We start from the raw sequence: 72,089 nt of genomic DNA on the forward strand, positions 1-72,089 counted from the left end.
GGATAGAACAGATGAATGCGTGGCTAAAGGGATGGTGCAGGAGGGAGGGCTTTAGTTTCCTGGATCACTGGGTCTGCTTCTGGGAAAGGTGGGACTTGTACAAGTCGGACGGTTTACACCTGAACCAGAGGGGAACCAATATCCTTGCGGGGAGGTTTGCTAGCACTGCTGGGGGGGGTTTAAACTAATTCGGCAGGGGGATGGGATACAGAGTGGAGCTATAGTAGGGGGTGATGTACAGCCAAATAAGGAGGAAAAAACAAGTCAGCAGGGAAGGCAGAACAAAGATGTGAAGGCAAAAGGGAATATGGCAGGGCTGGAAGGCATTTATTTTAATGCAAGGAGTCTTGCAAATAAGGTGGATGAACTGAAGTTGTTGTTGAACACATGGGAGTACGATATTGTTGCTATCACGGAGACATGGTTGAGGGAGGGTCAGGACTGGCAGCTAAATATTCCGGGGTATAGAATCTTCAGGCGAGACAGAGGGGGGTGTAAAAGGGGAGGGGGTGTTGCAATATTAATTAAGGAGTCTATTACTGCTGTAAGGAGGGATGATATATTAGCGGGTTCCTCTAATGAGGCCACATGGGTAGAACTTAAAAACAAAAAGGGGTCAAGCACCTTGCTGGGAGTGTACTATAGGCCCCCAAACAGTCAGGGGGAGATAGAGGAACAGATATGCAGGCAGATATCAGAAAAGTGTGAAAATAATAGGGTAGTTATAGTGGGGGATTTCAACTTCCTCAATATAAATTGGGATAGTCAGAGGGTGAAAGGCTTGGAGGGAGCAGAATTCTTAAAGTGCATCCAGGAAAGCTTTTTGAGCCAACATGTAGAAAGTCCTACAAGAGAGGGGGCGGTACTGGACCTAATTCTAGGGAATGTAGCCGGGCAGGTGGTGGAAGTGTCTGTAGGAGAGCATTTTGGCGATAGTGACCACAATTCGGTGAGATTTAAGGTGGTCATGGAAAAAGACAAAGACGGCCCGGAAATCAGGGTTCTAAATTGGGGGAAGGCCGATTTTAATAAGATAAGACAGGATCTGGCAAAAGTGGACTGGGAGCAGCTACTTATAGGAAAATCCACATCAAAACAGTGGGAGGCTTTCAGAAGGGAAATAGAGAGAGTACAACACCAACATGTTCCTGTAAAGGTCAAGGGTGGGACCAACAAGCAAAGGGAACCTTGGATGACAAAGGATATACAAAAATGCATTCGGAAAAAAAGGGGGGCTTTTGGCAGTTACAAAAGACAAAAGACGGTGGAAGCCCTAGAGGAGTATAGGAGGTGCAGGGGCATACTTAAAAAGGAAATTAGGAGGGCGAGGAGGGGCCATGAAATAACACTGGCGAGCAAAATAAAGGAAAATCCTAAGATGTTTTATAAGTATATTAAGGGCAAGAGGATAACCAGGGAAAGGGTAGGGCCCATTAGGGACCAAAGTGGCAATCTGTGTGTAGAGCCAGATGAAGTAGGTGGGGTTTTAAATGAATTTTTTGCCTCAGTGTTCACTATGGAGAAAGACGATGTAGATATAGAAGTCGGGCAAGGGGACTGTGACATACTTGAACATATTAGCATCGAGAGGGAGGAGGTACTAGCGGTTTTAGCAGGCCAAAAAGTGGATAAATCCCCAGGCCCGGACGAGATGTATCCCAGGCTGTTGTGTGAGGCAAAGGAGGAGATTGCAGGGGCTCTGACACAAATTTTCAGAACCTCTCTGGCCACAGGGGATGTACCAGAGGACTGGAGAACAGCTAATGTAGTACCATTATTCAAGAAGGGTAGCAGGGATAAACCAGGGAATTACAGGCCAGTGAGCCTAACATCTGTGGTAGGGAAATTATTGGAAAAAATTCTGAGGGACAAAATTAGTCTCCACTTGGAGAGGCAAGGATTAATCGGGGATAGTCAGCATGGCTTTGTCAAGGGTAAATCATGTCTGACCAATCTGATTGAATTTTTCGAGGGGGTGACGAGGTGTGTGGATGAGGGAAATGCTGTGGATGTGGTTTACATGGACTTCAGTAAAGCTTTTGACAAGGTCCCGCATAGGAGACTGGTCAAGAAGGTAAGAGCCCATGGGATCCAGGGGGCCTTGGCGCGTTGGATCCTAAACTGGCTGAGTGGCAGGAGGCAGAGGGTGATGGTCGAAGGTTGCTTTTGTGACTGGAAGCCTGTGTCCAGTGGGGTACCTCAGGGATCGGTGCTGGGTCCCTTGCTGTTTGTGATCTACATTAATGATTTGGATGAGAATGTAAAGGGTATGATCAGTAAGTTCGCGGATGACACGAAAATTGGTGGGGTGGTAAATTGCGAGGAGGAAAGCCTCAGGCTGCAGGACAATATTAACGGGTTGGTCAGATGGGCGGAAAAGTGGCAAATGGAATTTAACCCGGAAAAGTGCGAGGTGATGCATTTTGGACGGACAAATAAGGCAAGGGAATACACAATGAGTGGTAGGACCCTAGGAAGTACAGAGGGTCAGAGGGACCTTGGTGTACATGTACATAATTCCCTGAAGGCAGCGGAACAGGTAGATAAGGTGGTTAAAAAGGCTTATGGGATACTTGCCTTCATTAGCAGAGGCATAGAATATAAGAGCAGGGAGGTTATGATGGAGCTGTACAAAACGCTGGTGAGGCCACAGCTGGAGTACTGTGTGCAGTTCTGGTCGCCTCACTATAGGAAGGATGTGATTGCTTTGGAGAGGGTGCAGAGAAGATTCACCAGGATGTTACCTGGGATGGAGCGCCTCAGCTATGAAGAGAGACTGGACAGGCTGGGGTTGTTTTCCTTGGAGTAAAGAAGGCTGAGGGGGGACCTGATTGAGGTGTACAAAATGATGAGGGGCATAGATAGGGTAGATAAAGAGGAACTTTTCCCCTTAGTAGGGGGGTCAATAACAAGGGGGCACAGATTCAGGGTAAGGGGCAGGAGATTTAGGGGGGATTTGAGGAGGAACTTTTTCACCCAGAGGGTGGTTGGAAGCTGGAACTCACTGCCTGAAAGGGTGGTAGAGGCAGGAACCCTCACAACATTCAAGAAGCATTTGGATGAGCACTTGAAATGCCATTGCATACAAGGCTATGGACCAAATGCTGGAAAATGGGATTAGACTGGACAGGGAGGGATGGGCGGCGCAGACACGATGGGCCGAAGGGCCTCTTTCTGTGCTGAAAAACTCTATGACTCTATGACTCTATGACACTCTAGACTGGGTCAATTGAATAGAATGTACTAGACTAGTTCAATGGAACAGTACAGACTAGACTGGGTCAATTGAATAGGATGGACTAGACTGGGTCAATGGAACAGGACAGACTAGACTGCATCAATGGAACAGGATGGGCTAGACTGGGTCAATGGAACAGGACAGGCTACATGTGGTTAATGGAAAACGCCAGACTAGACTGGGACAATGGAACAGGACAGACTTGACTGGGTCAAAGGAACAGGATAGACAAGACTGTGTCAATGGAACAGGACAGACTAGGCTGGGTCAATGGAACAGACAGATTAGGCTGGGTCAATGGAACAGGACAGACTAGACTGGATCAATGGAAAAGCACATATTAGACAGGGTCAATGGAACAGGATGCACTGGACTGGGTCAATGCAACACAACAGACGAGACTGGGTCAATACAACAGGACGGACTAGACTGGTTCAATGGAACAGGACAGATTAGACTGGGTAAATTGAACAGGACAGACTAGACTGGGTCAATGGAACAGACAGACTAGGCTGGGTCAATGGAACAGGTAGGACTAGATTGGTTCAATGGAACAGGGCAGACTAGAGGGGGTTAATGCAACAGGACAGACTAGACTGGGACAATGTAACAGGACAGACTATGGTGGGTCAAAGGAACAGGACAGACTAGACTGGGTAAATGGAACAGGACAGACTAGGCTGGTTCAATGCAAAAGGACAGACTAGACTGGTTCAATGGAACAGGACTGACCAGATGGGGTTAATGGAACAGGACAGACTAGACTGTGTCAAAGGAACAGGACAGACTAGACTGGGTCAATGGAACAGGAAGGACTGGACTGGGTAAATGGAACAGGATGGACTAGACTGGGTCAATGCAATAGGACAGACTAGACTGAGTCAAAGGAACAGGGCAGTCTAGACTGGGTCAATGGAACAGGACAGACTTGGCTGGGTCAATGGAACAGGATGGACTAGACTGGTTCAATGGAACAGGAAAGACTAGACTGGGTCAATGGAACAGGACGGACTAGAATGGGTCAATGTAACAGGACAGACAAGTCTGGGTAAATTGAACAGGACAGACTAGTTTAGGTCAATGGAACAGGATGGACTAGACAGGGTCAATGGAACAGACAGACTAGACTGCGTCAATGGAACAGGACAGACTAGACTGAGACAATGGAAAAGGACAGACTAGACTGGGTCAAAGGATCAGACAGACTAGCCTGGGTCAATGGAACAGGACGGACTAGACTGGTTCAATGGAACAGGGCAGACTAGACTGGGTCAATGGAACAGGACAGATTAGACTGAGACAATGGAAAAGGACAGACTAGACTGGGTCAAAGGAACAGAATGGACAAGACTGGGTCAATGGAACAGGACAGACTAGACTGGGTCAAAGGATCAGACAGACTAGCCTGGGTCAATGGAACAGGACAGACCAGACTGGTTCAAAGGAATAGGACAGACTAGACGTGGTTAATGGAACAGGACTGACTAGGCTGGGAGGATGGAACAGGAAAGACTAGACTGTGTCAAAGGAACAGGACAGACTAGACTGTGTCAATGGAACAGAACAGACTAGACTGGGTCAATGGAACAGGACAGACTAGACTGGGTCAATGGAACAGGATGGACTAGACAAGATAAGTGGAACAGGACAGACTACACTGGGATAATGGAACATGACAGACTAGACTGGGTCAATGGAGTAGGATGTACTAGACTGGGTCAAAGGAACAGGACAGACTAGACTGGGTCAATGGAACAGGAAGGACTAGACTGGGTAAATGGAACAGGACAGACTAGAACGGGTCAATGCAACAGGGCAGACTAGACTGGGTTAATGGAACAGGACAGACTAGACTGGGTCAATGCAACAGGACGGACTAGACTGGTTCAATGGAACAGGACAGACTAGAATGTGTCAAAGGAACAGAACAGACTAGACTGGGTCAATGGCACAGGACAGACTAGACTGGGTCAAAGGAACAGGACAGACTAGCCTGGGTAAATTGAACAGGACAGACTCGTCTTGGTCAATGGAACAGGATGGACTAGACTGGGTCAGTGGAACAGACAGACTAGCCTGCGTCCATGGAACAGGACGGGCTAGACTGGTTCAATGGAACAGGACAGGCTAGACGCGGTTAATGGAACAGGACAGACTAGATCGGGACAATGGAACAGGACAGAATAAACTGGGTCAAAGGAACAGGATAGACAAGACTGGGTCAATGGAACAGGACAGACTAGACTGGGTCAATGGAACAGGACAAACTAGACTGGGTCAATGGAACAGGACAGACTAGACTGGGACAATGCAACAGGACAGACTACACTGGGTCAAAGGAACAGGATAGACATAACTGGGTCAATGGAACTGGACAGACTACACTGGGTCAAAGGAACAGGATAGACATGTCTGGGTCAATGGAACAGGACAGACTAGACTGGTTCAATGGAACAGGACAGATTGACGTGGTTAATGGAACAGGACTGACTAGACTGGGACAATGGAACAGGACAGACTAGACTGCGTCAATGGAACAGGACAGACTAGACTTGGTCAATGGAACAGGACAGACAAGACTGGGTCAATGGAACAGGACGGACTAGACTGGGACAATGGAACAGGACGGACAAGACTGGGTCAATGGAAAAGGACAGACTAAACTGGGTCAATGGAACAGGACACTCTAGACTGGGTCAATTGAATAGAATGTACTAGACTGGGTCAATGGAACAGGACAGACTAGGCTGGGACAATGGAACAGGACGGACTAGACTAGGTCAATGGAACAGTACAGACTAGACTGGGTCAATTGAATAGGATGGAATAGACTGGGTCAATGGAACAGGACAGACTAGACTGCGTCAATGAAACAGGACGGGCTAGACTGGGTCAATGGAACAGGACAGACTACATGTGGTTAATGGAACACGACAGACTAGACTGGGCCAATGGAACAGGACGGACTAGACTGGGTCAATGGAACAGGATGGACAAGACTGGGTAAATGGAACAGGACAGACTAGACTGGGACAATGGAACAAGACAGACTAAACTGGGTCAATGGAAAAGGACAGACTAAACTGGGACAATGGAACAGGATGGACTAGACTGGGTCAATGGAACAGGGTGGACTAGACTGGTTGAATGGAACAGGACAGACTAGACTGGGTGAATGGAACAGGACAGATTAGACTGGGTCAATGGAACAGAACAGACTAGACTGGTTCAATGGAACAGGTCACACTAGACTGGGTCAGTGGAACAATACGGACTTGCTGGGTCAATGGAACAGGACAGACTAGACTGGTCAATGGAACAGGACAGACTAGTCTGGATCAATGGAACAGAACAGACTAGACTGGTTCAATGGAAAAGGTCACACTAGACTGGGTCAGTGGAACAATACGGACTTACTGGGTCAATGGAACAGTACAGACTAGGCTGGGTCAATGGAACAGACAGACTAGGCTGGGTCAATGGAACAGGACAGACTAGACGGGATCAATGGAACAGGACATATTAGACTGGGTCAATGGAACAGGATGTACTGGACTGGGTCAATGCAACACAACAGACGAGACTGGGTCAATGCAACAGGACGGACTAGACTGGTTCAATGGAACAGGAAAGACTAGTCTAGGTCAATGGAACAGCACGGACTAGACTGGGTCAATGGAACAGACAGACTAGGCGCGGTCAATGGAACAGGTATGACTAGATTGGTTCAATGGAACAGGACAGACTAGACGGGGTTAATGGAACAGGACAGACTAGAGTGGGTCAAAGGAACAGGACAGACTAGACTGGGTAAATGGAATAGGACAGACTAGACTGTTTCAATGCAAAAGGACAGACTAGACTGGTTCAATGGAACAGGACTGACTAGATGGGGTTAATGGAACAGGATGGACTGGACTGGGTAAATGGAGCAGGATAGACTAGTCTGCGTCAATGGAAAAGGACAGACTTGGCTGGGTCAATGTAACAGGACAGACTAGACTGGGTCAATGGAACAGGACAGAATAGACTGGGTCAATGGAACAGCACAGACTACACTGGGTCAATGGAACAGAGCAGACTAGACTGGTTGAATGGAACAGGTCACAATAGACTGGGTCAGTGGAACAATACGGACGAGACTGGGTCAATGGAACAGGACAGACTAGACTGGGCCAATGGAACAGGACAGAATAAACTGGGACAATGGAACAGGATGGAATAGACTGGGTCAATGGAACAGGGTGGAATAGACTGGTTGAATGGAACAGGACAGACTAGACTGGGTCAATGGAACAGAACAGACTAGACTGGGTCAATGGAACAGAACAGACTAGACTGGTTCAATGGAACAGGTCACACTAGACTGGGTCAAAGGAACAGGACGGACTAGACTGGGTCAATGGAACAGGACAGACTAGACTGGGTCAAAGGAACAGGACGGACTAGACTGGGTCAATGGAACAGGACAGACTAGACTGGGACAATGGAACAGGACAGACCAGATTGGGTCAATGGAACAGAACAGACTAGACTGGTTCAATGGAACAGGTCACACTAGACTGGGTCAAAGGAACAGGACGGACTAGACTGGGTCAATGGAACAGGACAGACTAGGCTTGGTCAATGGAACAGGACCGACTAGACTGGTCAATGGAACGGGACAGTCTAGACTGGGTCAATGGAACAGGACATATTAGACTGGGTCAATGGAACAGACAGACTAGCCTGCGTCAATGGAACAGGACAGACTAGACTGGTTCAATGGAACAGGACAGGCTAGATGTGGTTAATGGAACAGGACAGACTAGACCGGGACAATGGAACAGGACAGACTAGACTGGTTCAATGGAACAGGACAGACTAGACATGGTTCATGGAACAGGACTGACTAGACTGGGACAATGGAACAGGACAGACTAGACTGGGTCAATGGAACAGGACGGACTAGACTGGGATAATGGAACACGACAGACTAGACTGGTTCAATGGAACAGGAAGGACTAGACTGGGACAATGGAACAGGACGGACAAGACTGGGTCAATGGAACAGGACAGACTAAACTGGGTCAAAGGAACAGGACACTCTAGACTGGGTCAATTGAATAGAATGTACTAGACTGGGTCAATGGAACAGGACAGATTAGGCTGGGACAATGGAACAGGACGGACTAGACTAGGTCAATGGAACAGTACAGACTAGACTGGGTCAATTGAATAGGATGGACTAGACTGGGTCAATGGAACAGGACAGACTAGACTGCGTCAAAGGAACAGGATGGGCTAGACTGGGTCAATGGAACAGGACAGACTACATGTGGTTAATGGAACACGACAGACTAGACTGGGACAATGGAACAGGACAGACTAGACTGGGTCAAAGGAACAGGATAGACAAGACTGTGTCAATGGAACAGGACAGACTAGGCTGGGTCAATGGAACAGGACAGACTAGGCTGGGTCAATGGAACAGGCAGACTAGACTGGGTCAATGGAATAGGGCAGACTAGACTGGAACAATGGAACAGGACATATTAGACTGGGTCAATGCAACACAACAGACGAGTCTGGGTCAATGCAACAGGACGGACTAGACTGGTTCAATGGAACAGGACAGATTAGACTGGGTCAATGGAACAGGACAGAGTAGTCTGGGTAAATTGAAGAGGACAGACTAGTCTAGGTCAATGGAACAGGACGGACTAGGCTGGGTCAATGGAACAGACAGACTAGGCTGGGTCAATGGAACAGGTAGGACTAGATTGGTTCAATGGAACAGGACAGACTAGACGGGGTTAATGGAACAGGACAGACTAGACTGGGACAATGGAACAGGACAGACTAGAGTGGGTGAATGGAACAGGACAGTCTAGACTGGGTCAATGGAACAGGACAGTCTGGACTGGGTCAAAGGAACAGGACAGACTAGACTGGGTCAATGCAACAGGATGGACTAGACTGAGACAATGGAACAGGACGGACTAAACTTTGTCAATTGAACAGGACGGACTAGACTGGGTCAATGGAACAGGATGGACTAGACTGGGTGAATGGAACAGGATGGACTAGCCTGGGTCAATGGAGCAGGACAGACTAGACTTGGTCAATGGAACAGGACATATTAGACTGGGTCAATGGAACAGGATGTATTGGACTGGGTCAATGCAACTCAACAGACTAGACTGGGTCAATGCAACAGGGCGGACTAGACTGGTTCAATGGAACAGGACAGACTAGACTGGGTCAATGGAACAGGACAGAGTAGTCTGGGTAAATTGAACAGGACAGACTAGTCTAGGTCAATGGAACAGGACAGACTAGACGGGGTTAATGGAACGGGACAGACTAGACTGGGACAATGGAACAGGACAGACTAGAGTGGGTCAAATGAACAGGACAGACTAGACTTATTCAAAGCAACAGGACAGTCTAAACTTCTTCAATGGAACAGCACTGACTAGATGGGGTTAATGGAACAGGACAGGCTAGACTGGGTCAATGGAACAGGATGGATTTGACTGGGTCAATGGAACATGATGGACTGGACTGGGTTAATGGAACAGGACGGACTAGACTGGGTCAATGGAACATGATGGACTGGACTGGGTTAATGGAACAGGACAGACGAGAATGGATCAATGGAACAGGACGGACTGGACTGGGTCAATGGAACAGGACGGACTAGACTGGGTGAATGGAACAGGATGGACTACACTTGGTCAATGGAACAGGACCGACTAGACTGGTCAATGGAACAGGACAGACTAGACTGGGTCAATGGAACAGGTCATATTAGACTGGGTCAATGGAACAGGATGTACTGGACTGGGTCAATGCAACACAACAGACTAGACTGGATCAATGCAACAGGGCGGACTAGACTGGTTCAATGGAACAGGACAGACTAGACTGGGTCAATGGAACAGGACAGACGAGTCTAGGTCAATGGAACAGGATGGACTAGACTGGGTCAATGGAAAAGGAAGGACTAGATTGTCTCAATGGAACAGGACAGACTCGACGGGGTTAATGGAACAGGACAGACTAGACTGGGCAATGGAACAGGACAGACTAGAGTGGGTCAAAGGAACAGGACAGTCTAGACTGGGTCAATGGACAGGACAGACCTGACTGGTTCAATGCAACAGTACAGACTAGACTGCTTCAATGGAACAGCACTGATTGATGGGGTTAATGGAACAGGACAGGCTAGACTGGGTCAATGGAACAGGATGGACTTGACTGGGTAAATGGAACAGGACAGACTAGACTGGGTCAATGGAACTGGGCAGAATAGACTGGGTCAATGGAAAAGACAGACTTGGCTGGGTAAATGTAACAGGACGGACTAGACTGGGTCAATGGAACAGGACGGACTAGACTGGGTCAATGGAACAAGACGGACTAGACTGGGACAGTAGAACACGATGGACTAGACTGGATCAATGGAACAGGACGGACTAGACTGGGTCATTGGAACAGGATGAACTAGACTGGGTCAATGGAACAGGACAGACCAGATTGGGTCAATGGAACAGGACGGACTAGACTGGGTCAATGGAACAGGACGGACTAGACTTGGTCAATGGAACAGGACAGACTAGACTTGGTCAATGGAACAGGACAGACTAGACTGGGCCAATGGAACAGGACGGACTAGACTGAGTCAATGGAACAGAATGGACTAGACTGGGTCAATGCAACAGTCAAGACTAGTCTGGGTAAATTGAACAGGACAGACTAATCCAGGTCAATGGAACAGGACGGACCAGACTGGTTCAATGAAAGAGGACAGGCTAGATTGGGTTAATGGAACAGGGCAGACTAGACTGGGTCAATGGAACAGGACAGACTTGACTGGGTTAATGGAACAGGACAGACTAGACTGGTTCAATGGAACAGGACAGACTAGAATGTGTCAAAGGAACAGGACAAACTAGACTGGGTCAATGGAACAGGACAGACTAGACTGGGTTAATGGAACAGGGCGGACTACACTGGGTCAAAGGAACAGGAAGGACTAGACTGGGTAAATGGAACAGGACAGAGTAGTCTGGGTAAATTGAACAGGACAGACTAGTCTAGGTCAATGGAACAGGACGGACTAGACTGGGTCAATGGAACAGGAAGGACTAGATTGGCTCAATGGAACAGGACAGACTAGACGGGGTTAATGGAACAGGACAGACCAGACTGGGACAATGGAACAGGACAGACTAGAGTGGGTCAAAGGAACAGGACAGACTAGACTGGGTCAATGGACAGGACAGACCTGACTGGTTCAATGCAACAGTACAGACTAGACTGCTTCAATGGAACAGCACTGATTGGTGGGGTTAATGGAACAGGACAGGCTAGACTGGGTCAATGGAACAGGATGGACTTGACTGGGTAAAAGGAACAGGACAGACTAGACTGGGTCAATGGAACAGGACAGACTAGACTGTGTCAATGGAACAGGACAGACTAGACTGGGACAATGGAACAGGACAGACCAGACTGCGTCAATGGAACAGGATGGACTAGACTAGGTCAATAGAACAGGACGGACTAAACTTTGTCAATTAAACAGGAAGGAATAGACTGGGTCAATGGAACAGGACGGACTAGACTGGGTCAATGGAACATGATGGACTGGACTGGGTTAATGGAACAGGACAGACGAGAATGGATCAATGGAACAGGACGGACTGGACTGGGTCAATGGAACAGGACGGACTAGACTAGGTGAATGGAAAAGGATGGACTACACTTGGTAAATGGAACAGGACCGACTAGACTGGTCAATGGAACAGGACAGACTAGACTGGGTCAATGGAACAGGTCATATTAGACTGGGTCAATGGAACAGGATGTACTGGACTGGGTCAATGCAACACAACAGACTAGACTGGATCAATGCAACAGGGCAGGCTAGACTGGTTCAATGGAACAGGACAGACTAGACTGGGTCAATGGAACAGGACAGAGTAGTCTGGGTAAATTGAACAGGACAGACTAGTCTAGGTCAATGGAACAGGATGGACTAGGCTGGGTCAATGGAAAAGGAAGGACTGGATTGTCTCAATGGAACAGGACAGACTCAACGGGGTTAATGGAACAGGACAGACTAGACTGGGCAATGGAACAGGACAGACTAGAGTGGGTCAAAGGAACAGGACAGTCTAGACTGGGTCAATGGACAGGACAGACCTGACTGGTTCAATGCAACAGTACAGACTAGACTGCTTCAATGGAACAGCACTGATTGATGGGGTTAATGGAACAGGACAGGCTAGACTGGGTCAATGGAACAGGATGGACTTGACTGGGTAAATGGAACAGGACAGACTAGACTGGGTCAATGGAACTGGGCAGAATAGACTGGGTCAATGGAAAAGACAGACTTGGCTGGGTAAATGTAACAGGACGGACTAGACTGGGTCAATGGAACAGGACAGACTAGACTGGGTCAAAGGAACAGGACAGGCTAGACTGGGTCAATGGAACAGGAGAGACTAGACTGAGTCAAAGGAACAGAACAGACTAGACTGGTTCAATGGAACAGGTCACAATAGATTGGGTCAGTGGAACAATACGGACTAGACTGGGTCAATGGAACAGGATGGACTAGACTTGGTCAATGGAACAGGACGGACTAGACTTGGTCAATGGAACAGGACGGACTAGACTTGGTCATTGGAACAGGACAGACTAGACTGAGTCAATGGAACAGAATGGACTAGACTGGGTCAATGCAACAGTCAAGACTAGTCTGGGTAAATTGAACAGGACAGACTAATCCAGGTCAATGGAACAGGACGGACCAGACTGGTTCAATGAAAGAGGACAGGCTAGATTGGGTTAATGGAACAGGGTGGACTAGACTGGTTCAATGGAACAGGAAGGACTAGACTGTGTAAATGTAACAGGACTGACTAGACTGGGTCAATGCAACAGGGCAGACTAGACTGGGTCAATGGAACAGGACAGACTTGACTGGGTTAATGGAACAGGACAGACTAGACTGGTTCAATGGAACAGGACAGACTAGAATGTGTCAAAGGAACAGGACAAACTAGACTGGGTCAATGGAACAGGACAGACTAGACTGGGTTAATGGAACAGGGCGGACTACACTGGGTCAAAGGAACAGGAAGGACTAGACTGGGTAAATGGAACAGGACAGAGTAGTCTGGGTAAATTGAACAGGACAGACTAGTCTAGGTCAATGGAACAGGACGGACTAGACTGGGTCAATGGAACAGGAAGGACTAGATTGGCTCAATGGAACAGGACAGACTAGACGGGGTTAATGGAACAGGACAGACCAGACTGGGACAATGGAACAGGCAGACTACAGTGGGTCAAAGGAACAGGACAGACTAGACTGGGTCAATGGACAGGACAGACCTGACTGGTTCAATGCAACAGGACAGACTAGACTGCTTCAATGGAACAGCACTGATTGATGGGGTTAATGGAACAGAACAGGATAGACTGGGACAATGGAACAGGATGGACTTGACTGGGTAAATGGAACAGGACAGACTAGACTGGGTCAATGGAACTGGGCAAAATAGACTGGGTCAATGGAAAAGGACAGACTTGGCTTGGTAAATGTAACAGGGCGGACTAGACTGGGTCAATGGAACAGGACAGACTAGACTGGGTCAAAGGAACAGGACAGACTAGACTGGGTCAATGGAACAGGACAGACTAGACTGAGTCAAAGGAACAGGACAGACTAGACTGGGCCAATGGAGCAGGACAGACTAGACTGGGTCAATGGAACAGGATGGAATAGACTGGGCCAATGGAAAAGGACGGACTAGACTGGGTCAATGGAACAGAATGGACGAGACTGGGTCAATGCAACAGTCAAGACTAGTCTGGGTAAATTGAACAGGACAGACTAATCCAGGTCAATGGAACAGGACGGACCAGACAGGTTCAATGAAACAGGACAGGCTAGACTGGGTTAATGGAACAGGGCGGACTAGACTGGGTAAATGGAACAGGACAGACTAGACTGGGTCAATGCAACAGGGCAGACTAGACTGGGTCAATGGAACAGGACAGACTAGACTGGGTCAATGGAACAGGACAGACTAGACTGGGTCAATGCAACAGGGCAGACTAAACTGGGTCAATGCAACAGGGCAGACTAGACTGGGTCAATGCAACAGGGCAGACTAGACTGGGTCAAAGGAACAGGGCAGACTAGACTGGGTCAATGGAACAGGACAGACTTCACTGGGTCAATGGAACAGGACAGACTAGACTGGTTCAATGGAACAGGACAGACTAGAATGTGTCAAAGGAACAGGACAGACTAGACTGGGTCAATGGAACAGGACAGACTAGACTGGGTTAATGGAACAGGGCGGACTACACTGGGTCAAAGGAACAGGAAGGACTAGACTGGGTAAATGGAACAGGACAGACTAGGCTGGGTCAAAGGAACAGGACAGACTAGTCTGGATAAATTGAACAGCACAGACTAATTTAGGTCAATGGAACAGGACAGACTAGACTGGCTCAAAGGAACAGGACAGACTAGACTGGGTCAAAGGAACAGGACAGACTAGACTGGGTCAAAGGAACAGAGCAGACTAGACTGGGTCAATGGAACAGGACAGACTTGGCTGGGTCAATGGAACAGGACAGACTAGACTGGGTCAAAGGAACAGGACAGACTAGACTGGGTCAATGGAACAGGACAGACTAGACTGGGTCAATGGAACAGGACAGACTAGACGGGGTTAATGGAACAGGACAGACTAGACTGGGTCAATGGAACAGGACAGACTAGACGGGGTTAATGGAACAGGACAGACTAGACTGGGTCAAAGGAACAGGACAGACTAGACTGGGTCAATGGAACAGGACAGACTAGACTGGGTCAATGGAACAGGACAGACTAGACTGGGTTAATGGAACCGGATGGACTAGATTGGGTCAATGGAACAGGACAGGCTAGACTGGCTCAAAGGAACAGGACAGATTAGACTGGGTCAAAGGAACAGGACAGACTAGACTGGGTCAATGGAACAGGATGGCCTAGACTGGGTAAATGGAACAGGACATACTAGACTGGGTCAATGGAACAGGGCAGACTAGACTGGGTCAATGGAACAGGACAGACTAGACTGGGTCAATGGAACAGGACAGACTAGACTGGGTCAATGGAACAGGACAGACTAGACGGGGTTAATGGAACAGGACAGACTAGACTGGGTCAATGGAACAGGACAGACTAGACGGGGTTAATGGAACAGGACAGACTAGACTGGGTCAAAGGAACAGGACAGACTAGACTGGGTCAATGGAACAGGACAGACTAGACTGGGTCAATGGAACAGGACAGACTAGACTGGGACAATGGAACAGGACAGACTAGACTGGGTCAATGGAACAGGATGAACTAGACTGGGTCAATGGAACAGGACGGACTAAACTTTGTCAATTGAACAGGATGGACTGGACTGGGTTAATGGAACAGGACAGACGAGAAAGGATCAATGGAACACGACGGACTAGACTGGGTCAATGGAACAGGACAGACGAGACTGGATCATTGTAACACGACGGACTAGATGGGGTTAATGGAACAGGACGGACTAGACGGGGTTAAAGGTACAGGACAGAATAGACTGGATTAATGGAACAGGACAGACTAGACAGGGTCAATGGATCAGGATCGACTAAACTGGGTCAATGGAACAGGACAGACTCGATTGGGTCAAAGGAACAGGACATTCTAGACTGGATCATTGGAACAGGACGGACTAGACGGGGTTAATGGAACAGGACGGACTAGACCGGGTCAATGGTACAGGACAGATTAGACTGTGTTAATGGAACAGGACAGACTCGACTGGGTCAATGGAACAGGACAGACTAGACTGGGCCAATGGAACAGGACAGACGAGAAAGGATCAATGGAACACGACGGACTAGACTGGGTCAATGGAACAGGACAGACGAGACTGGATCATTGGAACAGGACGGACTAGATGGGGTTAATGGAACAGGACGGACTAGACAGGGTCAATGGATCAGGATCGACTAAACTGGGTCAATGGAACAGGACAGACTCGACTGGGTCAATGGAACAGGACAGACTAGACTGGGTCAATGGAACAGGACAGACTCGACTGGGTCAATGGAACAGCTCACACTAGACTGTGTCAGTGGAACAATACGGACTAGAATGGGTCAAAGAAACAGGAAAGACTAGACTGGGCCAATGGAACAGGACAGACTAGACTGGGTTAATGGAACCGGATGGACTAGATTGGGTCAATGGAACAGGACAGACTAGACTGGCTCAAAGGAACAGGACAGATTAGACTGGGTCAAAGGAACAGGACAGACTAGACTGGATCAATGGAACAGGATGGCCTAGACTGGGTAAATGGAACAGGACATACTAGACTGGGTCAATGGAACAGGACAGACTAGACTGGGTCAATGGAACAGGATGAACTAGACTGGGTCAATGGAACAGGACGGACTAAACTTTGTCAATTGAACAGGATGGACTGGACTGGGTTAATGGAACAGGACAGACGAGAATGGATCAATGGAACACGACGGACTAGACTGGGTCAATGGAACAGGACAGACGAGACTGGATCATTGTAACACGACGGACTAGATGGGGTTAATGGAACAGGACGGACTAGACGGGGTTAAAGGTACAGGACAGAATAGACTGGATTAATGGAACAGGACAGACTAGACAGGGTCAATGGATCAGGATCGACTAAACTGGTCAATGGAACAGGACAGAGTCGATTGGGTCAAAGGAACAGGACAGTCTAGACTGGATCATTGGAACAGGACGGACTAGATGGGGTTAATGGAACAGGACGGACTAGACCAGGTCAATGGTACAGGACAGAATAGACTGTGTTAATGGAACAGGACAGACTCGACTGGGTCAATGGAACAGGACAGACTAGACTGGGTCAATGGAACAGGACAGACTACACTGGGTCAATGGAACAGGAAACACTAGACTGGGTCAATCGAACAGGACAAACTAGACTGGTTCAATGGAACAGGTCACATTAGACTGGGTTAGTGGAACAATACGGACTAGACTTGGTCAATGGAACAGGACGGACTAGACTTGATCAAAGGAACAGGAAAGACTAGACTGGGCCAATGGAACAGGACAGACTAGACTGGGACAATGGAACAGGACAGACTAGACTGGGTCAATGGAACAGGACAGACTAGACTGGGACAATGGAACAGGACAGACTAGACTGGGTCAATGGAACAGGATGGACTAAACTTTGTCAATTGAACAGGACGGACTAGACTGGGTCAATGGAACAGGACGGACTCGACTGGGTCAATAGAACAGGATGGACTGGACTGGGTTAATGGAACAGGACAGATGAGACTGGATCAATGGAACAGGACGGACAGGACTGGGAAAATGGAACAGGACAGACTAGACTGGGTCAAAGGAACAGGACAGACTAGACTGGGTCAATGGAACAGGACAGACTAGACTGGGTCAATGGAACAGGACAGACTAGACTGGGACAATGGAACAAGACAGACTAGACTGTGTCAATGGAACAGGATGGACTAGACTGGGTCAATGGAACAGGACAGACTAGACTGGGACAATGGAACAAGACAGACTAGACTGTGTCAATGGAACAGGATGGACTAGACTGGGTCAATGGAACAGGACAGACTAAACTTTGTCAATTGAACAGGATGGACTGGACTGGGTTAATAGAACAGGACAGACGAGACTGGATCAATGGAACAGGACGGACTGGACTGGGCCAATGGAACAGGATGGACTAGACTGGGTGAATGGAACAGGATGGATTAGACTGGGTCAATGGAACAGGACAGACTAGACTGGGACAATGGAACAGGACAGACTAGACTGGGTCAATGGAACAGGATGAACTAGACTGGGTCAATGGAACAGGACGGACTAAACTTTGTCAATTGAACAGGATGGACTGGACTGGGTTAATGGAACAGGACAGACGAGAAAGGATCAATGGAACACGACGGACTAGACTGGGTCAATGGAACAGGACAGACGAGACTGGATCATTGTAACAGGACGGACTAGATGGGGTTAATGGAACAGGACGGACTAGACGGGGTTAAAGGTACAGGACAGAATAGACTGGATTAATGGAACAGGACAGACTAGACAGGGTCAATGGATCAGGATCGACTAAACTGGGTCAATGGAACAGGACAGACTCGATTGGGTCAAAGGAACAGGACATTCTAGACTGGATCATTGGAACAGGACGGACTAGACGGGGTTAATGGAACAGGACGGACTAGACCGGGTCAATGGTACAGGACAGAATAGACTGTGTTAATGGAACAGGACAGACTCGACTGGGTCAATGGAACAGGACAGACTAGACTGGGTCAATGGAACAGGACAGACTAGACTGGGTCAATCGAACAGGACAAACTAGACTGGTTCAATGGAACAGCTCACACTAGACTGTGTCAGTGGAACAATACGGACTAGACTGGGTCAATGAAACAGGACTGACTAGACTTGGTCAATGGAACAGGACGGACTAGACTTGGTCAAAGGAACAGGAAAGACTAGACTGGGCCAATGGAACAGGACAGACTAGACTGGGTCAATGGAACAGGACAGACTAGACTGGGTCAATGAAACAGGACAGACTAGACTGGGTTAATGGAACCAGATGGACTAGATTGGGTCAATGGAACAGGACAGGCTAGACTGGGTCAAAGGAACAGGACAGACTAGACTGGGTCAATGGAACAGGATGGCCTAGACTGGGTAAATGGAGCAGGACATACTAGACTGGGTCAATGGAACAGGGCAGACTAGACGGGGTTAATGGAACAGGACGGACTAGACCGGGTCAATGGTACAGGACAGATTAGACTGTGTTAATGGAACAGGACAGACTCGACTGGGTCAATGGAACAGGACAGACTAGACTGGGCCAATGGAACAGGACAGACGAGAAAGGATCAATGGAACACGACGGACTAGACTGGGTCAATGGAACAGGACAGACGAGACTGGATCATTGGAACAGGACGGACTAGATGGGGTTAATGGAACAGGACGGACTAGACAGGGTCAATGGAACAGGACAGACTCGACTGGGTTAATGGAACCGGATGGACTAGATTGGGTCAATGGAACAGGACAGACTAGACTGGCTCAAAGGAACAGGACAGATTAGACTGGGTCAAAGGAACAGGACAGACTAGACTGGGTCAATGGAACAGGATGGCCTAGACTGGGTAAATGGAACAGGACATACTAGACTGGGTCAATGGAACAGGACAGACTAGACTGGGTCAATGGAACAGGATGAACTAGACTGGGTCAATGGAACAGGACGGACTAAACTTTGTCAATTGAACAGGATGGACTGGACTGGGTTAATGGAACAGGACAGACGAGAATGGATCAATGGAACACGACGGACTAGACTGGGTCAATGGAACAGGACAGACGAGACTGGATCATTGTAACACGACGGACTAGATGGGGTTAATGGAACAGGACGGACTAGACGGGGTTAAAGGTACAGGACAGAATAGACTGGATTAATGGAACAGGACAGACTAGACAGGGTCAATGGATCAGGATCGACTAAACTGGTCAATGGAACAGGACAGAGTCGATTGGGTCAAAGGAACAGGACAGTCTAGACTGGATCATTGGAACAGGACGGACTAGATGGGGTTAATGGAACAGGACGGACTAGACCAGGTCAATGGTACAGGACAGAATAGACTGTGTTAATGGAACAGGACAGACTCGACTGGGTCAATGGAACAGGACAGACTAGACTGGGTCAATGGAACAGGACAGACTACACTGGGTCAATGGAACAGGAAACACTAGACTGGGTCAATCGAACAGGACAAACTAGACTGGTTCAATGGAACAGGTCACATTAGACTGGGTTAGTGGAACAATACGGACTAGACTTGGTCAATGGAACAGGACGGACTAGACTTGATCAAAGGAACAGGAAAGACTAGACTGGGCCAATGGAACAGGACAGACTAGACTGGGACAATGGAACAGGACAGACTAGACTGGGTCAATGGAACAGGACAGACTAGACTGGGACAATGGAACAGGACAGACTAGACTGGGCCAATGGAACAGGACAGACTAGACTGGGACAATGGAACAGGACAGACTAGACTGGGCCAATGGAACAGGACAGACTAGACTGGGACAATGGAACAGGACAGACTAGACTGGGTCAATGGAACAGGATGGACTAAACTTTGTCAATTGAACAGGACGGACTAGACTGGGTCAATGGAACAGGACGGACTCGACTGGGTCAATAGAACAGGATGGACTGGACTGGGTTAATGGAACAGGACAGATGAGACTGGATCAATGGAACAGGACGGACAGGACTGGGTTAATGGAACAGAACAGACTAGACGGGGTTAATGGAACAGGACAGACTGGACTGGGAAAATGGAACAGGACAGACTAGACTGGGTCAAAGGAACAGGACAGACTAGACTGGGTCAATGGAACAGGACAGACTAGACTGGGTCAATGGAACAGGACAGACTAGACTGGGACAATGGAACAAGACAGACTAGACTGTGTCAATGGAACAGGATGGACTAGACTGGGTCAATGGAACAGGACAGACTAGACTGGGACAATGGAACAAGACAGACTAGACTGTGTCAATGGAACAGGATGGACTAGACTGGGTCAATGGAACAGGACAGACTAAACTTTGTCAATTGAACAGGATGGACTGGACTGGGTTAATAGAACAGGACAGACGAGACTGGATCAATGGAACAGGACGGACTGGACTGGGCCAATGGAACAGGATGGACTAGACTGGGTGAATGGAACAGGATGGATTAGACTGGGTCAATGGAACAGGACAGACTAGACTGGGACAATGGAACAGGACAGACTAGACTGGGTCAATGGAACAGGATGAACTAGACTGGGTCAATGGAACAGGACGGACTAAACTTTGTCAATTGAACAGGATGGACTGGACTGGGTTAATGGAACAGGACAGACGAGAAAGGATCAATGGAACACGACGGACTAGACTGGGTCAATGGAACAGGACAGACGAGACTGGATCATTGTAACAGGACGGACTAGATGGGGTTAATGGAACAGGACGGACTAGACGGGGTTAAAGGTACAGGACAGAATAGACTGGATTAATGGAACAGGACAGACTAGACAGGGTCAATGGATCAGGATCGACTAAACTGGGTCAATGGAACAGGACAGACTCGATTGGGTCAAAGGAACAGGACATTCTAGACTGGATCATTGGAACAGGACGGACTAGACGGGGTTAATGGAACAGGACGGACTAGACCGGGTCAATGGTACAGGACAGAATAGACTGTGTTAATGGAACAGGACAGACTCGACTGGGTCAATGGAACAGGACAGACTAGACTGGGTCAATGGAACAGGACAGACTACACTGGGTCAATGGAACAGGACAGACTAGACTGGGTCAATCGAACAGGACAAACTAGACTGGTTCAATGGAACAGCTCACACTAGACTGTGTCAGTGGAACAATACGGACTAGACTGGGTCAATGAAACAGGACTGACTAGACTTGGTCAATGGAACAGGACGGACTAGACTTGGTCAAAGGAACAGGAAAGACTAGACTGGGCCAATGGAACAGGACAGACTAGACTGGGTCAATGGAACAGGACAGACTAGACTGGGTCAATGAAACAGGACAGACTAGACTGGGTTAATGGAACCAGATGGACTAGATTGGGTCAATGGAACAGGACAGGCTAGACTGGCTCAAAGGAACAGGACAGATTAGACTGGGTCAAAGGAACAGGACAGACTAGACTGGGTCAATGGAACAGGATGGCCTAGACTGGGTAAATGGAGCAGGACATACTAGACTGGGTCAATGGAACAGGGCAGACTAGACTGGGTCAATGGAACAGGACAGACTAGACTGGGTCAATGGAACAGGACAGACTTGGCTGGGTAAATGTAACAGGGCGGACTAGATTGGGTCAAAGGAACAGGACAGACTAGACTGGGTCAATGGAACAGGACAGACTAGACTGAGTCAAAGGAACAGGACAGACTAGACTGGGCCAATGGAACAGGACAGACTAGACTGAGTCAAAGGAACAGGACAGACTAGACTGGGCCAATGGAGCAGGACAGACTAGACTGGGTCAATGGAACAGGATGGAATAGACTGGGTCAAAGGAACAGGACAGACTAGACTGGGTCAATGGAACAGGACAGACTAGACTGAGTCAAAGGAACAGGACAGACTAGACTGGGCCAATGGAGCAGGACAGACTAGACTGGGTCAATGGAACAGGATGGAATAGACTGGGCCAATGGAAAAGGACGGACTAGACTGGGTCAATGGAACAGAATGGACGAGACTGGGTCAATGCAACAGTCAAGACTAGTCTGGGTAAATTGAACAGGACAGACTAATCCAGGTCAATGGAACAGGACGGACCAGACTGGTTCAATGAAACAGGACAGGCTAGACTGGGTTAATGGAACAGGGCGGACTAGACTGGGTAAATGGAACAGGACAGACTAGACTGGGTCAATGCAACAGGGCAGACTAGACTGGGTCAATGGAACAGGACAGACTAGACTGGGTCAATGGAACAGGACAGACTAGACTGGGTCAATGCAACAGGGCAGACTAAACTGGGTCAATGCATCAGGGCAGACTAGACTGGGTCAATGCAACAGGGCAGACTAGACTGGGTCAAAGGAACAGGGCAGACTAGACTGGGTCAATGGAACAGGACAGACTTCACTGGGTCAATGGAACAGGACAGACTAGACTGGTTCAATGGAACAGGACAGACTAGAATGTGTCAAAGGAACAGGACAGACTAGACTGGGTCAATGGAACAGGACAGACTAGACTGGGTTAATGGAACAGGGCGGACTACACTGGGTCAAAGGAACAGGAAGGACTAGACTGGGTAAATGGAACAGGACAGACTAGACTGGGTCAAAGGAACAGGACAGACTAGTCTGGGTAAATTGAACAGGACAGACTAATCTAGGTCAATGGAACAGGACAGACTAGACTGGCTCAAAGGAACAGGACAGACTAGACTGGGTCAAAGGAACAGGACAGACTAGACTGGGTCAAAGGAACAGAGCAGACTAGACTGGGTCAATGGAACAGGACAGACTTGGCTGGGTCAATGGAACAGGACAGACTAGACTGGGTCAAAGGAACAGGACAGACTAGACTGGGTCAATGGAACAGGACAGACTAGACTGGGTCAATGGAACAGGACAGACTAGACGGGGTTAATGGAACAGGACAGACTAGACTGGGTCAATGGAACAGGACAGACTAGACGGGGTTAATGGAACAGGACAGACTAGACGGGGTTAATGGAACAGGACAGACTAGACTGGGTCAAAGGAACAGGACAGACTAGACTGGGTCAATGGAACAGGACAGACTAGACTGGGTCAATGGAACAGGACAGACTAGACGGGGTTAATGGAACAGGACAGACTAGACTGGGTCAAAGGAACAGGACAGACTAGACTGGGTCAATGGAACAGGACAGACTAGACTGGGTCAATGGAACAGGACAGACTAGACTGGGTCAATGGAACAGGATGGACTAGACTGGGTGAATGGAACAGGATGGACTAGACTGGGTCAATGGAACAGGACGGACTAGATGGGATTAATGGAACAGGACGGACTAGACGGGGTTAAAGGTACAGGACAGAATAGACTGGATTAATGGAACAGGACAGACTAGACAGGGTCAATGGATCAGGATCGACTAAACTGGGTCAATGGAACAGGACAGACTCGATTGGGTCAAAGGAACAGGACATTCTAGACTGGATCATTGGAACAGGACGGACTAGACGGGGTTAATGGAACAGGACGGACTAGACCGGGTCAATGGTACAGGACAGAATAGACTGTGTTAATGGAACAGGACAGACTCGACTGGGTCAATGGAACAGGACAGACTAGACTGGGTCAATGGAACAGGACAGACTACACTGGGTCAATGGAACAGGACAGACTAGACTGGGTCAATCGAACAGGACAAACTAGACTGGTTCAATGGAACAGCTCACACTAGACTGTGTCAGTGGAACAATACGGACTAGACTGGGTCAATGAAACAGGACTGACGAGACTTGGTCAATGGAACAGGACGGACTAGACTGGGCCAATGGAACAGGACAGACTAGACTGGGCCAATGGAACAGGACAGACTAGACTGGGTCAATGAAACAGGACAGACTAGACTGGGTTAATGGAACCGGATGGACTAGATTGGGTCAATGGAACAGGACAGGCTAGACTGGCTCAAAGGAACAGGACAGATTAGACTGGGTCAAAGGAACAGGACAGACTAGACTGGGTCAATGGAACAGGATGGCCTAGACTGGGTAAATGGAACAGGACATACTAGACTGGGTCAATGGAACAGGGCAGACTAGATTGGGTCAATGGAACAGGACAGACTAGACTGGGTCAATGGAACAGGACAGACTAGACTGGGTCAATGGAACAGGACAGACTAGACTGGGTCAATGGAACAGGACAGACTAGACTGGGTCAATGGAACAGGACAGACTAGACGGGGTTAATGGAACAGGACAGACTAGACTGGGTCAATGGAACAGGACAGACTAGACGGGGTTAATGGAACAGGACAGACTAGACTGGGTCAAAGGAACAGGACAGACTAGACTGGGTCAATGGAACAGGACAGACTAGACTGGGTCAATGGAACAGGACAGACTAGACTGGGACAATGGAACAGGACAGACTAGACTGGGTCAATGGAACAGGATGAACTAGACTGGGTCAATGGAACAGGACGGACTAAACTTTGTCAATTGAACAGGATGGACTGGACTGGGTTAATGGAACAGGACAGACGAGAATGGATCAATGGAACACGACGGACTAGACTGGGTCAATGGAACAGGACAGACGAGACTGGATCATTGTAACACGACGGACTAGATGGGGTTAATGGAACAGGACGGACTAGACGGGGTTAAAGGTACAGGACAGAATAGACTGGATTAATGGAACAGGACAGACTAGACAGGGTCAATGGATCAGGATCGACTAAACTGGGTCAATGGAACAGGACAGAGTCGATTGGGTCAAAGGAACAGGACAGTCGAGACTGGATCATTGGAACAGGACGGACTAGATGGGGTTAATGGAACAGGACGGACTAGACCGGGTCAATGGTACAGGACAGAATAGACTGTGTTAATGGAACAGGACAGACTCGACTGGGTCAATGGAACAGGACAGACTAGACTGGGTCAATGGAACAGGACAGACTACACTGGGTCAATGGAACAGGAAAGACTAGACTGGGTCAATCGAACAGGACAAACTAGACTGGTTCAATGGAACAGGTCACATTAGACTGTGTCAGTGGAACAATACGGACTAGACTTGGTCAATGGAACAGGACGGACTAGACTTGATCAAAGGAACAGGAAAGACTAGACTGGGCCAATGGAACAGGACAGACTAGACTGGGACAATGGAACAGGACAGACTAGACTGGGTCAATGGAACAGGATGGACTAGACTGGGTCAATAGAACAGGACGGACTAAACTTTGTCAATTGAACAGGACGGACTAGACTGGGTCAATGGAACAGGACGGACTCGACTGGGTCAATAGAACAGGATGGACTGGACTGGGTTAATGGAACAGGACAGATGAGACTGGATCAATGGAACAGGACGGACAGGACTGGGTTAATGGAACAGAACAGACTAGACGGGGTTAATGGAACAGGACAGACTGGACTGGGAAAATGGAACAGGACAGACTAGACTGGGTCAAAGGAACAGGACAGACTAGACTGGGTCAATGGAACAGGACAGACTAGACTGGGTCAATGGAACAGGACAGACTAGACTGGGACAATGGAACAGGACAGACTAGACTGTGTCAATGGAACAGGATGGACTAGACTGAGTCAATGGAACAGGACAGACTAAGCTTTGTCAATTGAACAGGATGGACTGGACTGGGTTAATAGAACAGGACAGACTAGAATGGATCAATGGAACAGGATGGACTAGACTGGGTCAATGGAACAGGACAGACGAGACTGGATCAATGGAACAGGACGGACTGGACTGGGCCAATGGAACAGGATGGACTAGACTGGGTGAATGGAATAGGATGGACTAGACTGGGTCAATGGAACAGGACGGACTAGATGGGGTTAATGGAACAGGACGGACTAGACGGGGCTAAAGGTACAGGACAGAATAGACTGGATTAATGGAACAGGACAGACTAGACAGGGTCAATGGATCAGGATCGACTAAACTGGGTCAATGGAACAGGACAGACTCGATTGGGTCAAAGGAACAGGACATTCTAGACTGGATCATTGGAACAGGACGGACTAGACGGGGTTAATGGAACAGGACGGACTAGAAAGGGTCAATGGTACAGGACAGAATAGACTGTGTTAATGGAACAGGACAGACTCGACTGGGTCAATGGAACAGGACAGACTACACTGGGTCAATGGAACAGGACAGACTAGACTGGGTCAATGGAACAGGACAGACTAGACTGGGTCAATGGAACAGGACAGACTACACTGGGTCAATGGAACAGGACAGACTAGACTGGGTCAATGGAACAGGACAGACTAGACTGGGTCAATGGAACAGGACAGACTACACTGGGTCAATGGAACAGGACAGACGAGACTGGGTCAATGGAACAGGACGGACTGGACTGGGTCAATGGAACAGGACAGACGAGACTGGGTCAATCAAACAGGACAAACTAGACTGGTTCAATGGAACAGCTCACACTAGACTGTGTCAGTGGAACAGGACTGACTAGACTTGGTCAATGGAACAGGACGGACTCGACTTGGTCAAAGGAACAGGAAAGACTAGACTGGGCCAATGGAACAGGACAGACTAGACTGGGTCAATGAAACAGGACAGACTAGACTGGGTTAATGGAACCGGATGGACTAGATTGGGTCAATGGAACAGGACAGGCTAGACTGGCTCAAAGGAACAGGACAGATTAGACTGGGTCAAAGGAACAGGACAGACTAGACTGGGTCAATGGAACAGGATGGCCTAGACTGGGTAAATGGAGCAGGACATACTAGACTGGGTCAATGGAACAGGGCAGACTAGACTGGTCAATGGAACAGGACAGACTAGACTGGGTCAATGGAACAGGACAGACTAGACTGGGTCAATGGAACAGGACAGACTAGATGGGGTTAATGGAACAGGACAGACTAGACTGGCTCAATGGAACAGGACAGACTAGACGGGGTTAATGGAACAGGACAGACTAGACTGGGTCAAAGGAACAGGACAGACTAGACTGGGTCAATGGAACAGGACAGACTAGACTGGGTCAATGGAACAGGACAGACTAGACTGGGACAATGGAACAGGACAGACTAGACTGGGTCAATGGAACAGGATGAACTAGACTGGGTCAATGGAACAGGACGGACTAAACTTTGTCAATTGAACAGGATGGACTGGACTGGGTTAATGGAACAGGACAGACGAGAATGGATCAATGGAACACGACGGACTAGACTGGGTCAATGGAACAGGACAGACGAGACTGGATCATTGTAACACGACGGACAAGATGGGGTTAATGGAACAGGACGGACTAGACGGGGTTAAAGGTACAGGACAGAATAGGCTGGATTAATGGAACAGGACAGACTAGACAGGGTCAATGGATCAGGATCGACTAAACTGGGTCAATGGAACGGGACAGAGTCGATTGGGTCAAAGGAACAGGACAGTCTAGACTGGATCATTGGAACAGGACGGACTAGATGGGGTTAATGGAACAGGACGGACTAGAGCAGGTCAATGGTACAGGACAGAATAGACTGTGTTAATGGAACAGGACAGACTCGACTGGGTCAATGGAACAGGACAGACTAGACTGGGTCAATGGAACAGGACAGACTACACTGGGTCAATGGAACAGGAAAGACTAGACTGGGTCAATCGAACAGGACAAACTAGACTGGTTCAAAGGAACAGGACGGACTAGACTTGATCAAAGGAACAGGAAAGACTAGACTGGGCCAATGGAACAGGACAGACTAGACTGGGTCAATGGAACAGGACAGACTAGACTGGGTCAATGGAACAGGACAGACTAGACTGGGTCAATGGAACATGATGGACTAGACTGGGTCAATAGAACAGGACGGACTAAACTTTGTCAATTGAACAGGACGGACTAGACTGGGTCAATGGAACAGGACGGACTAGACTGGGTCAATAGAACAGGATGGACTGGACTGGTTTAATGGAACAGGACAGATGAGACTGGATCAATGGAACAGGACGGACAGGACTGGGTTAATGGAACAGAACAGACTCGACGGGGTTAATGGAACAGGACAGACTGGACTGGGAAAATGGAACAGGACAGACTAGACTGGGTCAATGGAACAGGACAGACTAGACTGGGTCAATGGAACAGGACAGACTAGACTGGGTCAATGGAACAGGACAGACTAGACTGGGACAATGGAACAGGACAGACTAGACTGGGTCAATGGAACAGGACAGACTAGACTGGGTCAATGGAACAGGACAGACTAGACTGGGTCAATGGAACAGGACAGACTAGACTGTGTCAATGGAACAGGATGGACTAGACTGGGTCAATGGAACAGGACAGACTAAACTTTGTCAATTGAACAGGATGGACTGGACTGGGTTACTGGAACAGGATGGACTGGACTGGGTTAATAGAACAGGACAGACGAGAATGGATCAATGGAACAGGACGGACTAGACTGGGTCAATGGAACAGGATGGACTAGACTGGATCAATGGAACAGGACGGACTGGACTGGGTCAATGGAACAGGATGGACTAGACTGGGTCAATGGAACAGGATGGACTAGACTGGATCAATGGAACAGGACGGACTGGACTGGGTCAATGGAACAGGACGGACTAGACTGGGTGAATGGAACAGGACGGACAAGATGGGGTTAATGGAACAGGACGGACTAGACGGGGTTAAAGGTACAGGACAGAATAGACTGGATTAATGGAACAGGACAGACTAGACAGGGTCAATGGATCAGGATCGACTAAACTGGGTCAATGGAACAGGACAGACTCGATTGGGTCAAAGGAACAGGACATTCTAGACTGGATCATTGGAACAGGACGGACTAGACGGGGTTAATGGAACAGGACGGACTAGACCGGGTCAATGGTACAGGACAGAATAGACTGTGTTAATGGAACAGGACAGACTCGACTGGGTCAATGGAACAGGACAGACTAGACTGGGCCAATGGAACAGGACAGACTAGACTGGGTTAATGGAACCGGATGGACTAGATTGGGTCAATGAAACAGGACAGACTAGACTGGGTTAATGGAACAGGACAGACTAGACTGGGTCAATGGAACAGGACAGACTAGACTGGGTTAATGGAACCGGATGGACTAGATTGGGTCAATGAAACAGGACAGACTAGACTGGGTTAATGGAACAGGACAGACTAGACTGGGTCAATGAAACAGGACAGACTAGACTGGGTCAATGAAACAGGACAGACTAGACTGGGTTAATGGAACCGGATGGACTAGATTGGGTCAATGGAACAGGACAGGCTAGACTGGCTCAAAGGAACAGGACAGATTAGACTGGGTCAAAGGAACAGGACAGACTAGACTGGGTCAATGGAACAGGATGGCCTAGACTGGGTAAATGGAACAGGACATACTAGACTGGGTCAATGGAACAGGGCAGACTAGACTGGGTCAATGGAACAGGACAGACTTGGTTGGGTCAATGGAACATGACGGACTCGACTGGGTCAATGGAACAGCACAGACTAGACTGGGTCAATGGGATAGGGCAGACTAGACTGGGTCAATCGAACAGGGCAAACTTGACTGGTTCAATGGATCAGGTCACACTAGACTGGGTCAGTGGAACAATACGGACTAGACAGGGTCATTGGAACAGGACGGTCTAGACTTGGTCAATGGAACTGAATGGACTAGACTGGGTCAATGCAACAGATGAGACTAGTCTGGGTAAATTGAACAGGACAGACTAATCTAGGTCAATGGAACAGGATGGACAAGATGGGGTCAATGGGAACAGAAAGATTAGTTTGGGTTAATGGAACAGGATGGACTAGACTGGGTCAATGAAACAGGACAAACTAGACTGGGTTAATGGAACAGGAAAGACTAGACAGGGCCAATGGAACAGGATGGACTAGACTGGGTTAATGGAACAGGACAGACTAGACTGGGTCAATGAAACAGGACAGACTAGACTGGGTTAATGGAACAGGACAGATTAGACTGGGTTAATGGAACAGGACAGACTAGACTGGGTTAATGGAACAGGACAGACTAGACTGGGTTAATGGAACAGGACAGACTAGACTGGGCCAATGGAACAGGATGGACTAGACTTGGTCAATGGAACAGGACGGACTAGACTGGGTCATTGGAACAGGATGAACTAGACTGGGTCAATGGAACAGGACAGACCAGATTGGGTCAATGGAACAGGACGGACTAGACTGGGTCAATGGAACAGGACAGACTAGACTGGGCCAATGGAACAGGATGGACTAGACTGAGTCAATGGAACAGAATGGACTAGACTGGGTCAATGCAACAGTCAAGACTAGTCTGGGTAAATTGAACAGGACAGACTAATCCAGGTCAATGGAACAGGACGGACCAGACTGGTTCAATGAAAGAGGACAGGCTAGATTGGGTTAATGGAACAGGACAGACTAGACTGGGTCAATGCAACAGGGCAGACTAGACTGGGTCAATGGAACAGGACAGACTTGACTGGGTTAATGGAACAGGACAGACTAGACTGGTTCAATGGAACAGGACAGACTAGAATGTGTCAAAGGAACAGGACAAACTAGACTGGGTCAATGGAACAGGACAGACTAGACTGGGTTAATGGAACAGGGCGGACTACACTGGGTCAAAGGAACAGGAAGGACTAGACTGGGTAAATGGAACAGGACAGAGTAGTCTGGGTAAATTGAACAGGACAGACTAGTCTAGGTCAATGGAACAGGACGGACTAGACTGGGTCAATGGAACAGGAAGGACTAGATTGGCTCAATGGAACAGGACAGACTAGACGGGGTTAATGGAACAGGACAGACCAGACTGGGACAATGGAACAGGACAGACTAGAGTGGGTCAAAGGAACAGGACAGACTAGACTGGGTCAATGGACAGGACAGACCTGACTGGTTCAATGCAACAGTACAGACTAGACTGCTTCAATGGAACAGCACTGATTGGTGGGGTTAATGGAACAGGACAGGCTAGACTGGGTCAATGGAACAGGATGGACTTGACTGGGTAAAAGGAACAGGACAGACTAGACTGGGTCAATGGAACAGGACAGACTAGACTGTGTCAATGGAACAGGACAGACTAGACTGGGACAATGGAACAGGACAGACCAGACTGCGTCAATGGAACAGGATGGACTAGACTAGGTCAATAGAACAGGACGGACTAAACTTTGTCAATTAAACAGGAAGGAATAGACTGGGTCAATGGAACAGGACGGACTAGACTGGGTCAATGGAACATGATGGACTGGACTGGGTTAATGGAACAGGACAGACGAGAATGGATCAATGGAACAGGACGGACTGGACTGGGTCAATGGAACAGGACGGACTAGACTGGGTGAATGGAACAGGATGGACTACACTTGGTAAATGGAACAGGACCGACTAGACTGGTCAATGGAACAGGACAGACTAGACTGGGTCAATGGAACAGGTCATATTAGACTGGGTCAATGGAACAGGATGTACTGGACTGGGTCAATGCAACACAACAGACTAGACTGGATCAATGCAACAGGGCAGGCTAGACTGGTTCAATGGAACAGGACAGACTAGACTGGGTCAATGGAACAGGACAGAGTAGTCTGGGTAAATTGAACAGGACAGACTAGTCTAGGTCAATGGAACAGGATGGACTAGGCTGGGTCAATGGAAAAGGAAGGACTGGATTGTCTCAATGGAACAGGACAGACTCAACGGGGTTAATGGAACAGGACAGACTAGACTGGGCAATGGAACAGGACAGACTAGAGTGGGTCAAAGGAACAGGACAGTCTAGACTGGGTCAATGGACAGGACAGACCTGACTGGTTCAATGCAACAGTACAGACTAGACTGCTTCAATGGAACAGCACTGATTGATGGGGTTAATGGAACAGGACAGGCTAGACTGGGTCAATGGAACAGGATGGACTTGACTGGGTAAATGGAACAGGACAGACTAGACTGGGTCAATGGAACTGGGCAGAATAGACTGGGTCAATGGAAAAGACAGACTTGGCTGGGTAAATGTAACAGGACGGACTAGACTGGGTCAATGGAACAGGACAGACTAGACTGGGTCAAAGGAACAGGACAGGCTAGACTGGGTCAATGGAACAGGAGAGACTAGACTGAGTCAAAGGAACAGAACAGACTAGACTGGTTCAATGGAACAGGTCACAATAGATTGGGTCAGTGGAACAATACGGACTAGACTGGGTCAATGGAACAGGATGGACTAGACTTGGTCAATGGAACAGGACGGACTAGACTTGGTCATTGGAACAGGACAGACTAGACTGAGTCAATGGAACAGAATGGACTAGACTGGGTCAATGCAACAGTCAAGACTAGTCTGGGTAAATTGAACAGGACAGACTAATCCAGGTCAATGGAACAGGACGGACCAGACTGGTTCAATGAAAGAGGACAGGCTAGATTGGGTTAATGGAACAGGGTGGACTAGACTGGTTCAATGGAACAGGAAGGACTAGACTGTGTAAATGTAACAGGACTGACTAGACTGGGTCAATGCAACAGGGCAGACTAGACTGGGTCAATGGAACAGGACAGACTTGACTGGGTTAATGGAACAGGACAGACTAGACTGGTTCAATGGAACAGGACAGACTAGAATGTGTCAAAGGAACAGGACAAACTAGACTGGGTCAATGGAACAGGACAGACTAGACTGGGTTAATGGAACAGGGCGGACTACACTGGGTCAAAGGAACAGGAAGGACTAGACTGGGTAAATGGAACAGGACAGAGTAGTCTGGGTAAATTGAACAGGACAGACTAGTCTAGGTCAATGGAACAGGACGGACTAGACTGGGTCAATGGAACAGGAAGGACTAGATTGGCTCAATGGAACAGGACAGACTAGACGGGGTTAATGGAACAGGACAGACCAGACTGGGACAATGGAACAGGCAGACTACAGTGGGTCAAAGGAACAGGACAGACTAGACTGGGTCAATGGACAGGACAGACCTGACTGGTTCAATGCAACAGGACAGACTAGACTGCTTCAATGGAACAGCACTGATTGATGGGGTTAATGGAACAGAACAGGATAGACTGGGACAATGGAACAGGATGGACTTGACTGGGTAAATGGAACAGGACAGACTAGACTGGGTCAATGCAACAGTACAGACTAGACTGCTTCAATGGAACAGCACTGATTGATGGGGTTAATGGAACAGGACAGGCTAGACTGGGTCAATGGAACAGGATGGACTTGACTGGGTAAATGGAACAGGACAGACTAGACTGGGTCAATGGACAGGACAGACCTGACTGGTTCAATGCAACAGTACAGACTAGACTGCTTCAATGGAACAGCACTGATTGATGGGGTTAATGGAACAGGACAGGCTAGACTGGGTCAATGGAACAGGATGGACTTGACTGGGTAAATGGAACAGGACAGACTAGACTGGGTCAATGGAACTGGGCAGAATAGACTGGGTCAATGGAAAAGACAGACTTGGCTGGGTAAATGTAACAGGACGGACTAGACTGGGTCAATGGAACAGGACAGACTAGACTGGGTCAAAGGAACAGGACAGGCTAGACTGGGTCAATGGAACAGGAGAGACTAGACTGAGTCAAAGGAACAGAACAGACTAGACTGGTTCAATGGAACAGGTCACAATAGATTGGGTCAGTGGAACAATACGGACTAGACTGGGTCAATGGAACAGGATGGACTAGACTTGGTCAATGGAACAGGACGGACTAGACTTGGTCATTGGAACAGGACAGACTAGACTGAGTCAATGGAACAGAATGGACTAGACTGGGTCAATGCAACAGTCAAGACTAGTCTGGGTAAATTGAACAGGACAGACTAATCCAGGTCAATGGAACAGGACGGACCAGACTGGTTCAATGAAAGAGGACAGGCTAGATTGGGTTAATGGAACAGGGTGGACTAGACTGGTTCAATGGAACAGGAAGGACTAGACTGTGTAAATGTAACAGGACTGACTAGACTGGGTCAATGCAACAGGGCAGACTAGACTGGGTCAATGGAACAGGACAGACTTGACTGGGTTAATGGAACAGGACAGACTAGACTGGTTCAATGGAACAGGACAGACTAGAATGTGTCAAAGGAACAGGACAAACTAGACTGGGTCAATGGAACAGGACAGACTAGACTGGGTTAATGGAACAGGGCGGACTACACTGGGTCAAAGGAACAGGAAGGACTAGACTGGGTAAATGGAACAGGACAGAGTAGTCTGGGTAAATTGAACAGGACAGACTAGTCTAGGTCAATGGAACAGGACGGACTAGACTGGGTCAATGGAACAGGAAGGACTAGATTGGCTCAATGGAACAGGACAGACTAGACGGGGTTAATGGAACAGGACAGACCAGACTGGGACAATGGAACAGGCAGACTACAGTGGGTCAAAGGAACAGGACAGACTAGACTGGGTCAATGGACAGGACAGACCTGACTGGTTCAATGCAACAGGACAGACTAGACTGCTTCAATGGAACAGCACTGATTGATGGGGTTAATGGAACAGAACAGGATAGACTGGGACAATGGAACAGGATGGACTTGACTGGGTAAATGGAACAGGACAGACTAGACTGGGTCAATGGAACTGGGCAAAATAGACTGGGTCAATGGAAAAGGACAGATTTGGCTTGGTAAATGTAACAGGGCGGACTAGACTGGGTCAATGGAACAGGACAGACTAGACTGGGTCAAAGGAACAGGACAGACTAGACTGGGTCAATGGAACAGGACAGACTAGACTGAGTCAAAGGAACAGGACAGACTAGACTGGGCCAATGGAGCAGGACAGACTAGACTGGGTCAATGGAACAGGATGGAATAGACTGGGCCAATGGAAAAGGACGGACTAGACTGGGTCAATGGAACAGAATGGACGAGACTGGGTCAATGCAACAGTCAAGACTAGTCTGGGTAAATTGAACAGGACAGACTAATCCAGGTCAATGGAACAGGACGGACCAGACAGGTTCAATGAAACAGGACAGGCTAGACTGGGTTAATGGAACAGGGCGGACTAGACTGGGTAAATGGAACAGGACAGACTAGACTGGGTCAATGCAACAGGGCAGACTAGACTGGGTCAATGGAACAGGACAGACTAGACTGGGTCAATGGAACAGGACAGACTAGACTGGGTCAATGCAACAGGGCAGACTAAACTGGGTCAATGCAACAGGGCAGACTAGACTGGGTCAATGCAACAGGGCAGACTAGACTGGGTCAAAGGAACAGGGCAGACTAGACTGGGTCAATGGAACAGGACAGACTTCACTGGGTCAATGGAACAGGACAGACTAGACTGGTTCAATGGAACAGGACAGACTAGAATGTGTCAAAGGAACAGGACAGACTAGACTGGGTCAATGGAACAGGACAGACTAGACTGGGTTAATGGAACAGGGCGGACTACACTGGGTCAAAGGAACAGGAAGGACTAGACTGGGTAAATGGAACAGGACAGACTAGGCTGGGTCAAAGGAACAGGACAGACTAGTCTGGATAAATTGAACAGCACAGACTAATTTAGGTCAATGGAACAGGACAGACTAGACTGGCTCAAAGGAACAGGACAGACTAGACTGGGTCAAAGGAACAGGACAGACTAGACTGGGTCAAAGGAACAGAGCAGACTAGACTGGGTCAATGGAACAGGACAGACTTGGCTGGGTCAATGGAACAGGACAGACTAGACTGGGTCAAAGGAACAGGACAGACTAGACTGGGTCAATGGAACAGGACAGACTAGACTGGGTCAATGGAACAGGACAGACTAGACGGGGTTAATGGAACAGGACAGACTAGACTGGGTCAATGGAACAGGACAGACTAGACGGGGTTAATGGAACAGGACAGACTAGACTGGGTCAAAGGAACAGGACAGACTAGACTGGGTCAATGGAACAGGACAGACTAGACTGGGTCAATGGAACAGGACAGACTAGACTGGGTTAATGGAACCGGATGGACTAGATTGGGTCAATGGAACAGGACAGGCTAGACTGGCTCAAAGGAACAGGACAGATTAGACTGGGTCAAAGGAACAGGACAGACTAGACTGGGTCAATGGAACAGGATGGCCTAGACTGGGTAAATGGAACAGGACATACTAGACTGGGTCAATGGAACAGGGCAGACTAGACTGGGTCAATGGAACAGGACAGACTAGACTGGGTCAATGGAACAGGACAGACTAGACTGGGTCAATGGAACAGGACAGACTAGACGGGGTTAATGGAACAGGACAGACTAGACTGGGTCAATGGAACAGGACAGACTAGACGGGGTTAATGGAACAGGACAGACTAGACTGGGTCAAAGGAACAGGACAGACTAGACTGGGTCAATGGAACAGGACAGACTAGACTGGGTCAATGGAACAGGACAGACTAGACTGGGACAATGGAACAGGACAGACTAGACTGGGTCAATGGAACAGGATGAACTAGACTGGGTCAATGGAACAGGACGGACTAAACTTTGTCAATTGAACAGGATGGACTGGACTGGGTTAATGGAACAGGACAGACGAGAAAGGATCAATGGAACACGACGGACTAGACTGGGTCAATGGAACAGGACAGACGAGACTGGATCATTGTAACACGACGGACTAGATGGGGTTAATGGAACAGGACGGACTAGACGGGGTTAAAGGTACAGGACAGAATAGACTGGATTAATGGAACAGGACAGACTAGACAGGGTCAATGGATCAGGATCGACTAAACTGGGTCAATGGAACAGGACAGACTCGATTGGGTCAAAGGAACAGGACATTCTAGACTGGATCATTGGAACAGGACGGACTAGACGGGGTTAATGGAACAGGACGGACTAGACCGGGTCAATGGTACAGGACAGATTAGACTGTGTTAATGGAACAGGACAGACTCGACTGGGTCAATGGAACAGGACAGACTAGACTGGGCCAATGGAACAGGACAGACGAGAAAGGATCAATGGAACACGACGGACTAGACTGGGTCAATGGAACAGGACAGACGAGACTGGATCATTGGAACAGGACGGACTAGATGGGGTTAATGGAACAGGACGGACTAGACCAGGTCAATGGTACAGGACAGAATAGACTGTGTTAATGGAACAGGACAGACTCGACTGGGTCAATGGAACAGGACAGACTAGACTGGGTCAATGGAACAGGACGGACTACACTGGGTCAATGAAACAGGACAGACTAGACTGGGTCAATCGAACAGGACAAACTAGACTGGTTCTATGGAACAGGTCACACTAGACTGGGTTAGTGGAACAATACGGACTAGACTGGGTCAATGAAACAGGACGGACTAGACTGGGTCAATGCAACAGGGCAGACTAGACTGGGTCAAAGGAACAGGGCAGACTAGACTGGGTCAATGGAACAGGACAGACTTCACTGGGTCAATGGAACAGGACAGACTAGACTGGTTCAATGGAACAGGACAGACTAGAATGTGTCAAAGGAACAGGACAGACTAGACTGGGTCAATGGAACAGGACAGACTAGACTGGGTTAATGGAACAGGGCGGACTACACTGGGTCAAAGGAACAGGAAGGACTAGACTGGGTAAATGGAACAGGACAGACTAGGCTGGGTCAAAGGAACAGGACAGACTAGTCTGGATAAATTGAACAGCACAGACTAATTTAGGTCAATGGAACAGGACAGACTAGACTGGCTCAAAGGAACAGGACAGACTAGACTGGGTCAAAGGAACAGGACAGACTAGACTGGGTCAAAGGAACAGAGCAGACTAGACTGGGTCAATGGAACAGGACAGACTTGGCTGGGTCAATGGAACAGGACAGACTAGACTGGGTCAAAGGAACAGGACAGACTAGACTGGGTCAATGGAACAGGACAGACTAGACTGGGTCAATGGAACAGGACAGACTAGACGGGGTTAATGGAACAGGACAGACTAGACTGGGTCAATGGAACAGGACAGACTAGACGGGGTTAATGGAACAGGACAGACTAGACTGGGTCAAAGGAACAGGACAGACTAGACTGGGTCAATGGAACAGGACAGACTAGACTGGGTCAATGGAACAGGACAGACTAGACTGGGTTAATGGAACCGGATGGACTAGATTGGGTCAATGGAACAGGACAGGCTAGACTGGCTCAAAGGAACAGGACAGATTAGACTGGGTCAAAGGAACAGGACAGACTAGACTGGGTCAATGGAACAGGATGGCCTAGACTGGGTAAATGGAACAGGACATACTAGACTGGGTCAATGGAACAGGGCAGACTAGACTGGGTCAATGGAACAGGACAGACTAGACTGGGTCAATGGAACAGGACAGACTAGACTGGGTCAATGGAACAGGACAGACTAGACGGGGTTAATGGAACAGGACAGACTAGACTGGGTCAATGGAACAGGACAGACTAGACGGGGTTAATGGAACAGGACAGACTAGACTGGGTCAAAGGAACAGGACAGACTAGACTGGGTCAATGGAACAGGACAGACTAGACTGGGTCAATGGAACAGGACAGACTAGACTGGGACAATGGAACAGGACAGACTAGACTGGGTCAATGGAACAGGATGAACTAGACTGGGTCAATGGAACAGGACGGACTAAACTTTGTCAATTGAACAGGATGGACTGGACTGGGTTAATGGAACAGGACAGACGAGAAAGGATCAATGGAACACGACGGACTAGACTGGGTCAATGGAACAGGACAGACGAGACTGGATCATTGTAACACGACGGACTAGATGGGGTTAATGGAACAGGACGGACTAGACGGGGTTAAAGGTACAGGACAGAATAGACTGGATTAATGGAACAGGACAGACTAGACAGGGTCAATGGATCAGGATCGACTAAACTGGGTCAATGGAACAGGACAGACTCGATTGGGTCAAAGGAACAGGACATTCTAGACTGGATCATTGGAACAGGACGGACTAGACGGGGTTAATGGAACAGGACGGACTAGACCGGGTCAATGGTACAGGACAGATTAGACTGTGTTAATGGAACAGGACAGACTCGACTGGGTCAATGGAACAGGACAGACTAGACTGGGCCAATGGAACAGGACAGACGAGAAAGGATCAATGGAACACGACGGACTAGACTGGGTCAATGGAACAGGACAGACGAGACTGGATCATTGGAACAGGACGGACTAGATGGGGTTAATGGAACAGGACGGACTAGACCAGGTCAATGGTACAGGACAGAATAGACTGTGTTAATGGAACAGGACAGACTCGACTGGGTCAATGGAACAGGACAGACTAGACTGGGTCAATGGAACAGGACGGACTACACTGGGTCAATGAAACAGGACAGACTAGACTGGGTCAATCGAACAGGACAAACTAGACTGGTTCTATGGAACAGGTCACACTAGACTGGGTTAGTGGAACAATACGGACTAGACTGGGTCAATGAAACAGGACGGACTAGACTTGGTCAATGGAACAGGACGGACTAGACTTGATCAAAGGAACAGGAAAGACTAGACTGGGGCAATGGAACAGGACAGACTAGACTGGGACAATGGAACAGGACAGACTAGACTGGGTCAATGGAACAGGATGGACTAGACTGGGTCAATAGAACAGGACGGACTAAACTTTGTCAATTGAACAGGACGGACTAGACTGGGTCAATGGAACAGGACGGACTCGACTGGGTCAATAGAACAGGATGGACTGGACTGGGTTAATGGAACAGGACAGATGAGACTGGATCAATGGAACAGGACGGACAGGACTGGGTTAATGGAACAGAACAGACTAGACAGGGTTAATGGAACAGGACAGACTGGACTGGGAAAATGGAACAGGACAGACTAGACTGGGTCAAAGGAACAGGACAGACTAGACTGGGTCAATGGAACAGGACAGACTAGACTGGGACAATGGAACAAGACAGACTAGACTGGGTCAATGGAACAGGACAGACTAAACTTTGTCAATTGAACAGGATGGACTGGACTGGGTTACTGGAACAGGATGGACTGGACTGGGTCAATGGAACAGGACAGACGAGAATGGATCAATGGAACAGGATGGACTAGACTGGGTCAATGGAACAGGACAGACGAGACTGGATCAATGGAACAGGACGGACTAGACTGGGTGAATGGAACAGGATGGACTAGACTGGGTCAATGGAACAGGACGGACTAGATGGGGTTAATGGAACAGGACGGACTAGACGGGGCTAAAGGTACAGGACAGAATAGACTGGATTAATGGAACAGGACAGACTAGACAGGGTCAATGGATCAGGATCGACTAAACTGGGTCAATGGAACAGGACAGACTCGACTGGGTCAATGGAACAGGACAGACTAGACTGGGTCAATGGAACAGGACAGACTCGACTGGGTCAATGGAACAGCTCACACTAGACTGTGTCAGTGGAACAATACGGACTAGACTGGGTCAAAGAAACAGGAAAGACTAGACTGGGCCAATGGAACAGGACAGACTAGACTGGGTTAATGGAACCGGATGGACTAGATTGGGTCAATGGAACAGGACAGACTAGACTGGCTCAAAGGAACAGGACAGATTAGACTGGGTCAAAGGAACAGGACAGACTAGACTGGGTCAATGGAACAGGATGGCCTAGACTGGGTAAATGGAACAGGACATACTAGACTGGGTCAATGGAAGAGGACAGACTAGACTGGGTCAATGGAACAGGATGAACTAGACTGGGTCAATGGAACAGGACGGACTAAACTTTGTCAATTGAACAGGATGGACTGGACTGGGTTAATGGAACAGGACAGACGAGAATGGATCAATGGAACACGACGGACTAGACTGGGTCAATGGAACAGGACAGACGAGACTGGATCATTGTAACACGACGGACTAGATGGGGTTAATGGAACAGGACGGACTAGACGGGGTTAAAGGTACAGGACAGAATAGACTGGATTAATGGAACAGGACAGACTAGACAGGGTCAATGGATCAGGATCGACTAAACTGGGTCAATGGAACAGGACAGAGTCGATTGGGTCAAAGGAACAGGACAGTCTAGACTGGATCATTGGAACAGGACGGACTAGATGGGGTTAATGGAACAGGACGGACTAGACCAGGTCAATGGTACAGGACAGAATAGACTGTGTTAATGGAACAGGACAGACTCGACTGGGTCAATGGAACAGGACAGACTAGACTGGGTCAATGGAACAGGACAGACTACACTGGGTCAATGGAACAGGAAAGACTAGACTGGGTCAATCGAACAGGACAAACTAGACTGGTTCAATGGAACAGGTCACATTAGACTGGGTTAGTGGAACAATACGGACTAGACTTGGTCAATGGAACAGGACGGACTAGACTTGATCAAAGGAACAGGAAAGACTAGACTGGGCCAATGGAACAGGACAGACTAGACTGGGACAATGGAACAGGACAGACTAGACTGGGTCAATGGAACAGGACAGACTAGACTGGGACAATGGAACAGGACAGACTAGACTGGGTCAATGGAACAGGATGGACTAAACTTTGTCAATTGAACAGGACGGACTAGACTGGGTCAATGGAACAGGACGGACTCGACTGGGTCAATAGAACAGGATGGACTGGACTGGGTTAATGGAACAGGACAGATGAGACTGGATCAATGGAACAGGACGGACAGGACTGGGTTAATGGAACAGAACAGACTAGACGGGGTTAATGGAACAGGACAGACTGGACTGGGAAAATGGAACAGGACAGACTAGACTGGGTCAAAGGAACAGGACAGACTAGACTGGGTCAATGGAACAGGACAGACTAGACTGGGTCAATGGAACAGGACAGACTAGACTGGGACAATGGAACAAGACAGACTAGACTGTGTCAATGGAACAGGATGGACTAGACTGGGTCAATGGAACAGGACAGACTAGACTGGGACAATGGAACAAGACAGACTAGACTGTGTCAATGGAACAGGATGGACTAGACTGGGTCAATGGAACAGGACAGACTAAACTTTGTCAATTGAACAGGACAGACTAGACTGTGTCAATGGAACAGGATGGACTGGACTGGGTTAATAGAACAGGACAGACGAGACTGGATCAATGGAACAGGACGGACTGGACTGGGCCAATGGAACAGGATGGACTAGACTGGGTGAATGGAACAGGATGGATTAGACTGGGTCAATGGAACAGGACAGACTAGACTGGGACAATGGAACAGGACAGACTAGACTGGGTCAATGGAACAGGATGAACTAGACTGGGTCAATGGAACAGGACGGACTAAACTTTGTCAATTGAACAGGATGGACTGGACTGGGTTAATGGAACAGGACAGACGAGAAAGGATCAATGGAACACGACGGACTAGACTGGGTCAATGGAACAGGACAGACGAGACTGGATCATTGTAACACGACGGACTAGATGGGGTTAATGGAACAGGACGGACTAGACGGGGTTAAAGGTACAGGACAGAATAGACTGGATTAATGGAACAGGACAGACTAGACAGGGTCAATGGATCAGGATCGACTAAACTGGGTCAATGGAACAGGACAGACTCGATTGGGTCAAAGGAACAGGACATTCTAGACTGGATCATTGGAACAGGACGGACTAGACGGGGTTAATGGAACAGGACGGACTAGACCGGGTCAATGGTACAGGACAGAATAGACTGTGTTAATGGAACAGGACAGACTCGACTGGGTCAATGGAACAGGACAGACTAGACTGGGTCAATGGAACAGGACAGACTAGACTGGGTCAATGGAACAGGACAAACTAGACTGGTTCAATGGAACAGCTCACACTAGACTGTGTCAGTGGAACAATACGGACTAGACTGGGTCAAAGAAACAGGACTGACTAGACTTGGTCAAAGGAACAGGAAAGACTAGACTGAGTCAATGGAACAGGACAGACTAGACTGGGTCAATGGAACAGGACAGACTAGACTGGGTCAATGGAACAGGACAGACTAGACTGGGTCAATGAAACAGGACAGACTAGACTGGGTCAATGAAACAGGACAGACTAGACTGGGTTAATGGAACCAGATGGACTAGATTGGGTCAATGGAACAGGACAGGCTAGACTGGCTCAAAGGAACAGGACAGATTAGACTGGGTCAAAGGAACAGGACAGACTAGACTGGGTCAATGGAACAGGATGGCCTAGACTGGGTAAATGGAGCAGGACATACTAGACTGGGTCAATGGAACAGGGCAGACTAGACTGGGTCAATGGAACAGGACAGACTAGACTGGGTCAATGGAACAGGACAGACTTGGCTGGGTAAATGTAACAGGGCGGACTAGATTGGGTCAAAGGAACAGGACAGACTAGACTGGGTCAATGGAACAGGACAGACTAGACTGAGTCAAAGGAACAGGACAGACTAGACTGGGCCAATGGAACAGGACAGACTAGACTGAGTCAAAGGAACAGGACAGACTAGACTGGGCCAATGGAGCAGGACAGACTAGACTGGGTCAATGGAACAGGATGGAATAGACTGGGTCAAAGGAACAGGACAGACTAGACTGGGTCAATGGAACAGGACAGACTAGACTGAGTCAAAGGAACAGGACAGACTAGACTGGGCCAATGGAGCAGGACAGACTAGACTGGGTCAATGGAACAGGATGGAATAGACTGGGCCAATGGAAAAGGACGGACTAGACTGGGTCAATGGAACAGAATGGACGAGACTGGGTCAATGCAACAGTCAAGACTAGTCTGGGTAAATTGAACAGGACAGACTAATCCAGGTCAATGGAACAGGACGGACCAGACTGGTTCAATGAAACAGGACAGGCTAGACTGGGTTAATGGAACAGGGCGGACTAGACTGGGTAAATGGAACAGGACAGACTAGACTGGGTCAATGCAACAGGGCAGACTAGACTGGGTCAATGGAACAGGACAGACTAGACTGGGTCAATGGAACAGGACAGACTAGACTGGGTCAATGCAACAGGGCAGACTAAACTGGGTCAATGCATCAGGGCAGACTAGACTGGGTCAATGCAACAGGGCAGACTAGACTGGGTCAAAGGAACAGGGCAGACTAGACTGGGTCAATGGAACAGGACAGACTTCACTGGGTCAATGGAACAGGACAGACTAGACTGGTTCAATGGAACAGGACAGACTAGAATGTGTCAAAGGAACAGGACAGACTAGACTGGGTCAATGGAACAGGACAGACTAGACTGGGTTAATGGAACAGGGCGGACTACACTGGGTCAAAGGAACAGGAAGGACTAGACTGGGTAAATGGAACAGGACAGACTAGACTGGGTCAAAGGAACAGGACAGACTAGTCTGGGTAAATTGAACAGGACAGACTAATCTAGGTCAATGGAACAGGACAGACTAGACTGGCTCAAAGGAACAGGACAGACTAGACTGGGTCAAAGGAACAGGACAGACTAGACTGGGTCAAAGGAACAGAGCAGACTAGACTGGGTCAATGGAACAGGACAGACTTGGCTGGGTCAATGGAACAGGACAGACTAGACTGGGTCAAAGGAACAGGACAGACTAGACTGGGTCAATGGAACAGGACAGACTAGACTGGGTCAATGGAACAGGACAGACTAGACGGGGTTAATGGAACAGGACAGACTAGACTGGGTCAATGGAACAGGACAGACTAGACGGGGTTAATGGAACAGGACAGACTAGACGGGGTTAATGGAACAGGACAGACTAGACTGGGTCAAAGGAACAGGACAGACTAGACTGGGTCAATGGAACAGGACAGACTAGACTGGGTCAATGGAACAGGACAGACTAGACGGGGTTAATGGAACAGGACAGACTAGACTGGGTCAAAGGAACAGGACAGACTAGACTGGGTCAATGGAACAGGACAGACTAGACTGGGTCAATGGAACAGGACAGACTAGACTGGGTCAATGGAACAGGATGGACTAGACTGGGTGAATGGAACAGGATGGACTAGACTGGGTCAATGGAACAGGACGGACTAGATGGGATTAATGGAACAGGACGGACTAGACGGGGTTAAAGGTACAGGACAGAATAGACTGGATTAATGGAACAGGACAGACTAGACATGGTCAATGGATCAGGATCGACTAAACTGGGTCAATGGAACAGGACAGACTCGATTGGGTCAAAGGAACAGGACATTCTAGACTGGATCATTGGAACAGGACGGACTAGACGGGGTTAATGGAACCCGACGGACTAGACCGGGTCAATGGTACAGGACAGAATAGACTATGTTAATGGAACAGGACAGACTCGACTGGGTCAATGGAACAGGACAGACTAGACTGGGTCAATGGAACAGGACAGACTACACTGGGTCAATGGAACAGGACAGACTAGACTGGGTCAATCGAACAGGACAAACTAGACTGGTTCAATGGAACAGCTCACACTAGACTGTGTCAGTGGAACAATACGGACTAGACTGGGTCAATGAAACAGGACTGACGAGACTTGGTCAATGGAACAGGACGGACTAGACTGGGCCAATGGAACAGGACAGACTAGACTGGGTCAATGAAACAGGACAGACTAGACTGGGTTAATGGAACCGGATGGACTAGATTGGGTCAATGGAACAGGACAGGCTAGACTGGCTCAAAGGAACAGGACAGATTAGACTGGGTCAAAGGAACAGGACAGACTAGACTGGGTCAATGGAACAGGATGGCCTAGACTGGGTAAATGGAACAGGACATACTAGACTGGGTCAATGGAACAGGGCAGACTAGATTGGGTCAATGGAACAGGACAGACTAGACTGGGTCAATGGAACAGGACAGACTAGACTGGGTCAATGGAACAGGACAGACTAGACTGGGTCAATGGAACAGGACAGACTAGACTGGGTCAATGGAACAGGACAGACTAGACGGGGTTAATGGAACAGGACAGACTAGACTGGGTCAATGGAACAGGACAGACTAGACGGGGTTAATGGAACAGGACAGACTAGACTGGGTCAAAGGAACAGGACAGACTAGACTGGGTCAATGGAACAGGACAGACTAGACTGGGTCAATGGAACAGGACAGACTAGACTGGGACAATGGAACAGGACAGACTAGACTGGGTCAATGGAACAGGATGAACTAGACTGGGTCAATGGAACAGGACGGACTAAACTTTGTCAATTGAACAGGATGGACTGGACTGGGTTAATGGAACAGGACAGACGAGAATGGATCAATGGAACACGACGGACTAGACTGGGTCAATGGAACAGGACAGACGAGACTGGATCATTGTAACACGACGGACTAGATGGGGTTAATGGAACAGGACGGACTAGACGGGGTTAAAGGTACAGGACAGAATAGACTGGATTAATGGAACAGGACAGACTAGACAGGGTCAATGGATCAGGATCGACTAAACTGGGTCAATGGAACAGGACAGAGTCGATTGGGTCAAAGGAACAGGACAGTCGAGACTGGATCATTGGAACAGGACGGACTAGATGGGGTTAATGGAACAGGACGGACTAGACCGGGTCAATGGTACAGGACAGAATAGACTGTGTTAATGGAACAGGACAGACTCGACTGGGTCAATGGAACAGGACAGACTAGACTGGGTCAATGGAACAGGACAGACTACACTGGGTCAATGGAACAGGAAAGACTAGACTGGGTCAATCGAACAGGACAAACTAGACTGGTTCAATGGAACAGGTCACATTAGACTGGGTTAGTGGAACAATACGGACTAGACTGGGTCAAAGAAACAGGACTGACTAGACTTGATCAAAGGAACAGGAAAGACTAGACTGGGCCAATGGAACAGGACAGACTAGACTGGGACAATGGAACAGGACAGACTAGACTGGGTCAATGGAACAGGATGGACTAGACTGGGTCAATAGAACAGGACGGACTAAACTTTGTCAATTGAACAGGACGGACTAGACTGGGTCAATGGAACAGGACGGACTCGACTGGGTCAATAGAACAGGATGGACTGGACTGGGTTAATGGAACAGGACAGATGAGACTGGATCAATGGAACAGGACGGACAGGACTGGGTTAATGGAACAGAACAGACTAGACGGGGTTAATGGAACAGGACAGACTGGACTGGGAAAATGGAACAGGACAGACTAGACTGGGTCAAAGGAACAGGACAGACTAGACTGGGTCAATGGAACAGGACAGACTAGACTGGGTCAATGGAACAGGACAGACTAGACTGGGACAATGGAACAGGACAGACTAGACTGAGTCAATGGAACAGGACAGACTAAGCTTTGTCAATTGAACAGGATGGACTGGACTGGGTTAATAGAACAGGACAGACTAGAATGGATCAATGGAACAGGATGGACTAGACTGGGTCAATGGAACAGGACAGACGAGACTGGATCAATGGAACAGGACGGACTGGACTGGGCCAATGGAACAGGATGGACTAGACTGGGTGAATGGAATAGGATGGACTAGACTGGGTCAATGGAACAGGACGGACTAGATGGGGTTAATGGAACAGGACGGACTAGACGGGGCTAAAGGTACAGGACAGAATAGACTGGATTAATGGAACAGGACAGACTAGACAGGGTCAATGGATCAGGATCGACTAAACTGGGTCAATGGAACAGGACAGACTCGATTGGGTCAAAGGAACAGGACATTCTAGACTGGATCATTGGAACAGGACGGACTAGACGGGGTTAATGGAACAGGACGGACTAGACCAGGTCAATGGTACAGGACAGAATAGACTGTGTTAATGGAACAGGACAGACTCGACTGGGTCAATGGAACAGGACAGACTACACTGGGTCAATGGAACAGGACAGACTAGACTGGGTCAATGGAACAGGACAGACTAGACTGGGTCAATGGAACAGGACAGACTACACTGGGTCAATGGAACAGGACAGACTAGACTGGGTCAATGGAACAGGACAGACTAGACTGGGTCAATGGAACAGGACAGACTACACTGGGTCAATGGAACAGGACAGACGAGACTGGGTCAATGGAACAGGACGGACTGGACTGGGTCAATGGAACAGGACAGACGAGACTGGGTCAATCAAACAGGACAAACTAGACTGGGTCAATGAAACAGGACTGACTAGACTTGGTCAATGGAACAGGACGGACTAGACTTGGTCAAAGGAACAGGAAAGACTAGACTGGGCCAATGGAACAGGACAGACTAGACTGGGTCAATGAAACAGGACAGACTAGACTGGGTTAATGGAACCGGATGGACTAGATTGGGTCAATGGAACAGGACAGGCTAGACTGGCTCAAAGGAACAGGACAGATTAGACTGGGTCAAAGGAACAGGACAGACTAGACTGGGTCAATGGAACAGGATGGCCTAGACTGGGTAAATGGAGCAGGACATACTAGACTGGGTCAATGGAACAGGGCAGACTAGACTGGGTCAATGGAACAGGACAGACTAGACTGGGTCAATGGAACAGGACAGACTAGACTGGGTCAATGGAACAGGACAGACTAGATGGGGTTAATGGAACAGGACAGACTAGACTGGCTCAATGGAACAGGACAGACTAGACGGGGTTAATGGAACAGGACAGACTAGACTGGGTCAAAGGAACAGGACAGACTAGACTGGGTCAATGGAACAGGACAGACTAGACTGGGTCAATGGAACAGGACAGACTAGACTGGGACAATGGAACAGGACAGACTAGACTGGGTCAATGGAACAGGATGAACTAGACTGGGTCAATGGAACAGGACGGACTAAACTTTGTCAATTGAACAGGATGGACTGGACTGGGTTAATGGAACAGGACAGACGAGAATGGATCAATGGAACACGACGGACTAGACTGGGTCAATGGAACAGGACAGACGAGACTGGATCATTGTAACACGACGGACAAGATGGGGTTAATGGAACAGGACGGACTAGACGGGGTTAAAGGTACAGGACAGAATAGGCTGGATTAATGGAACAGGACAGACTAGACAGGGTCAATGGATCAGGATCGACTAAACTGGGTCAATGGAACGGGACAGAGTCGATTGGGTCAAAGGAACAGGACAGTCTAGACTGGATCATTGGAACAGGACGGACTAGATGGGGTTAATGGAACAGGACGGACTAGAGCAGGTCAATGGTACAGGACAGAATAGACTGTGTTAATGGAACAGGACAGACTCGACTGGGTCAATGGAACAGGACAGACTAGACTGGGTCAATGGAACAGGACAGACTACACTGGGTCAATGGAACAGGAAAGACTAGACTGGGTCAATCGAACAGGACAAACTAGACTGGTTCAAAGGAACAGGACGGACTAGACTTGATCAAAGGAACAGGAAAGACTAGACTGGGCCAATGGAACAGGACAGACTAGACTGGGTCAATGGAACAGGACAGACTAGACTGGGTCAATGGAACAGGACAGACTAGACTGGGTCAATGGAACATGATGGACTAGACTGGGTCAATAGAACAGGACGGACTAAACTTTGTCAATTGAACAGGACGGACTAGACTGGGTCAATGGAACAGGACGGACTAGACTGGGTCAATAGAACAGGATGGACTGGACTGGTTTAATGGAACAGGACAGATGAGACTGGATCAATGGAACAGGACGGACAGGACTGGGTTAATGGAACAGAACAGACTCGACGGGGTTAATGGAACAGGACAGACTGGACTGGGAAAATGGAACAGGACAGACTAGACTGGGTCAATGGAACAGGACAGACTAGACTGGGTCAATGGAACAGGACAGACTAGACTGGGTCAATGGAACAGGACAGACTAGACTGGGACAATGGAACAGGACAGACTAGACTGGGTCAATGGAACAGGACAGACTAGACTGGGTCAATGGAACAGGACAGACTAGACTGGGTCAATGGAACAGGACAGACTAGACTGTGTCAATGGAACAGGATGGACTAGACTGGGTCAATGGAACAGGACAGACGAGAATGGATCAATGGAACAGGACGGACTAGACTGGGTCAATGGAACAGGATGGACTAGACTGGATCAATGGAACAGGACGGACTGGACTGGGTCAATGGAACAGGATGGACTAGACTGGGTCAATGGAACAGGATGGACTGGATGGGGTTAATGGAACAGGACGGACTAGACTGGGTGAATGGAACAGGACGGACAAGATGGGGTTAATGGAACAGGACGGACTAGACGGGGTTAAAGGTACAGGACAGAATAGACTGGATTAATGGAACAGGACAGACTAGACAGGGTCAATGGATCAGGATCGACTAAACTGGGTCAATGGAACAGGACAGACTCGATTGGGTCAAAGGAACAGGACATTCTAGACTGGATCATTGGAACAGGACGGACTAGACGGGGTTAATGGAACAGGACGGACTAGACCGGGTCAATGGTACAGGACAGAATAGACTGTGTTAATGGAACAGGACAGACTCGACTGGGTCAATGGAACAGGACAGACTAGACTGGGCCAATGGAACAGGACAGACTAGACTGGGTTAATGGAACCGGATGGACTAGATTGGGTCAATGAAACAGGACAGACTAGACTGGGTTAATGGAACAGGACAGACTAGACTGGGTCAATGAAACAGGACAGACTAGACTGGGTTAATGGAACCGGATGGACTAGATTGGGTCAATGGAACAGGACAGGCTAGACTGGCTCAAAGGAACAGGACAGATTAGACTGGGTCAAAGGAACAGGACAGACTAGACTGGGTCAATGGAACAGGATGGCCTAGACTGGGTAAATGGAACAGGACATACTAGACTGTGTCAATGGAACAGGACAGACTTGGTTGGGTCAATGGAACATGACGGACTCGACTGGGTCAATGGAACAGCACAGACTAGACTGGGTCAATGGGATAGGGCAGACTAGACTGGGTCAATCGAACAGGGCAAACTTGACTGGTTCAATGGATCAGGTCACACTAGACTGGGTCAGTGGAACAATACGGACTAGACAGGGTCATTGGAACAGGACGGTCTAGACTTGGTCAATGGAACTGAATGGACTAGACTGGGTCAATGCAACAGATGAGACTAGTCTGGGTAAATTGAACAGGACAGACTAATCTAGGTCAATGGAACAGGATGGACAAGATTGGGTCAATGGGAACAGAAAGATTAGTTTGGGTTAATGGAACAGGATGGGCTCGACTGGGTCAATGAAACAGGACAAACTAGACTTGGTCAATGGAACAGGAAAGACTAGACAGGGCCAATGGAACAGGATGGACTAGACTGGGTTAATGGAACAGGACAGACTAGACTGGGTCAATGAAACAGGACAGACTAGACTGGGTTAATGGAACAGGACAGATTAGACTGGGTTAATGGAACAGGACAGACTAGACTGGGTTAATGGAACAGGACAGACTAGACTGGGTTAATGGAACAGGACAGACTAGACTGGGCCAATGGAACAGGATGGACTAGACTTGGTCAATGGAACAGGACGGACTAGACTTGGTCAATGGAACAGGACGGACTAGACTTGGTCAATGGAACAGGATGGACTAGACTGGGTCAATGAAACAGGACAGACTAGACTGGGTTAATGGAACAGGACGGACTAGACTTGGTCAATGGAACAGGAAAGACTAGACTGGGTCAATGGAACAGGACGGACTAGACTTGGTCAATGGAACAGGACGGACTAGACTTGGTCAATGGAACAGGACGGACTAGACTTGGTCAATGGAACAGGACGGACTAGACTTGGTCAATGGAACAGGAAAGACTAGACTGGGCCAATGGAACAGGATGGACTAGACTGGGTCAATGAAACAGGACAGACTAGACTGGGTTAATGGAACAGGACGGACTAGACTTGGTCAATGGAACAGGATGGACTAGACTGGGTCAATGAAACAGGACAGACTAGACTGGGTTAATGGAACAGGACGGACTAGACTTGGTCAATGGAACAGGACGGACTAGACTTGGTCAATGGAACAGGACGGACTAGACTTGGTCAATGGAACAGGACGGACTAGACTTGGTCAATGGAACAGGAAAGACTAGACTGGGCCAATGGAACAGGATGGACTAGACTGGGTCAATGAAACAGGACAGACTAGACTGGGTTAATGGAACAGGACGGACTAGACTTGGTCAATGGAACAGGAAAGACTAGACTGGGCCAATGGAACAGGATGGACTAGACTTGGTCAATGGAACAGGACGGACTAGACTGGGCCAATGGAACAGGACGGACTAGACTTGGTCAATGGAACAGGACGGACTAGACTTGGTCAATGGAACAGGACGGACTAGACTGGGCCAATGGAACAGGACGGACTAGACTTGGTCAATGGAACAGGACGGACTAGACTGGGCCAATGGAACAGGACGGACTAGACTTGGTCAATGGAACAGGAAAGACTAGACTGGGCCAATGGAACAGGATGGACTAGACTGGGTAAATGGAACAGGACAGACTTGGCTTGGTCAATGGAACATGACGGACTAGACTCGTTCAATGGAACAGGACAGACAAGACGCGGTTAATGGAACAGGACAGACTGGACTGGTAAAATGTAACAGGACAGACTAGTGTGGGTCAAAGGAACAGGACAGACTAGACTGTGTCAATGGAACAGGACAGCCTAGACTGTGTCAATGGAACAGGACAGCCTAGACTGGGTCAATGGCACAGGACAGACTAGACTGTGTCAATGGAACAGGACAGCCTAGACTGGGTCAATGGCACAGGACAGACTAGACTGGGACAATGGAACAGGACAAACTAGACTGGTTCAATGGAACAGGACAGACTAGACTGGGTCAATGGAACAGGACAAACTAGACTGGTTCAATGGAACAGGTCACACTAGAATGGGTCAGTGGAACAATACGGACTAGACTGGGTCAATGGAAGAGGATGGACTAGACTTGGTCAATGGAACAGGACAGACTAGACTGGGTCAATGGAACAGGACGGACTAGACTGGGTCAATGTAACAGGATGGACTAGACTTGGTCAATGGAACAGAACGGACTAGACTGGGTCAATGGAACAGGACGGACTAGACTGGGTCAATGGAACAGGACGGACTAGACTGGGTCAATGTAACAGGATGGACTAGACTTGGTCAATGGAACAGGACAGACTAGACTGGGTCAATGGAACAGGACAGACTAGACTGGGTCAATGGAACAGGATGGACTAGACTGGGTGAATGGAACAGGATGGACTAGACTGGGTCAATGGAACAGGACGGACTAGATGGGATTAATGGAACAGGACGGACTAGACGGGGTTAAAGGTACAGGACAGAATAGACTGGATTAATGGAACAGGACAGACTAGACAGGGTCAATGGATCAGGATCGACTAAACTGGGTCAATGGAACAGGACAGACTCGATTGGGTCAAAGGAACAGGACATTCTAGACTGGATCATTGGAACAGGACGGACTAGACGGGGTTAATGGAACAGGACGGACTAGACCGGGTCAATGGTACAGGACAGAATAGACTGTGTTAATGGAACAGGACAGACTCGACTGGGTCAATGGAACAGGACAGACTAGACTGGGTCAATGGAACAGGACAGACTACACTGGGTCAATGGAACAGGACAGACTAGACTGGGTCAATCGAACAGGACAAACTAGACTGGTTCAATGGAACAGCTCACACTAGACTGTGTCAGTGGAACAATACGGACTAGACTGGGTCAATGAAACAGGACTGACGAGACTTGGTCAATGGAACAGGACGGACTAGATGGGATTAATGGAACAGGACAGACTAGACTGGGTCAATGAAACAGGACAGACTAGACTGGGTTAATGGAACCGGATGGACTAGATTGGGTCAATGGAACAGGACAGGCTAGACTGGCTCAAAGGAACAGGACAGATTAGACTGGGTCAAAGGAACAGGACAGACTAGACTGGGTCAATGGAACAGGATGGCCTAGACTGGGTAAATGGAACAGGACATACTAGACTGGGTCAAAGGAACAGGACAGACTAGACTGGGTCAATGGAACAGGATGGCCTAGACTGGGTCAATGGAACAGGACAGACTAGACTGGGTCAATGGAACAGGACAGACTAGACTGGGTCAATGGAACAGGACAGACTAGACTGGGTCAATGGAACAGGACAGACTAGACTGGGTCAATGGAACAGGACAGACTAGACGGGGTTAATGGAACAGGACAGACTAGACTGGGTCAATGGAACAGGACAGACTAGACGGGGTTAATGGAACAGGACAGACTAGACTGGGTCAAAGGAACAGGACAGACTAGACTGGGTCAATGGAACAGGACAGACTAGACTGGGTCAATGGAACAGGACAGACTAGACTGGGACAATGGAACAGGACAGACTAGACTGGGTCAATGGAACAGGATGAACTAGACTGGGTCAATGGAACAGGACGGACTAAACTTTGTCAATTGAACAGGATGGACTGGACTGGGTTAATGGAACAGGACAGACGAGAATGGATCAATGGAACACGACGGACTAGACTGGGTCAATGGAACAGGACAGACGAGACTGGATCATTGTAACACGACGGACTAGATGGGGTTAATGGAACAGGACGGACTAGACGGGGTTAAAGGTACAGGACAGAATAGACTGGATTAATGGAACAGGACAGACTAGACAGGGTCAATGGATCAGGATCGACTAAACTGGGTCAATGGAACAGGACAGAGTCGATTGGGTCAAAGGAACAGGACAGTCGAGACTGGATCATTGGAACAGGACGGACTAGATGGGGTTAATGGAACAGGACGGACTAGACCGGGTCAATGGTACAGGACAGAATAGACTGTGTTAATGGAACAGGACAGACTCGACTGGGTCAATGGAACAGGACAGACTAGACTGGGTCAATGGAACAGGACAGACTACACTGGGTCAATGGAACAGGAAAGACTAGACTGGGTCAATCGAACAGGACAAACTAGACTGGTTCAATGGAACAGGTCACATTAGACTGGGTTAGTGGAACAATACGGACTAGACTGGGTCAAAGAAACAGGACTGACTAGACTTGATCAAAGGAACAGGAAAGACTAGACTGGGCCAATGGAACAGGACAGACTAGACTGGGACAATGGAACAGGACAGACTAGACTGGGTCAATGGAACAGGATGGACTAGACTGGGTCAATAGAACAGGACGGACTAAACTTTGTCAATTGAACAGGACGGACTAGACTGGGTCAATGGAACAGGACGGACTCGACTGGGTCAATAGAACAGGATGGACTGGACTGGGTTAATGGAACAGGACAGATGAGACTGGATCAATGGAACAGGACGGACAGGACTGGGTTAATGGAACAGAACAGACTAGACGGGGTTAATGGAACAGGACAGACTGGACTGGGAAAATGGAACAGGACAGACTAGACTGGGTCAAAGGAACAGGACAGACTAGACTGGGTCAATGGAACAGGACAGACTAGACTGGGTCAATGGAACAGGACAGACTAGACTGGGACAATGGAACAGGACAGACTAGACTGAGTCAATGGAACAGGACAGACTAAGCTTTGTCAATTGAACAGGATGGACTGGACTGGGTTAATAGAACAGGACAGACTAGAATGGATCAATGGAACAGGATGGACTAGACTGGGTCAATGGAACAGGACAGACGAGACTGGATCAATGGAACAGGACGGACTGGACTGGGCCAATGGAACAGGATGGACTAGACTGGGTGAATGGAATAGGATGGACTAGACTGGGTCAATGGAACAGGACGGACTAGATGGGGTTAATGGAACAGGACGGACTAGACGGGGCTAAAGGTACAGGACAGAATAGACTGGATTAATGGAACAGGACAGACTAGACAGGGTCAATGGATCAGGATCGACTAAACTGGGTCAATGGAACAGGACAGACTCGATTGGGTCAAAGGAACAGGACATTCTAGACTGGATCATTGGAACAGGACGGACTAGACGGGGTTAATGGAACAGGACGGACTAGACCAGGTCAATGGTACAGGACAGAATAGACTGTGTTAATGGAACAGGACAGACTCGACTGGGTCAATGGAACAGGACAGACTACACTGGGTCAATGGAACAGGACAGACTAGACTGGGTCAATGGAACAGGACAGACTAGACTGGGTCAATGGAACAGGACAGACTACACTGGGTCAATGGAACAGGACAGACTAGACTGGGTCAATGGAACAGGACAGACTAGACTGGGTCAATGGAACAGGACAGACTACACTGGGTCAATGGAACAGGACAGACGAGACTGGGTCAATGGAACAGGACGGACTGGACTGGGTCAATGGAACAGGACAGACGAGACTGGGTCAATCAAACAGGACAAACTAGACTGGTTCAATGGAACAGCTCACACTAGACTGTGTCAGTGGAACAATACGGACTAGACTGAGTCAATGAAACAGGACTGACTAGACTTGGTCAATGGAACAGGACGGACTCGACTTGGTCAAAGGAACAGGAAAGACTAGACTGGGCCAATGGAACAGGACAGACTAGACTGGGTCAATGAAACAGGACAGACTAGACTGGGTTAATGGAACCGGATGGACTAGATTGGGTCAATGGAACAGGACAGGCTAGACTGGCTCAAAGGAACAGGACAGATTAGACTGGGTCAAAGGAACAGGACAGACTAGACTGGGTCAATGGAACAGGATGGCCTAGACTGGGTAAATGGAGCAGGACATACTAGACTGGGTCAATGGAACAGGGCAGACTAGACTGGGTCAATGGAACAGGACAGACTAGACTGGGTCAATGGAACAGGACAGACTAGACTGGGTCAATGGAACAGGACAGACTAGATGGGGTTAATGGAACAGGACAGACTAGACTGGCTCAATGGAACAGGACAGACTAGACGGGGTTCATGGAACAGGACAGACTAGACTGGGTCAAAGGAACAGGACAGACTAGACTGGGTCAATGGAACAGGACAGACTAGACTGGGTCAATGGAACAGGACAGACTAGACTGGGACAATGGAACAGGACAGACTAGACTGGGTCAATGGAACAGGATGAACTAGACTGGGTCAATGGAACAGGACGGACTAAACTTTGTCAATTGAACAGGATGGACTGGACTGGGTTAATGGAACAGGACAGACGAGAATGGATCAATGGAACACGACGGACTAGACTGGGTCAATGGAACAGGACAGACGAGACTGGATCATTGTAACACGACGGACAAGATGGGGTTAATGGAACAGGACGGACTAGACGGGGTTAAAGGTACAGGACAGAATAGGCTGGATTAATGGAACAGGACAGACTAGACAGGGTCAATGGATCAGGATCGACTAAACTGGGTCAATGGAACGGGACAGAGTCGATTGGGTCAAAGGAACAGGACAGTCTAGACTGGATCATTGGAACAGGACGGACTAGATGGGGTTAATGGAACAGGACGGACTAGAGCAGGTCAATGGTACAGGACAGAATAGACTGTGTTAATGGAACAGGACAGACTCGACTGGGTCAATGGAACAGGACAGACTAGACTGGGTCAATGGAACAGGACAGACTACACTGGGTCAATGGAACAGGAAAGACTAGACTGGGTCAATCGAACAGGACAAACTAGACTGGTTCAAAGGAACAGGACGGACTAGACTTGATCAAAGGAACAGGAAAGACTAGACTGGGCCAATGGAACAGGACAGACTAGACTGGGTCAATGGAACAGGACAGACTAGACTGGGTCAATGGAACAGGACAGACTAGACTGGGTCAATGGAACATGATGGACTAGACTGGGTCAATAGAACAGGACGGACTAAACTTTGTCAATTGAACAGGACGGACTAGACTGGGTCAATGGAACAGGACGGACTAGACTGGGTCAATAGAACAGGATGGACTGGACTGGTTTAATGGAACAGGACAGATGAGACTGGATCAATGGAACAGGACGGACAGGACTGGGTTAATGGAACAGAACAGACTCGACGGGGTTAATGGAACAGGACAGACTGGACTGGGAAAATGGAACAGGACAGACTAGACTGGGTCAATGGAACAGGACAGACTAGACTGGGTCAATGGAACAGGACAGACTAGACTGGGTCAATGGAACAGGACAGACTAGACTGGGACAATGGAACAGGACAGACTAGACTGGGTCAATGGAACAGGACAGACTAGACTGGGTCAATGGAACAGGACAGACTAGACTGGGTCAATGGAACAGGACAGACTAGACTGTGTCAATGGAACAGGATGGACTAGACTGGGTCAATGGAACAGGACAGACGAGAATGGATCAATGGAACAGGACGGACTAGACTGGGTCAATGGAACAGGATGGACTAAACTGGATCAATGGAACAGGACGGACTGGACTGGGTCAATGGAACAGGATGGACTAGACTGGGTCAATGGAACAGGATGGACTGGATGGGGTTAATGGAACAGGACGGACTAGACTGGGTGAATGGAACAGGACGGACAAGATGGGGTTAATGGAACAGGACGGACTAGACGGGGTTAAAGGTACAGGACAGAATAGACTGGATTAATGGAACAGGACAGACTAGACAGGGTCAATGGATCAGGATCGACTAAACTGGGTCAATGGAACAGGACAGACTCGATTGGGTCAAAGGAACAGGACATTCTAGACTGGATCATTGGAACAGGACGGACTAGACGGGGTTAATGGAACAGGACGGACTAGACCGGGTCAATGGTACAGGACAGAATAGACTGTGTTAATGGAACAGGACAGACTCGACTGGGTCAATGGAACAGGACAGACTAGACTGGGCCAATGGAACAGGACAGACTAGACTGGGTTAATGGAACCGGATGGACTAGATTGGGTCAATGAAACAGGACAGACTAGACTGGGTTAATGGAACAGGACAGACTAGACTGGGTCAATGAAACAGGACAGACTAGACTGGGTTAATGGAACCGGATGGACTAGATTGGGTCAATGGAACAGGACAGGCTAGACTGGCTCAAAGGAACAGGACAGATTAGACTGGGTCAAAGGAACAGGACAGACTAGACTGGGTCAATGGAACAGGATGGCCTAGACTGGGTAAATGGAACAGGACATACTAGACTGGGTCAATGGAACAGGGCAGACTAGACTGGGTCAATGGAACAGGACAGACTTGGTTGGGTCAATGGAACATGACGGACTCGACTGGGTCAATGGAACAGCACAGACTAGACTGGGTCAATGGGATAGGGCAGACTAGACTGGGTCAATCGAACAGGGCAAACTTGACTGGTTCAATGGATCAGGTCACACTAGACTGGGTCAGTGGAACAATACGGACTAGACAGGGTCATTGGAACAGGACGGTCTAGACTTGGTCAATGGAACTGAATGGACTAGACTGGGTCAATGCAACAGATGAGACTAGTCCGGGTAAATTGAACAGGACAGACTAATCTAGGTCAATGGAACAGGATGGACAAGATTGGGTCAATGGGAACAGAAAGATTAGTTTGGGTTAATGGAACAGGATGGGCTCGACTGGGTCAATGAAACAGGACAAACTAGACTTGGTCAATGGAACAGGAAAGACTAGACAGGGCCAATGGAACAGGATGGACTAGACTGGGTTAATGGAACAGGACAGACTAGACTGGGTCAATGAAACAGGACAGACTAGACTGGGTTAATGGAACAGGACAGATTAGACTGGGTTAATGGAACAGGACAGACTAGACTGGGTTAATGGAACAGGACAGACTAGACTGGGTTAATGGAACAGGACAGACTAGACTGGGCCAATGGAACAGGATGGACTAGACTTGGTCAATGGAACAGGACGGACTAGACTTGGTCAATGGAACAGGACGGACTCGACTTGGTCAATGGAACAGGATGGACTAGACTGGGTCAATGAAACAGGACAGACTAGACTGGGTTAATGGAACAGGACGGACTAGACTTGGTCAATGGAACAGGAAAGACTAGACTGGGTCAATGGAACAGGACGGACTAGACTTGGTCAATGGAACAGGACGGACTAGACTTGGTCAATGGAACAGGACGGACTAGACTTGGTCAATGGAACAGGACGGACTAGACTTGGTCAATGGAACAGGAAAGACTAGACTGGGCCAATGGAACAGGATGGACTAGACTGGGTCAATGAAACAGGACAGACTAGACTGGGTTAATGGAACAGGACGGACTAGACTTGGTCAATGGAACAGGATGGACTAGACTGGGTCAATGAAACAGGACAGACTAGACTGGGTTAATGGAACAGGACGGACTAGACTTGGTCAATGGAACAGGACGGACTAGACTTGGTCAATGGAACAGGACGGACTAGACTTGGTCAATGGAACAGGAAAGACTAGACTGGGCCAATGGAACAGGATGGACTAGACTGGGTCAATGAAACAGGACAGACAAGACTGGGTTAATGGAACAGGACGGACTAGACTTGGTCAATGGAACAGGAAAGACTAGACTGGGCCAATGGAACAGGATGGACTAGACTTGGTCAATGGAACAGGACGGACTAGACTGGGCCAATGGAACAGGACGGACTAGACTTGGTCAATGGAACAGGACGGACTAGACTTGGTCAATGGAACAGGACGGACTAGACTGGGCCAATGGAACAGGACGGACTAGACTTGGTCAATGGAACAGGACGGACTAGACTTGGTCAATGGAACAGGACGGACTAGACTGGGCCAATGGAACAGGACGGACTAGACTTGGTCAATGGAACAGGACGGACTAGACTGGGCCAATGGAACAGGACGGACTAGACTTGGTCAATGGAACAGGAAAGACTAGACTGGGCCAATGGAACAGGATGGACTAGACTGGGTAAATGGAACAGGACAGACTTGGCTTGGTCAATGGAACATGACGGACTAGACTCGTTCAATGGAACAGGACAGACAAGACGCGGTTAATGGAACAGGACAGACTGGACTGGTAAAATGTAACAGGACAGACTAGTGTGGGTCAAAGGAACAGGACAGACTAGACTGTGTCAATGGAACAGGACAGCCTAGACTGTGTCAATGGAACAGGACAGCCTAGACTGGGTCAATGGCACAGGACAGACTAGACTGTGTCAATGGAACAGGACAGCCTAGACTGGGTCAATGGCACAGGACAGACTAGACTGGGACAATGGAACAGGACAAACTAGACTGGTTCAATGGAACAGGACAGACTAGACTGGGTCAATGGAACAGGACAAACTAGACTGGTTCAATGGAACAGGTCACACTAGAATGGGTCAGTGGAACAATACGGACTAGACTGGGTCAATGGAAGAGGATGGACTAGACTTGGTCAATGGAACAGGACAGACTAGACTGGGTCAATGGAACAGGACGGACTAGACTGGGTCAATGTAACAGGATGGACTAGACTTGGTCAATGGAACAGAACGGACTAGACTGGGTCAATGGAACAGGCCAGATTGGGCTGGGCCAATGGAACAGGACGGACTAGACTGGGTCAATGGAACTGAATGGACTAGACTGGGTCAATGCAACAGACGAGACTAGTCTGGGTAAATTGAACAGGACAGTCTAATCTAGGTCAATGGAACAGGATGGACAAGATTGGGTCAATGGGACCAGAAAGACTAGTTTGGGTCAATGGAACAGGATGGACAAGACTGGGTCAATGAAACAGGACAGACTAGACTGGGTTAATGGAACAGGACGGACAAGACTGGGTCAATGAAACAGAACAGACTAGACTGGGTTAATGGAACAGGATGGACTAGACTGGGTCAATGGAACAGGGTGGATTAGACTGGGTCAATGGAACAGGAGAGACTAGACTGGGTCAATGGAACAGGTCACACTAGAATGGGTCAGTGGAACAATACGGACTAGACTGGGTCAATGGAAGAGGACGGACTAGACTTGGTCAAGGGAACAGGACAGACTAGACTGGGTCAATTTTTGCCTCTGTGTTCACTATGGAGAAAGACGATGTAGACATAGAAGTCGGGCAAGGGGACTGTGACATACGTGAACATATTAGCATCGAGAGGGAGGAGGTACTAGCGGTTTTAGCAGGCCAAAAAGTGGATAAATCCCCAGGCCCGGACGAGATGTATCCCAGGCTGTTGTGTGAGGCAAAGGAGGAGATTGCAGGGGATCTGACACAAATTTTCAGAACCTCTCTGGCCACAGGGGATGTACCAGAGGACTGGAGAACAGCTAACGTAGTACCATTATTCAAGAAGGGTAGCAGGGATAAACCAGGGAATTACAGGCCAGTGAGCCTAACATCTGTGGTAGGGAAATTATTGGAAAAAATTCTGAGGGACAAAATTAGTCTCCACTTGGAGAGGCAAGGATTAATCGGGGATAGTCAGCATGGCTTTGTCAAGGGTAAATCATGTCTGACCAATCTGATTGAATTTTTCGAGGGGGTGACTGGGTGTGTGGATGAGGGAAATGCTGTGGATGTGATTTACATGGACTTCAGTAAAGCTTTTGACAAAGTCCCGCATAGGAGACTGGTCAAGAAGGTAAGAGCCCGTGGGATCCAGGGGGCCTTGGCGCTTTGGATCCTAAACTGGCTGAGTGGCAGGAGGCAGAGGGTGATGGTCGAAGGTTGCTTTTGTGACTGGAAGCCTGTGTCCAGTGGGGTACCTCAGGGATCGGTGCTGGGTCCCTTGTTGTTTGTGATCTACATAAATGATTTGGATGAGAATGTAAAAGGTATGATCAGTAAGTTCGCGGATGACACGAAAATTGGTGGGGTGGTAAATTGCGAGGAGGAAAGCCTCAGTCTACAGGACGATATTAACGGGTTGGTCAGATGGCCGGAAAAGTGGCAAATGGAATTTAACCCGGAAAAGTGCGAGGTGATGCATTTTGGACGGACAAATAAGGCAAGGAAATACACAATGAGTGGTAGGACCCTAGGAAGTACAGAGGGTCAGAGGGACCTTGGTGTACATGTACATAGATCCCTGAAGGCAGCGGAACAGGTAGATAAGGTGGTTAAAAAGGCATATGGGATACTTGCCTTCATTAGCCGAGGCATAGAATATAAGAGCAGGGAGGTTATGATGGAGCTGTACAAAACGCTGGTGAGGCCACAGCTTGAGTACTGTGTGCAGTTCTGGTCGCCTCACTATAGGAAGGATGTGACTGCTTTGGAGAGGGTGCAGAGAAGATTCACCAGGATGTTACCTGGGATGGAGCGCCTCAGCTATGAAGAAAGACTAAACAGGCTGGGGTTGTCTTCCTTGGAGCAAAGGAGGCTGAGGGGGGACCTGATTGAGGTGTACAAAATGATGAGGGGCATAGATAGGGTAGATAAAGAGGAACTTTTCCCCTTAGTAGGGGGGTCAATAACAAGGGGGCATAGATTCAGGGTAAGGGGCAGGAGATTTAGAGGGGATTTGAGGAGGAACCTTTTCACCCAGAGGGTGGTTGGAAGCTGGAACTCACTGCCTGAAAGGGTGGTAGAGGCAGGAACCCTCACAACATTCAAGAAGCATTTGGATGGGCACTTGAAATGCCATTGCATACAAGGCTATGGACCAAATGCTGGAAAATGGGATTAGACTGGACAGGGATGGATGGGCGGCGCAGACACGATGGGCCGAAGGGCCTCTTTCTGCGCTGTAAAACTCTATGACTCTATGACTCTAACAGAACAGACTAGACTGGTTCAATGGAACAGGTCACACTAGACTGGGTCAGTGGAACAATACGGACTAGACTGGGTCAGTGGAACAGGACGGACTAGACTGGTCAATGGAACAGGACGGACTAGACTGGTCAATGGAACAGAACAGACTAGACTGGTCAATGGAACAGAACAGACTAGACTGGTTCAATGGAACAGGACAGACTAGATTGTGTCAATGAAACAGGACAGACTAGACTGGGTTAATGGAACGGGACAAACTAGACTGGGTCAATGGAACAGGACAGACTAGACTGGGTCAATGGAACAGGACAGACTAGACTGGGTCAATGGAACAGGACAGACTAAACTGGGTCAATGGAACAGGGTGGACTAGACTGGTTCAATGGAACAGGACAGACTAGACGGGGTTAATGGAACAGGACAGACTGGACTGGTAAAATGGAACAGGGCAGACTAGAGTGGGTCAATGGAACAGGATGGACAAGACTGGGTCAATGGGACCAGAAAGACTAGTTTGGGTCAATGGAACAGGACAGACTGGACTGGGTTAATGGAACAGGACGGACAAGACTGGGTCAATGAAACAGAACAGACTAGACTGGGTTAATGGAACAGGATGGACTAGACTGGGTCAATGGAACAGGACGGACTAGACTGGTCAATGGAACAGGACGGACTAGACTGGTCAATGGAACAGAACAGACTAGACTGGTTCAATGGAACAGGACAGACTAGACTGGGTTAATGGAACGGGACAAACTAGACTGGGTCAATGGAACAGGACAGACTAGACTGGGTCAATGGAACAGGACAGACTAGACTGGGTCAATGGAACAGGGTGGACTAGACTGGTTCAATGGAACAGGACAGACTAGACGGTGTTAATGGAATAGGACAGACTGGACTGGTAAAATGGAACAGGACAGACTAGAGTGGGTCAAAGGAACAGGATGGCCTAGACTGGGTCAATGGAACAGGACAGACTAGACTGGGTGAATGGAACAGGACAGACTAGACAGGGTCAATGGAAGAGGACAGACTAGGCTGGTTCAATGGAACAATACGGACTAGACTGGGTCAATGGAACAGGACGTACTAGACTGGGTCAATGGAAGAGGACAGACTAGGCTGGGCCAATGGAACATGACGGACTAGACTGGGTCAATGGAACAGGGTGGACTAGACTGTGTCAATGGAACAGAACAGACTAGACTGGTTCAATGGAACAGGTCACACTAGACTGGGTCAGCGGAACAATACGGACTAGACTGGGTCAATGGAAAAGGATGGACTAGACTGGGCCAATGGAACAGGACAGACTAGACTGAGCCAATGGAACAGGACAGACTAGACTGAGCCAATGGAACAGGACGGACTAGACTTGGTCAATGGAACAGGAAAGACTAGGCTGGGCCAATGGAACAGGACGGACTAGACTGGGTCAATGAAACAGGACAGACTAGACTTGGTCAATGGAACAGGACGGACTAGACTTGGTCAATGGAACAGGACGGACTAGACTGGGCCAATGGAACAGGACGGACTAGACTGGGTCAATGAAACAGGACGGACTAAACTGTGTCAATGGAACAGGACGGATTGACTGGGTCAATGGAACAGGACGGATTGACTGGGTCAATGAAACAGGATGGACTAAACTGTGTCAATGGAACAGGACGGACTAGACTGGGTCAATGAAACAGGATGGACTAAACTGTGTCAATGGAACAGGACGGATTGACTGGGCCACTGGAACAGGACGGATTGATTGGATCAATGGAACAGGACGGATTGACTGGGTCAATGAAACAGGATGGACTAGACTGGGTCAATGGGATAGGGCAGACTAGACTGGGTCAATGAAACAGGATGGACTAGACTGGGTCAATGGAACAGGACGGACTAGACTTGGTCAATGGAACAGGACGGACTAGACTGGGTCAATGGAACAGGATGGACTAGACTTGGTCAATGGAACAGGACGGACTAGACTGGGTCAATGGAACAGGCCAGACTGGGCTGGGCCAATGGAACAGAATGGACTAGACTGGGTCAATGCAACAGACGAGACTAGTCTGGGTAAATTGAACAGGACAGTCTAATCTAGGTCAATGGAACAGGATGGACAAGACTGGGTCAATGGGACCAGAAAGACTAGTTTGGGTCAATGGAACAGGATGGACTAGACTGGGTCAATGAAACAGGACAGACTAGACTGGGTTAATGGAACAGGACGGACAAGACTGGGTCAATGAAACAGAACAGACTAGACTGGGTTAATGGAACAGGATGGACTAGACTGGGTCAATGGAACAGGGTGGATTAGACTGGGTCAATGGAACAGGAGAGACTAGACTGGGTCAATGGAACAGGTCACACTAGAATGGGTCAGTGGAACAATACGGACTAGACTGGGTCAATGGAAGAGGACGGACTAGACTTGGTCAAGGGAACAGGACAGACTAGACTGGGTCAATTTTTGCCTCTGTGTTCACTATGGAGAAAGACGATGTCGACATAGAAGTCGGGCAAGGGGACTGTGACATACTTGAACATATTAGCATCGAGAGGGAGGAGGTACTAGCGGTTTTAGCAGGCCAAAAAGCGGATAAATCCCCAGGCCCGGACGAGATGTATCCCAGGCTGTTGTGTGAGGCAAAGGAGGAGATTGCAGGGGATCTGACACAAATTTTCAGAACCTCTCTGGCCACAGGGGATGTACCAGAGGACTGGAGAACAGCTAACGTAGTACCATTATTCAAGAAGGGTAGCAGGGATAAACCAGGGAATTACAGGCCAGTGAGCCTAACATCTGTGGTAGGGAAATTATTGGAAAAAATTCTGAGGGACAAAATTAGTCTCCACTTGGAGAGGCAAGGATTAATCGGGGATAGTCAGCATGGCTTTGTCAAGGGTAAATCATGTCTGACCAATCTGATTGAATTTTTCGAGGGGGTGACTGGGTGTGTGGATGAGGGAAATGCTGTGGATGTGGTTTACATGGACTTCAGTAAAGCTTTTAACAAAGTCCCGCATAGGAGACTGGTCAAGAAGGTAAGAGCCCGTGGGATCCAGGGGGCCTTGGCGCTTTGGATCCTAAACTGGCTGAGTGGCAGGAGGCAGAGGGTGATGGTCGAAGGTTGCTTTTGTGACTGGAAGCCTGTGTCCAGTGGGGTACCTCAGGGATCGGTGCTGGGTCCCTTGCTGTTTGTGATCTACATTAATGATTTGGATGAGAATGTAAAGGGTATGATCAGTAAGTTCGCGGATGACACGAAAATTGGTGGGGTGGTAAATTGCGAGGAGGAAAGCCTCAGTCTACAGGACGATATTAACGGGTTGGTCAGATGGGCGGAAAAGTGGCAAATGGAATTTAACCCGGAAAAGTGCGAGGTGATGCATTTTGGACGGACAAATAAGGCAAGGAAATACACAATGAGTGGTAGGACCCTAGGAAGTACAGAGGGTCAGAGGGACCTTGGTGTACATGTACATAGATCCCTGAAGGCAGCGGAACAGGTAGATAAGGTGGTTAAAAAGGCATATGGGATACTTGCCTTCATTAGCCGAGGCATAGAATATAAGAGCAGGGAGGTTATGATGGAGCTGTACAAAACGCTGGTGAGGCCACAGCTTGAGTACTGTGTGCAGTTCTGGTCGCCTCACTATAGGAAGGATGTGACTGCTTTGGAGAGGGTGCAGAGAAGATTCACCAGGATGTTACCTGGGATGGAGCGCCTCAGCTATGAAGAAAGACTAAACAGGCTGGGGTTGTTTCCCTTGGAGCAAAGGAGGCTGAGGGGGGACCTGATTGAGGTGTACAAAATGATGAGGGGCATAGATAGGGTAGATAAAGAGGAACTTTTCCCCTTAGTAGGGGGGTCAATAACAAAGGGGCATAGATTCAGGGTAAGGGGCAGGAGATTTAGAGGGGATTTGAGGAGGAACTTTTTCACCCAGAGGGTGGTTGGAAGCTGGAACTCACTGCCTGAAAGGGTGGTAGAGGCAGGAACCCTCACAACATTCAAGAAGCATTTGGATGGGCACTTGAAATGCCATTGCATACAAGGCTATGGACCAAATGCTGGAAAATGGGATTAGACTGGACAGGGATTGATGGACGGCGCAGACACGATGGGCCGAAGGGCCTCTTTCTGCGCTGTAAAACTCTATGACTCTATGACTCTAACAGAACAGACTAGACTGGTTCAATGGAACAGGTCACACTAGACTGGGTCAGTGGAACAATACGGACTAGACTGGGTCAATGGAACAGGATGGACTAGAATTGGTCAATGGAACAGGACAGACTAGACTGGTTCAATGGAACAGGACAGACTAGACTGGGTCAATGGAACAGGGTGGACTAGACTGGTTCAATGGAACAGGACAGACTAGACGGGGTTAATGGAACAGGACAGACTGGACTGGTAAAATGGAACAGGGCAGACTAGAGTGGGTCAATGGAACAGGATGGACAAGACTGGGTCAATGGGACCAGAAAGACTAGTTTAGGTCAATGGAACAGGATGGACTAGACTGGGTCAATGAAACAGGACAGACTAGACTGGGTTAATGGAACAGGACGGACAAGACTGGGTCAATGAAACAGAACAGACTAGACTGGGTTAATGGAACAGGATGGACTAGACTGGGTCAATGAAACAGGACAGACTAGACTGGTTCAATGGAACAGGACAGACTAGAGTGGGTCAATGGAACAGGATGGACAAGACTGGGTCAATGGGACCAGAAAGACTAGTTTGGGTCAATGGAACAGGATGGACTAGACTGGGTCAATGAAACAGGACAGACTAGACTGGGTTAATGGAACAGGACGGACAAGACTGGGTCAATGAAACAGAACAGACTAGACTGGGTTAATGGAACAGGATGGATTAGACTGGGTCAATGGAACAGGAGAGACTAGACTGGGTCAATGGAACAGGTCACACTAGAATGGGTCAGTGGAACAATACGGACTAGACTGGGTCAATGGAAGAGGACGGACTAGACTTGGTCAAGGGAACAGGACAGACTAGACTGGGTCAATTTTTGCCTCTGTGTTCACTATGGAGAAAGACGATGTAGACATAGAAGTCGGGCAAGGGGACTGTGACATACTTGAACATATTAGCATCGAGAGGGAGGAGGTACTAGCGGTTTTAGCAGGCCAAAAAGTGGATAAATCCCCAGGCCCGGACGAGATGTATCCCAGGCTGTTGTGTGAGGCAAAGGAGGAGATTGCAGGGGCTCTGACACAAATTTTCAGAACCTCTCTGGCCACAGGGGATGTACCAGAGGACTGGAGAACAGCTAACGTAGTACCATTATTCAAGAAGGGTAGCAGGGATAAACCAGGGAATTACAGGCCAGTGAGCCTAACATCTGTGGTAGGGAAATTATTGGAAAAAATTCTGAGGGACAAAATTAGTCTCCACTTGGAGAGGCAAGGATTAATCGGGGATAGTCAGCATGGCTTTGTCAAGGGTAAATCATGTCTGACCAATCTGATTGAATTTTTCGAGGGGGTGACTGGGTGTGTGGATGAGGGAAATGCTGTGGATGTGGTTTACATGGACTTCAGTAAAGCTTTTGACAAAGTCCCGCATAGGAGACTGGTCAAGAAGGTAAGAGCCCGTGGGATCCAGGGGGCCTTGGCGCTTTGGATCCTAAACTGGCTGAGTGGCAGGAGGCAGAGGGTGATGGTCGAAGGTTGCTTTTGTGACTGGAAGCCTGTGTCCAGTGGGGTACCTCAGGGATCGGTGCTGGGTCCCTTGCTGTTTGTGATCTACATTAATGATTTGGATGAGAATGTAAAGGGTATGATCAGTAAGTTCGCGGATGACACGAAAATTGGTGGGGTAGTAAATTGCGAGGAGGAAAGCCTCAGTCTACAGGACGATATTAATGGGTTGGTCAGATGGCCGGAAAAGTGGCAAATGGAATTTAACCCGGAAAAGTGCGAGGTGATGCATTTTGGACGGACAAATAAGGCAAGGAAATACACAATGAGTGGTAGGACCCTAGGAAGTACAGAGGGTCAGAGGGACCTTGGTGTACATGTACATAGATCCCTGAAGGCAGCGGAACAGGTAGATAAGGTGGTTAAAAAGGCATATGGGATACTTGCCTTAATTAGCCGAGGCATAGAATATAAGAGCAGGGAGGTTATGATGGAGCTGTACAAAACGCTGGTGAGGCCACAGCTTGAGTACTGTGTGCAGTTCTGGTCGCCTCACTATAGGAAGGATGTGACTGCTTTGGAGAGGGTGCAGAGAAGATTCACCAGGATGTTACCTGGGATGGAGCGCCCCAGCTATGAAGAAAGACTAAACAGGCTGGGGTTGTTTTCCTTGGAGCAAAGGAGGCTGAGGGGGGACCTGATTGAGGTGTACAAAATGATGAGGGGCATAGATAGGGTAGATAAAGAGGAACTTTTCCCCTTAGTAGTGTTGTGTATGTAATATGTGTGCTACTTTGAACCTATGGACAGGACTGCACTACTTGTTGGGCGTAGTGATACGCAGTACCACTCCTGGCCATAGGGGTATAAATAGTACTGTGGGTACTGATCTCCCCTCAGTTCCCGCCTGTGGGCATGAAGTAAAGACCTACGTATGGTCCCTACCTCCAACCAGTAAAGACCTGTTTTATTGTTACTGATTAAGTCTGAGTATTAATTACTTGAACAACTCACAGATTTAACACTGGCGACGAGTCTGATTCGGACCCTGCGGCAGTCACTCCACGGCAGCTTCGTCCACAGCCAGGACGTTGCAGAGAGGTTTCCACCCTCTCCACCCCACTGGAAGACATCCTGACCTCGGAGCCTCCATCGGCGACCGTCAGCTTCTTCTCCAGCTTGTTGGTGGGTAAGCCGTTGTCTGAGCCGGGCAGCGACGCGACAGGCAGTCGACCGCGTTGGCCGCACGAACGGGGCTGGGGGAGCTGGAGGAATAGGGCGCGAGAGCCGCTTCGAGCGGGAGGCGTTTCAACAGAGCGATCGCATCTCCTGATAAGAGCCGAGAGCCGCTTCGCGATCCAGCGATCGCATCCGCTGATAAGGGCCGCACTCGGGCGATCGCGGCGAAGATAAGGGCCGCACTCGGGGGCTGAAGGGAGACGGCGTTGGGGGACGGGTGAAGACCGCCAAGCGCGGGAAAACCGCCATTTTGTGGGCGGAGGACGATGGCAAGAGCGGGAAGCCGCCATCTTGGATAGCAGTAAAAAAAAAAAAAATCTGAGAAATTGCAAATCTACAATGCCTAAACACGGGAATATTAGTACCTTTGATAGTGACCTCGAAGATTGGGCCATATATGTTGAAAGAGTAAAAAAATTATTGTAAGGCCAATAAAATTCGTGACCAAGATAAAGCTCTAACATTATTAAATTTAATGGGTGCGAAGACATACGGGCAATTGAAACACCTGTTATCACCAGATGAACCGGCGGATAAGACGTTCGATGAGATTGTTACTGTCCTGAAAGATCATCTAAACCCCACGCCGCTGATGCTAGCGGAACGATTTAAATTTTACGACAGAAGGCAGCTACAGCATGAAAGCAATGCTGAATATTTGCTGGAATTGCGTAAATTAGCGAAATATTGCCAGTTTGGAACGGGACTGACAGATGCACTACGAGACAAATTTGTGTGTGGTTTATTTAAACAGGATACACAAAAGCGACTGCTCGAGGAGAATGAGCTGACGCTTGAGAAGGCGGTCACTATGGCAGCAGCGCACGA

Source organism: Somniosus microcephalus, unplaced genomic scaffold, assembly GCF_052327205.1.
Source record: "Somniosus microcephalus isolate GS21.2 unplaced genomic scaffold, FLI_Smic_1.0 unresolved_chr1, whole genome shotgun sequence".
NCBI classification, from domain to species: domain Eukaryota; kingdom Metazoa; phylum Chordata; class Chondrichthyes; order Squaliformes; family Somniosidae; genus Somniosus; species Somniosus microcephalus.